General features: G+C 49.0%; 1 long non-coding RNA gene and 1 pseudogene across 1 annotated transcript; one reads left to right on the forward strand and one right to left on the reverse strand.

Moving 5' to 3' along the window:
- Positions 1-20,498: 20,498 nt before the first annotated feature.
- Positions 20,499-50,827, reverse strand: LOC115859704 (uncharacterized). Its single transcript, XR_009564469.1, has 3 exons — positions 50,780-50,827; positions 43,944-44,165; positions 20,499-20,887 (listed from the first exon to the last, which is right to left on the reverse strand). It is a non-coding gene; the product is annotated as an uncharacterized lncRNA (long non-coding RNA).
- A 19,079-nt stretch (positions 50,828-69,906) lies between these two features.
- On the forward strand, positions 69,907-70,908 carry LOC115859900 (L-lactate dehydrogenase B chain-like; annotated as a pseudogene).
- Positions 70,909-71,772: the final 864 nt, after the last annotated feature.

Consider the following 71,772-nt stretch of genomic DNA (forward strand, 5'->3'; position numbering starts at 1 on the left):
GTAAGCACTAACAGACCTGCCAGGCTTGTGGATGAGACAGACATAAACAGGCACTTGCAATGGAGCAAAGTGAGCTCAGGGTGCTAGGGTGACACCTGGCAGGTGCACCTCACCCAGCCTTGAGAAGATCATAGAGGGCTTCCTGAAGGAGGTGATGCTGCTGATTTCTTGAGGCGTGAGTAGGAGTTAGGTAGGCAAGGGAATCAGGGAGGGAAGGGGGCAGCAAGGATGCTGGGACCAGAGGAAGCAGAAAGTAGGAGAGCCTAAGGCAAGAGACAGTCATTCTAGGAACTGAAAGTTGATCATAAAGTTTGGAGTAGAGGGTGTGAGAGGGAGTCACAAGAGGAGAGGCAGAGAGTTACCCAGGGGCCCCGCAGAGTTTAAACTTTATCCTAAGTGCCATGAGAAGCCAATGAGAAGTTTATAACGGAGGCTTACAATGAGCAGATTTGCACCTTAGCTGGTCCAGAGTGACCAGAGTGTAGCCCATGGATGGGAGGAGGGCAAGCGACAGGTTCAGAGACCTATTAGGAGGTGATTTACATGGTCTGGGCAGGAGGCAGTGGTGGCTTGAACCGAGTGATGGCTGGGGAGCTGAGGCCAAGAGGAAGGGGTCCAAAGTTCTTAACAGCTAACAGGACTTGGTGATTGCCTAGGCGTAGGGGTGGAGGGGAGAGGGGTCAAGTGTGGCTCCCAGGTTTCTGATTAAGCAGATGGGCAATGAGGCTATTTTACTGAGGGGATCAGGTCTGCGGGCAGGGGATGATGAGTGCAAACTTGGACGTGCTCAGTTTGAGCTCCTGGAGGGGCTGCTCAGGGCAGGCAAGTGCCAGAGAGGGTGGGAGAGGCTAGATTTCTGGAGAGAGTTCTGTGTTGGAGGGACAGACTTGGGGGCCCAGGTGTACGTGGTCATTGAGCCGGGAGAGGACGAGCTTTCCTCTTCCATGAAGCCTGCCCTGCTTCCTCCAGTTGACTGCACCCAGCCCTAGCTCCCTCTCTACATAGTACATGCTGCTTTGTGGTATTGAGCTTTTCCCCAGGTAGGGACCATCTTTCTGTTCAGAGAATTATCAGAGGTCCGCTTTTACAATATCCTCATCACAGGGGTGGGAGCCTGATCCAGAAAAAGAGGAAACAGATCCAAGAAATATTTTAAAATGGGGTTTAATGGACATGTGATTGGCTGGGTGTGTGGGGTAAGGGGCCAGGAGCCATCACAGCTACTCCCAGCTTACCAACATGGGGGATGGTTTAGACCAGAGGACGAGAAGAGGAATAGGTTTCTGGAGGAAGAACACGAGTTAAGTTTTGGATCCACTGAATTTGTGGTGACGCCTGTAGAAGCTCTAGCTGGGAAAGTCCAGAAAGACAGAGGAATTGGAGTCTGACGTGGAGTCAGGAGTCATATGTGAGGCTGCCTCAGCCACCACCCCTCCCCCTGCTCCAGCCACAGTAGCCTTCTTTACAAGCTCATTTCTCACCTCAGGGCCTTTGCACTTGCTCCTTCCTCTGCCTGAAACACTCTCTTCTCAGACATCCACACGGTTTGTGCACTTAATTAATTCAGGTTGCTATCTGGAGTAGCCCTTTACCCCATCGCTCTCTACCTGCTTACCCTGCTCTAATTTTCATCACAGCATTAATCACTCCACAACATTCCATTGTAAAATTGTTTACATGTTCTTCTGTCTCCACCACTGGAATGTGACTTCCCTCAGGGCAGGGGTTCAGTCTGTCTGGTTCACCTTCACCTGGAAGGCACCTGAGGAGATCCCAGAGCGGGCAGCTGGTGAACACTGGTGATGGAATGACTCACCAGGGAGTGTGACAGCTATGCCAGCAGCAGGGGCAGGAGGGGGTCACAGCCGGATGCAGGCAGAGTGGAAGGAGAAGGGGCTGGGGCAGAACCCGGGAGGGACCTCAGGGCAACACTGAAGCCTAGGGCCAGGGAGAGGGGCCCCCAGAGGAGGGATGAAGCATGTCGAGAGTGGACCTTGTATAGGCATTTGTATTTTACACCTCAGACGGGGGCCCCAGGTAGTACATGCAGGGCCAAGATGCCCCGGCAGTGGAGAGTCCCAGCAGGAGGAGAGGCTAAGATCACGGAATGCCTCAGAGAGGTCTCCTCTGAGAAAGACCCTTGGAGTGGGCCACTGGTGGCAGCTTCTGTAGCATGTGGGGACAGACTCCAGATATAGTAAAGAGTAAACAAGGAGAGTAGCAGAGGAGAGGAGCTAGGCACAGTGTGCCAGGGTCTGGAATGCTAACTGGGGAGGGGGATGGAGATAGGGGAGGGGGGATCAGTTGTGAAGAATGATGATCACAGCCTCCTAACTGCTATCCTGGTCCCACTTCGGCAGTGAACTCCCCAAACAGAGTAATCTTAAAAGCATACATCAGATCAGTTCACTCCCCTGCTCAAAACCATTACTTAGAATAAAACCAAACTCCTCAACATGATAAACAAGGCCCTCCAGTCCTGCCCTGCCTTCTCCTCTGACCTCATCCCCCGCCACAGCCCCTGTTTGCTCCACTCTAGCCACGCAGGCTCCAGGCTGGTCCTTGAGCCAAGCATCTCCCTGCCTCAGAGCGTTGGCACTGCTGTTCCCTCTGCTTAGAACGCTCTCCCCCAGAGTGTGGCCTGGCCCTCTCCCTTACCATACTCAGGTCTCTGTCCAAAAGTCACTTCCTCCGAGAAACTTTTCCTGAGCATCCTGAGGTGGTACTATCCCACCTTATGTCACCTTGTCCTTACAGAGAAGAAAATTATATTTATTGTATATTAAATGTTTACTCATTTGCTGTTTAGTTTCTTGTTCGTCTTCCTCACTAAAGTGTAAGCTCCAGGAGGACAGGGGGTTTTGTCTGTTTTGCTCATTGCTACATCCTTAGCAATGCAAGGTTGCCTGACACGTAGTCAGTATTGATAAGTACCGCGTGGAATGGATGCGTGAATCAATGAATAGCTGTGTGTCTAAAGCAAATCTGCAAACAGCCCTTATACACAATGGCTCTTCAAGCAGCTTTGCAAAGGGACATCCTCATTTTACAGGAGAACAAGCTTAGGCTTGGAGCAGCTGAGTGACTTGCCCAGACAGAGCCCGAGCCCGTGGCTGCTGCAGGCAGGGGAGCACAGACCAGACCCCAAGTTATTCTCACCATGCCCTGCAGACCCTCTACAAGGATGCAAACCTAGGCCCTCTCTTGGCTTTCTCCTGGTCCAGCGGGAAAATGAGAGGAAGACTGAGGGGAATAAAGAAATGCCAGGAGGAGCATTGGGAGGGGTGGGGAGGGAGGGGAAAGGCTTGGGGTGGGGCAGCCCGCCTCCTATGGGAACTGAACACCTTGCATCCCAGCCTTGAAGGGGCACCTTTGATCCCAACAGCCCACTTTTACCTCCAGGGGATAAGCAGGGACTTCCCTCAGGAGGGGTTGCCCTTGCTAATGAAGCCCTGGCCTGATTTGGCAGCCCTCCAGCCCTCCCCACAAGCTGCTGGGAATCTCCCACTTCCTGGTAGGAACTGTGGAGTCCTGGGGGGATTTTCCTCAGCCCAGGAATTCAGGACATTGTCCAACTTTTCTCATAACTTCTTCACCCTCTGCATACCACCCCACACTCACCAACGCAGAAATTGGAGGAGGGTTAGAGAGGGGGAGGGCACAGTCTCCTGGAAACCTCTGCACATGATCCCAGGGCAGACACTTCCTCCCCACAACTCCCCAAGCCCTTTGTCGGGTCATTTTGAAGCCACCCTTAGGGAACGGGCCCCCCTGTCCTCTTCATAAGTTGGGTGACCCGATGGCTGACACCACAACTGCTGAACACACAGCCCCTCAAACCAAGATGGGGCCCAATCCACAGTGATAGGGGGAAGGGCAGGGGGGAGGTTCTGGGGGTGCCTCTTAGGCCGCTTCTCTGCTGTTCCTCTGAATCACTCCAGCCTGGTCCCCGTAGCTCCTGACGCCGCCGTGATGGCTAGAAGGGCCCTTCCCTGCATCTGGCCACGTGCAGGAGAGAGTGGCTACAGGGTGGGCAGGTGCTGGGAGGCCTTGGTCAGTCAGCCAGCCTCGGGGAGCCCCACCGGGATGAGTAGTGATCCACTGGTGCCTGGGTCGAGACAGCAGTCCCGTGAACCATGAGCGCTTGTCTGGTCTGAGACACTTCCCAGGCCAACTGTTTACTCACAGGTCCCCAGAACACCTGCTACTTCCCAGCAACTCTTTCTCTTAATTCATTTCAGCAAACACTGACTCTCCCAGGACTAGAACAAGGCACTGGAAGGGGGAAGAATAAAAGAATGAGGGAGACACAGCTCCTGTCCTCTGGGAGCCTGAGCTTCATCCTAAACTTTCACGACCACATGGTGCTTTCACGACCTGACAGGGTCTGCGGCAGGGGTGTGGGGACTTTTAGAGATAAGCATAGCATCTTTCTGAACTCAAGGAACTTCTGTTCTAGCTGGGGAGACGGATACAAACCTGTAATTCCACTCCCTGGTGGAATTATCGGTCCTCCGCCTTTCTCAGAATGCACCACGAGCCTTTGCCGTCACCCATCAGCTCGCCAAGCACCCCAGCGCTCCCACTAGAATATGAGCACCTCCGAGTTAGGACCTCTTCTCTCTTTGTATCCTCAGTGGCTCATACAGCTAAGCATATTTGCAGTGTAAGTGTTACGTGAACGACTTCTAAACCGCTTACAAAACTAAAAATACATGCTGAATAGAGACGCCGGCACAGCCTTCTGGCTTTGTTGTAGAGGAAGGGCTGATTAGTTCTGAACGGTGAGGATCAGATAAGGCACCAGGAAGAAGGTGTGATTGTAGCTAAGCCCTACAGGATGCAGGTGGAGAACGGAAAGAGGGACATCTCAGGCTGAGGGGACAGCAGATGCAAATCCCCAGGGTCAGGAAAGAATATCGCTTATTTCAGCTAATGTAAAGCAACCCAGAGGGGCTGGCACCCAGTACGTGGAGGAAGGAATAGGAGATCTGGGTGACAAGGAACATGGGGCCAGGTCAAGAGGAGTCTTGAATACTATGCTGAGAAGTTTGATCTTTGTTCTGTGGACACAGAGATCCCCTGAGAATTTCTGAGGATGGGAATCATGTAACCTGAGCAGCATTTTAGGAAGATTATATAATGGCTGAGTAAAGGGTCTATTTGGAGAAAGCATTGCTAGGAGTGTCCTCTCTCTGGCCTTGGCCTCTTGGGAAGAGGGAGAAGCCAGGGAAAACTGTGGGCAGGGTGTGGTAGGAGGGAAGCAGAGAAATCATTTAGGAAGCAACTGTAATGTGAGGAGACATGACAATGATATGAATAAGAGCAGGGGCAGTGGGAATAGAAAGAGGCAAAGTTAGTGCCAATTGCATATGGAAGTGAGACTGAACTTTCTAGCCAGAGTAGCTGAAAGAAGACAAGAGACGGGGCAGGCTCTGGGAGTTGGGGTTAAAAAGGTGAGGCATAACACCATGTGTTATTACCAGTGAGGCATAACACCATGTGTTATTACCAGCCCAGTTCCTTGGGCTTCCAGAGTAACATTGAGAAGAGAAAGAATCTTAGATTTTCTCAGTCTTGATGAATGTTGATGACAGACTGTGGGTAGACTGTAGGAAGACTCAGTGGAATCCACTTTGTTCCAAGGTTACACAGAATCTCTTTCTACTATTGAAACATTTCCCAGTCCCCTCCCAGTGTGAGCCACTACCAGCTCTCCTCTTCCCGCCCACCACCATAGCGAGCCCTGTGGCCTGACAGACAGGTAAGTGTTACCAGGAGAGGTAAGACATGTGGAGGACACAGGGAGGCCCTGCCACCACCATGGGTGACTTCAGCGTCCATGAGAGTGACCCAGCCTCTGGGTTGCTTGATTTCTCCATCTCTGATGACCTCTGTCCCACTGTCTTGGCCATCCACTCCCATCACCACTCCCCAGACTGAGTCACTACCAGAACTCTCCCATCTATGAAGTCACTAATTCTGACATCCTTCTAGCCTCTCAGCTTATTCACTCCATCAGTCGGCCTACACCTGTCCTCTGAACCCCTCAGGAGCATCTGTCTCCGACCCTTTCCCCCCTCTCCCTATCCAACAGCCCTCTTTTTTCTTCACCCCCCATCACACCTTAGCTTGCAGAGCTCAGAATTTTATTCACTCTTGCCTTTAACACAAACTGCCCCTTATCACACCACCCAGCAAAACCCCAGCTGTGGAAGGACTAGCTCTCCTTTCCCTCTGAACTGAACCTATGTGGCGGGTGATGTCTGCTGGAGAAGAATCACCACACCAGCAAGCTGACTGCGGCCACTATCACTGGTGCTCACCAAGCACCAGTCAAATCAGGCAAGCAAGGTGGTCCTCAGCACCGCCCACGATGCTTTCCCTAGCCTACATCTATTCAACTCCTTGTACAACCACTTTTTTTTTTTTGCGGTACGCGGGCCTCTCACTGCTGTGGCCTCTCCCATTGTGGAGCACAGGCTCCGGACGCGCAGGCTCAGCGGCCATGGCTCACGGGCCTAGTCGCTCCGCGGCACGTGGGATCTTCCCGGACCGGGGAACGAACCCGTGTCCCCTGCATCGGCAGGCGGACTCTCAACCACTGCGCCACCAGGGAAGCCCCACTTTTTAAAACTTATACCCTGTTCTCAAAACTTCAACTTATTTCACTTGCATTTTAATTCTCGGCAGATGATATCACCACCCCCTTCAAAGATAAAATAGGAACCTGGAGGCCGGAAATCATTCACCATACTGCCATCCTCCCACCAATCTGCCTGGATCCTTCCTTTCCACTTTGCCTCCTGGCTTGATGGAAGATGTATATCCTTCTATCTAATCTTGCCACTTATGTTCTGGATCCCAGCCCTAGCGCCATCTCAGGGACCTTGCATGTTTCCTCTTCCTTCATCTTCAACTTCTCTCTCTCTGTTCATGGCTTCCCATCAACATGTAAACAAGTTCAAGTCTCTAATACTAAATCAAGCCCGCCTCTGAGCCCACCTCTTCTTCCAGCTCCTACCTTCTCCTTCGTGGGAAAACATCTCAAGCCCTCCCGTTTAGTCCTCAACTCACCGTGATGTATTTTCCCCCATCACAAAACATAAATAAACTGCTATCACCAAGACCGCTAATGACTCCTCCATCCTTCCCGTGAATGCTTTTAGCCCTTGTGTGTTTCATTTTTCTGCTGAGGGTTATTTCTTCTTTCTACTACTGTCAGCTTCTGTGGTGCTCCCCTGTTTTTCCTCCTCCTTTCTCCACTCCCCGAGCCCTAAACTTTGGAGTTAATCAGACCCTGTTCTAGGCTTTGTCTCCTCCTTAGGTTGACCCTAAGCCACCCCTACATGGCGGATGCTGCACGTGCTGCTCTATGCTGACACGGTCTGGACCTCTGTCTTGTGTTTCAGATCCAGGTACACAATTGCCCGTTGGTCAGATTTAGCAAATAGAAATACAGGATGCCCAGTCCACTTTGAATTTCAGATAAACAATGAAAAAAAATTTAATATGACCATGGCCCACGTAATGTTTAGGACAGATTTATACTACGAAATTATTTTTTGTTTATCTGAAATTCAAATTGAACTGGGCACCCTTATTGCATCTGGCAAAGCCTGCATGACTTGACCTCTTTCTTCAAGGCCCCAGAGGCATCTCCACTTCATGGATCCACGACCAAACTTCCCATGGAATGAACTTGACCACGCAGGGGGTTATACAAGTGAAAAAAGCAAAGTTGTCCTGGACTCCTCTGCTCTTCTTTAGCTCCTGAATCCTCCAAAATATCCTTAAAATCTGACTGCTCGGCTCCAGCAAAAGCCATCTCCCTAATCCAGGCTGCCACCGTCTTGTACCCGCTGCAGTGTCCTCTGTGGGCCTTGGGATGTGATTGCTACACGGCAGTCCCGAATATCTTATTTAAATGCACATTTTCTCATGGCTTTCACTGATTTAAATTCCAGAGTCTGAAATCCTGACCATGGCCCCCCACGTCATGTGTGACATGGCCCATGCCCACCTCTCCCTCCTCTTTAAGGGTCACTTTCTCAGCATTCCACAGCCACTCTGAGCTTTTCTCAGGTCCTCCAAAGTGTTGAGCCCACCTTGCCCTGGGCCCTCCCACGGGCTCTGCCCTCTGCCTGGAACAATCTTGTCTCTCACTTCTCCTCTTAGCTCTTAATAATTCTTTGGGTCTCAGCCCCTGTCCTTCACTCCCCCTCCATCCCATGCTTCTATTTCGGGGCACTCATCAATTTCTAATCACCTGCTCGGCGCCCAGTCCTCTGGTAGACTTTGAGCTCCCCGAGAGCAGGACCTTGTCTGTCTTTTCCATCGTATCCTGAGGCCCTAACACAGTCCCTAGCCCAGCGGAGAAACCCAATTAATATTTCAGGGATGAATGAGAGAGTAACGTTCTTCGCCATTCAGCCTGGGAGGTCTCCTCTTATCTTCTCGTGAGCTCTCAGCACAGAGCACTCCCCAGAACTGGAATGGTTTCCAGATGGATTTAGAATTTACCCACCACTCTGTTCCCCAGTGGGGTATCTCAGTCTTCCAGGTCCAACATCAGTGACTCAGACCCTGTCACTGTCTGAGTCAGGAGACAGAGTGACCAGAGACTAGAGGGAGGGCAGGCAGCCTCCTGCAGGATGATGGCGGGCCTGGTGCTGGTGACCTGAGGCAAAGGCCCGGCCACCAGGGCAGCCTGTCTCTAGGCTTTGCTCCCCCCAAGTCTCATGGAAGCTCTCCAACAATGGATGTGTTGTACCTGGGGATTGTGGAGGGCTTCCAACCACACCTGTCCAGCAGACTCTTGCAAATGAGGGCCTAGAATTGAAGGAGTGATCAGGGCTATAGAGTCACCAACAAGCAAGTTGCCCATCAAAGCTGAGACTAGTGGAGAGGGTCCCCAGGGAGACCATGGAGATGTCCAGGAGAAGAGGCCAGTGGCAGAATTTTGGGGACACCTGGCTTAAGGGATTCAGAAAGAAGAGTAAACTACACAGAAGTAGAGAAAGAAGAACTAGAGCTGTAGAGGGAGAACCATGAAGGTGCAAAGGCTGGAAGCCCAGGCAATAAGGTTTAAAGAAGCAAAGATTGAACAACAGCTGCCCCAAGAGGGTGAGCGCTAAGTGGAAGCTGGGGTTGGAAAATGGGACAACAGTGGTGACCTTTGAAGAGAAAAATTAGCTTATGTCTCTGGTACCAGACCCTTCTACCTTCACTCGGATGGCCCCTCCATGGGCCGGGAGAATGCTGTCCCCTCCCTGCCCCTTTCTATAAGTGGGAGAGCTGTTTATGATTTGGGAAATGGTTGGGAAAAAGGAGAAAGTTAATCCTAGTTCAGCAAGGTCATGGCTAGGAGTCCAGTCTCCAGAGCCTGGGACTACGGGCTGAGGAAGTTGGGGGTGTGGTCCCCACCCTATAGCGGCTGGTGGTCTAATGGTGGTGTCCAGGCGCTGCTGCTCAGCTCTGCCCCTTCTCAGGCTGGGGGGCTTCCTGGCTGACCCCTTTTGTCTCTGTACCCCTCCTTGCCACCACGCCCTCTTTTGCTTGGAGTTTGCCTCCTACATTCCCCTTCTCAGACCCCCAGAAGCTGCTTGCACAAAGGGCCACAGTCTCCCCACCTCATTCTACCCCCCAAACAAGCCTCAACATACTTCTTTACTTACATCCACTTCAAGGAAACAAACAGCAAAACAACTACCAGTCTAGCCCGGCTTGGGTGTTATGGGGTCTGACAGCTCTCCAAAGCCCTTCCAGCTCTGCGTGATTCCTAGTCTCCTCTCCTTATCCCTCCCAGGAGCCTCCATGGGCCTTGACCTCAGGAATTTGATCCTGAGAGTAAAACATCTTTCTCCTTTCCACTCCAGCTATGCAGGACCCCCCTCCTAGTGCCCCCATCTTCAGTGGGTCCTCTGTCCTGTGGAGCCATTGGAGCCGTTTCGCAGAGCTTCCGACCCATTCAGGAATACCCAATGGGAGGCGTTCTCTCCCAGAAGACACAGGACAGATTAATTTTTCATAATAATATTTTATAAATAACATTTTCATCATAACACTCCCATGCTCTAAAACCTTCAGTGGCTCCCTGTGGCCTGGGAGCTAGTGGGAAACCTTTCGCTGGTGCCCAGTGAGCCCGGGAGGGCGCCAGGGGGAGGAGTGCCTTCCTTTGAGGGGAGAGGGGTGAGAGGAAGTTCGCCTTGGAGGTCCCGCCGAACCAGGGCATGCCCTCTCCCCAGCACTGCCCCACTGTGGGCTTCCTGAGGAACGGGAGTTTGGAAAAGGAGGAGAGAAGGTGGGCTGGGGTAGAGAGTGAGCTCAGAAGACCTTTGCCTTGGACTCCTACGCGGCCGGCTCCAGATCGTACAGGATTAGGTACAAGCTCAGCAGCTGGGCAGCCAAAGCCCTTCTGAACAGCTGGCCCTAGCATATGACCCGGCAGTCAGGAGGCCTGAGCACCAACACCTTTGCCAGGTACTCCCACAGACCTCGGACAAGTACTAGTAGCCTCGGACTCTGTAAGTGAAAATGTGGGAATTGGTTCCTCCGGTCCGTTCAGCTCTGCCATCCTGCAACTCCACGACTCTGCCTTTCCTCCCCACTCCTCCACACACAGCGTCCTGCTCCAGCCTCATCCATTTTCTCAGGTCTCAGAGGCCCCTTTCTCTAAGCCAGAAAGGGCCACTACACTCATTCCCACATTAACCAGTTGGTGATGGCAGCATTGAGAAGGAGTCTTCACTCAGAGCTGGTGGGAAGCAGCATAACAATCAGTCAACAATGTCATCCACCGACAAGCGATAGCAGAGCGGTGTCATGTGTGCCGTCTATTTGCCAAGTTTGATCTACCCTCTTCCGCCCTTTTTTTTTCAATTGTTTTTTTTTTTTTTTTTGACTACGTTGGGTCTTTGTTGCTGTGCACGGGCTTTCTCTAGTCGCGGTGAACAGGGGCTACTCTTCTTTGTGGTGCGCGCGCTTCTCATTGCGGTGGCTTCTCTTGTTGCGGAGCATGGGCTCTAGGTGTGTGGCCTTCAGTAGTTGTGGCACGTGGGCTCAGTAGTTGTGGCACAAGGGCTCTAGAGCGCAGGGTCAATAGTTGTGGTGCACAGGCTTAGTTGCTCTGCGGCATGTGGGATCTTCCCGGACCAGGGATCAAACCCTTTTTCCCCTGCATTGGAAGGTGGATTCTTAACCAGTGAGCCACCAGGGAAGCCCTTCTTCCACCCTTTGACTCAAGCAATTCCGCCTTCCTGAATTCCCTCCCTTCCTCGCTACCTGTCCAGTTCTTTCAAGACCCAGCTTCTTCAAGAAGCTGGGGGCAGTTTTCCAGCCCTCAGAAAACTCTTCCTCCTCTGAGCCTTTTAAAGTGATTTGGGGGGGACATTTGGTTTGTTTCTAGAGCTGCTATAAACAAAAATAAACAAATAAGGGCTTCCCTGGTGGCGCAGTGGTTGAGAGTCCGCCTGCCGATGCAGGGGACGCGGGTTTGTGCCCCGGTGCGGGAGGATCCCGTGTGCCGCGGAGCGGCTGGGCCCGTGAGCCATGGCCGCTGAGCCTGTGCGTCCGGAGCCTGTGCTCCACAACGGGAGAGGCCACAGCGGTGAGAGGCCCGCATACCGCAAAAAAATAAATAAAAAAACAAAACAAAAAAGGTGATGACTCTTCCGCTCATTTGACATTGAATCCAGGCTGCCTCGCAAGGTTAAGTTCACGCTGGTGGGTTTATGTGTTCTCACCCTAAGGAGATGGTGAGCTTCTGTGCGGCAAGGCCTAGCTTGTCCCACTTTGCCTGCAGCTGACATAGCCCAGAGCCCGGCCTCGAATTGATGCTCCGGAGAGTTTAATGAATGGAAAAACTGCTTATCCGTAAGACAGACCAGGCAGTCAGATCCTGGCCCCTCTGGACTGACAGTCGGGTGCTTGACTTGAATACAGAGAGGGGGCAGAAGCGATGGCCTGAGTCAGATGTGGGACCTGGGGATTGTTTCCCTGGAAGTCACTTTCAAAATAGGGGAGGGACATGTTGGGTGTGAGGAGGTGGGGAAGTTCCAGCTGTGGGGAAAGAGTGAAGGTTCAAAAGTGGGAACCAAAGAATCCGCTCTGGGAAGTCTCACTGAAGAACTATTCTAATCCTTTCCCTTCCTTGTACATGAGGCTGCTTGCACTTTGCCAAGTTGCTCTGTTTCTTCCTGCCTGTGTGCTCTCTTTCCCCTAGCCATGTGTACTGGCTGCTCGCACGTTGATGAGCAGTCCATCAGTCAATAAATTTAAGATGTTGGTGGTGTCCTGGGGTGGGTGGTCAGCAGTGTGAGTACTCTGAGAGCTGTAAATTCAGGACTGGAGCTGGGGTGTCGCCAAGGCCTCATAGAGTTATGATTTATGGGAAGTTATTCTCTAGCCTTCACTGCTGGCCCTGTTATGTAGAGACGCTGCATGTGTGTGTGTGTGTGTGTGTGTGTGTGTGTGTGTGTGTGTTTGTGGGCGTGGGGGGATGGTAGAAGGAAAGAAAGGAAATAAAAGAGCAGATGCCTGACGTTTACCCGCAGTGGAGAGCACCCTGCCCCCAGTCTCCTATTGTATTTGGTCACCCATGGTTAGCTATTTAACCATTCTAACCATGATCCGATTTGTATGTGCTTGTTTGCTCTCCCCGACTATCTCACGGGCCCCCCGAAGGCAGACACTGGCTTCTCTTTCTGGTGCCTGCCTCCCCACCCCTCCCAGGCTCCCAGCACCACACTGGGCTCATGGGAAAGCTGGATACACACCAGTTCCTGGGCCGATTGGCTGGCTGAGTGGCGAGTAGCAGGGCTTAATTAATCCTGGTAGGAAGACCTCCCAGAAAAGTCCCACTGCCTGTTCCCTGAGGGCCGACGAACCTCTCCCTGGCACCCTCTGCCAGCTCGATGTCTTCTGTGTGATCCTGCCACTGCCGGCTCCGCCTGGCCTGTCCCCTTTGGCCTCTCTGGGGAGACGTCGCTGGCTTTCAGTTCAGAGCATTTCAGCTGGTTCTGTGAGCAGAGCCTGCTCCGAGGCCAATCTGAATGAATTTGGCCACCTCCCTGTTTTACAAGTCCCTGTTCCTACAAACATTTCCTCCTCCTTCCTGCACAATTCGTTGCTCTGTTCCCTCTGAGGGGAAAAAGCCTGACGTTCTGAGCCTGGTTCTTCTCCAGGCCTGCACACATCCCCTCTCTCATTGAGCAGGGATTTGCTGGGCCCTGGTGCTGGGCCTGGGTGGGGCAGTGACCTGGGCAGCGGTCAGGAAAGCACGGAAGGCCCCTGCCCTCCTACAGCTCCAAGTCCAATGGGGTAAGCAGACCGCAAGGCTCATTGCGAAACCCTGCGAGGCAACGCTTGCTTGATAATCACCACATGTGTGCAGAAGACTGCTCATCTCAGCCAAGCCTGGGCTCTCTTGGGTGGGTTGGGGTCTGGGAAGGACCAAGATGAAAAAGTGCAGAGAGGAGTCTTCCAAGAGTGCGGAACATCAACCAGTTCAGTGACTCACCAGCTGTGTGACTTTGGGCAAGTCACTTAACCTCTCAGGATTCGGGTTCTTTCTCCATACACCAAGGCTCCCTGATCCTCCAAGATTCAGACTGTGCATAGCACAGAGCTGCAGCCCAGTTGCTAGACAAAGAGAAGGGCCTTGAGAACTCGCTGAGGTGGAGGTGGAGGCCCAGGACAATAAGGATGGGTGTGGGGCCCACCCATGACCACTAGGTAAGAGGGGTCACACCTCAGAGGCCATAGGGTCCAGAACCACAACCTCTTCTGGGAACCAGGTGCCTCGGTCCTGGGCCTCACCTCTCCCCTGCCCCTCCCCACCCAGCCCCAGTTCCAAGGCTGCAGTGGGCAAGAAAAGGAGAGCTGGGGGGCTAGGGGCTGCAGGATCTATATCAGCACCAACCAGGACAAAGATGAGCTGTTCCCCCTCAGCCCGAGGTTGTTTATTTGAAAGCAACGGGGTTTGCACTGGTCACTGTTCCCAGCCTCCCGGGCCAACAGAGGCTGTCTGTGTGCCTGCCCCACCCCTTCCCGGGCTCTGTCTCTGGCCTCCACCAGGGCCCGCTGCACGTGCAAATCCCCCGGCTCTTCACGGCAGCTCCCCACAGATGGAATCTGAGCAGACTCTGCTCCAGACCGATGGAGTTGTCAGGGGCAGTTTAGGAAGAAATGTAGAAGTGGGGACACCCAGCTTTGGGGAGAGCCAGCCACATGTTAAGCAGGGAAGGTGTTTGTCTTGCCACATCCCGGAGGCCTGATCTGACCACGCTTAGTATCTCCACCCCCATACCAAATCTCAGGGTGTCTACGGCCATACCACCCTGAACGCACCCGATCTCGTCCAAATCTCAGCGCCAAGGCTTAGAGATGGCCCTGGTCATCATCCACCAGTGCTGGGAATTTAGGGATCCGAGCACCTCTGAACTGGCCTTCCGAGGTCCTGAAACCATGAGTCGAGGAGATCAGATCTGCCTGAACTTTTGGCAAAGTCAAGGGGCAGGCTCTGTACAGAGTGTCCCTGCATGAGATCAGACAGCACCGTTCTAGCAATTCCATCCTTTGGGATAAGCACCTTCTATACAGGGCCTCATCAAGCAGGCAACTACCTTTGGGATGTGTGGCACATCAACCCAACAACGAAACAAAATGTGTTTCTTCTCTGATGGGAGAAACTGACCTAAGATGCTGGGTAGGGTCCAGGGGCCTGGCCAGAGGGGAGACACTCAGGGCAAGTGGGAAAAGAGTCTCAGCAGTGGGGCCGGAAAACACAACCAGTGTCCCCCTTGCTGAAAGAGAGCCCTGGGAGACAAATGCCTCGCTTGGGCGCAGAGGCTTGGGGGTGAGACGGGGAGAGAATAGGTCTCAGGATATCGGAGGGAATAAAGGTCACTGCACTGAGCCCCAGGACCACCATCTAAGGAGAGAGATGCCCCTTCCTTGCCCACATGCCCAATCCTTATCTGCTCTCTGCCCCAAAGGACAGGGAAGTCAGAAAAATTCCAAAGATGTGTCAGCACAACCCCCTCCCTTCCCATTCCCAAAGCTTAGGCCATCCCTGCAGGCTTACCCCCATCCCTGGACTGGCGGGGAGGCTCCAGAGAGGGTAAGGCCTCTGGTGAGAAAGCCAGATTGACCCAGAACTGCTCCTCAGCAGACTTGTGGGCCCAGAAAGGAAGGGGATTTGAGGAGGGCTGAGGTATGGGTGCTGGAGACGTCAAATACCTTGGGCCTCAGGAGCTTTGAAGTCAGGCATCTGAGGGTACAATCAGGAACTCCAGCTGTGTGACCTCTGAACCTCTCTTGACCTCTCTGAGCTTCGGTTTTGTCCAAGTGGGGATGATCCCTACTCCATAGTCAGGAGAATGTGTGTGTGTGTGTGTGTGTGTGTGTGTGTGTGTGTGTGTGTGTGTGTGTGAAAGCGCCTGGCATAAAGTGCTTTTACATGTTTAAGGCCTCCTTTGTGACTCGGGCAGGTGGCAGGGTTTTATATCCAACATCTTAGCACAACTTTAGCAAGGAACCCAGAATCCATCCAGGAAACCCTAGTCTGGGCTCCTTGCAAAACTGGCTCTTAGCAGCCTCTTGCTGAAACTTTTGCACAGGGCCTGGTCCTGGATGGGCAGAGCTCTGCTCTGATATGTAGGAGAAGCCCCTCTGTGTCCTTCTTGAAGTCACCCTTGAAAGGAGGTCCAGGATGTGCCTGGGCTAGGATAGTGGTGTTCAGACTCCTGAAATCATGCTGTGCTGGTAGATTTCCACTCTTCCAATCCCCCCTCCCTAGACACACATGCACAAGCACACACGCACGCATGCATGCACGCACTGCCCCCATATCTGAGCGCAATCAGGGTCAACCCTCTGAGTCCACGTGTCTTGCCTGTAAACTGTGAATCTGGTGATCTAGAAGGGCAGAGAAATCCTGAGGGTGAGAAAGCAGCCCTTCCAGTGTAGGCGCTGTGATGGTGAGGAAGGGTGTTTCAGAGATGACTGTGTTTACAAGAATCCCACATTTTTGTTGAGACAGCTGCTGAGTCCCCTTGCGCTCTCTCCCACCTGTCACCTCCCTGACTCATGGACCACCTGTCAGCCCAAGGCCTCTGAGGAAGTTCCCAAACATCCTAGTTTTGGCCACCCCCAGACTTAATTTCAGATATCCAAGTAAGGAGTTTTAAAGTGTGTCCAGGAGAAGTCCCCAGCAGACATAAAACATCAGGGCTTGGGAGCTCTGTCACTCTGAGACAGCTTGATGTAGGGGAAAGAGGGAGTCAAGTACAAGGCCAGCCAAGGTCATGCGAGGCAAGGGAACTGGTATTCTGGGAACGGGATGTGCACATCCACCCCGTGAGGTCAGACCAGCCTGGGGCATCCAGGATCTGCCTCTTACTTACTGAGTGACGTGGTCAGTGAGGTACCTTCTCTGGGCTGAAGGGACTAATTCCTACCTCATGGGGTTGTAAGTATTGAATTGGATCAGAGAGCAAAGTAGATGACCCGGGACCTGGCCTAGAGTAGGTGGTCAGTAGCTATACTAACAGGCATGATCTCAGTTGATGGCAACTCCATCCTCCCAGGAGTCATCTCCTGGAAGAGAAACTGTGGAGTCATCCTTGACTTCTCTTTCTCTCACATCCCCCACCAAAACTATTAGCAAATCCTGTCGTTTCTCCCTTTATCTAGTGCCTCACTTCTCATCACCTCCTATCACTGCACCCAGGTCCAAGCTGCCATGACCCCTCCCTTGGCATATTCCATTGGCTTCCCATCATGTCTCTCATTAGACCCTTCACTCTTTTCTCAACACAGTAGCTAGAGGGATCAAGCCATCCATAGCTCACTATTTCACTCACCCAAGTCTGTGCGATGGCCAGCAAGCAGCTCATGATCTGCCCACTCCCTCACCCCTCTGACCTCTGCTCCCACCACTCTCCCCCTCACTCTCCCAGCCCCAGCCTCACTGAACAACCCCTGTTCCTCAGCACTCAGGGCCTGGTCTCCCCCTGCCTGGGGTACACATTCCCTGACACCCCTGCAACTCAATCTCCCCTTCCCTATGAGGCCTGCCTTGACCACTGCAGTTGGCATTGCTACTCCAACAATCCCAGTACGCCCTCACCCTTTACCCTGCTCCCACAGTATTTAACACCTTCTAGCATACCATGTAATTCACTGATTTCTTGTTTAATGTCGGTATTCCATCTCCTCTCATTAGAATATAAACTGCACAAGGGTGAAGATGTTTGTCGTGTTCCCTGATGCAACCCAGGCACCTAGACCTCAATGAATACTTGTCATGTGAATGATGGAATCTCACAACAACCTTATGAGGTGGTTAAGGAAACCAACTTCATCTAATGACAAGAAAAACCCAGGTTTTCTATAGTTAAGTTGTGATCTTCTGCGGGTGCCTGGGGTCAGGGTAGGGATGACAGTGAAAAACATGGCTCCCCTGTGCCCTCAACCCTCTCCCTTTTATGATTCTCTTGCCCTGGGTTGCTGTCCCTTTCAACATTCTGGCACAAGCACAGATACGAACCCATTCCTTTGGCTTCCCTCTGCACAGCTGAGGTCACCTGGAACTTTCTTGAGGTTTTACTATTTCCTACTATGCGAGAAAATTAACATAGAAAACATACGAATTATAAAAATGGTCTGGTTTATGAAGTGCAGGATTCTGATTAGAGGGTGTAGGCGCTGTCTTGTTTCCAGTTCCTTCTGAGATGCCTGGCCTAGGTTCCCTCCTTCCTGGGTCCTAACCTCCCACGCTCTACCTGACTCCCTCCTTCTGCCCCTGGGGCTAGAAACGTGCCCCGCTATTTCCCAGCCATGACCTTGAGAAGGTCACTTCTCAGGGACAGTCTCCTCTTCCGTAAAATGGGAAGGCTTATGCTTTGGCCCTCAAGTCCTATTGGGAGGCACAGATGAAATAACGGCGTGATGGGCTCGGAGAACTTTTGAACCTGACACAAACCTAAGGTAGATGGGAGGTGTGCATATAGAGCCAGGATGACAAAGGAACCTGAAATAGGGGGCAGTGGGGCTGTTGAAACAGCTGGTGTCTGCAAAAGTCACCCTCACCAGGTCAGGTCACCCTTGCCAGGAGACCTGCAGTCTGATCACAGACAGAGGAGCTTTAATTACAAGCAAGGACCCTTTGGTCTCCTGACTCTCTGGTTGTAGATGAGGCTGACAGTGGGAGAGCCGGAACCCAGGGAAACTGAGGCTCTAAGTGGGGCTGGGCTGAGGTCTCATCAAATCTGAAGGGGATCCCAGGGGAGCTCATGTCCTGGGAGGAGCACCTTTGGGGGCAGTATCCTTGTACCCCCTTGGGAAATTTTGCTTGGCATAATGAAGTCCATAAAGTACCTACTACATATCAAATACCGTGCTTAGTATTGGGGATACAACAGTGAACACGACAGACAGGGCTCTTGCCCTCAAGGGACATGGTGTCTATCAATGAGACAGATGTGAAGCAAATACTCGAATAATTATTATTAACCGCAGAGGCCAGAGCTCAGAAGGAGAGGCACAGGGTGCCATGAAAGTGTATAACAGGGAAACGTCATTTCGTGCATGTGATGGTGGTGGGGCAATGCGGGGGGAGCGGGGGGGGGCGGGCAGGAAGGCTTCCCTGAAGGTTCTGTTTGCTCTAAGAACTAGTTGCAAGACATCAGTGGATTATCTCAACCAAGCCAAAACTGGGCTCTCCACGTGTCCCTGCAGGCCCCAGGAAGCTGGACAGAGTACAGCCCTGAGGCCCTTGACGGAGGTCGGGTGCCAGGGTAGGGGATAGGACCTGGCACTGAAGGGGCAGGGCGGTCCTGAGGGGTGCAGCCTGGGCTCTGCTCCTCAGTCTTTCCAGACCCCACCCAGCCCCTGGCACATCCAGCCAGCACCGACTGCAAGATCCCGGCTGCTCGGCCACTGACGGATGGACGCAGCGGGGCAGGGCTCCATGACCTCACTGTAATGGTGTCCTTACAGCCCCGCCAGCAGGAGGAGAAAACAAACACTGAAAAGTCCCCCAGTGCTCCCAGATGCCTGCTCAGGAAGACTCAGGGCTCCAGGCTGTGGGCAGCGTGCCCAGCTCAGGAGGCCAGAATGGAATTCGAAAGTGCTTGTTTCTCTCTGAAAAATTCCAAAGATTGCTCAACATTCCTTTGACCCCAGGAGCTGGCGTTTTGCAGGAGGTGCTGAGAGCTGAGGATCCGGAGCCTTGTGCGCCTGCCCTGTGCCTCAGGACTGTCAGGGAATAGCCCCTCTGTCCTGCTCCCCGGGGGGCAGAGGGAGGGAAGCAGTGGAGGGCTCTGGAGACATCTCCCCTTGTCTGGACACAGGGGCGCTGATGGTGGAGTGGACTTTATAGGTCTGGAAGGAGGATGGGGAAACTAGCAGGCTTCAGTAGAGGGGAGAGGACACTCCTGTCCCTTGATGAGAGCTGCCATGTTCCCAAGAAGCCCTGACACCGGGGGCCCAGATTCTCAGGCTCTGGTGCAAAGGCCGCTGGAGTAGCTCACTGAGATCAACTCTCTGTGACCACTGGGAAGATCAGCTCTCTTGCCAGCTCTGTGTCTAAGGACGTTGGCTCAAATGCCTCCTCCTCCAGGCAGCCTGCTCCCTGCCTGGATTTGAATCTTCTCCTCTGATAAGGCACTAACCACACTGTGTCTCACATTGCAGTTGTTTCTCTAAGTGTCTGCTCTCCTCTACAAAGGAGGAAATGTCCTGGAAGACAGGAGCTGTTTTGCCTCAGGCCTGTATAATTCTGCAGGACCCAGCTGGCGTAGAGATGTAGATACCAAGATGTTCACCGCAGCACTGTTTACGATAGTGGGAAATGGGAAGTTCTCTAAGTGTTCAAGAATGGGGTTTGATTAAATAAGTTGGAGTGTATCCATATGGTAGAATGCTAAGCAGCTATTGACAGTTACATTTTAAAAAAATATTTAAAGATACAGGAGTACGTTAAAATCAACAAACTTCATCCTGCAGGGTTAGCCACTATTAACATTTTGGTGTGTTTACCTATTTTTTCCTTATTAGATATACAAATGCATTAAAATCCCACCAAAATGGGATTACGTGTGGGGATAAAAGTTAAATTGTGTTAAGTGTGGGGTTGCATTCCTGTGAAAGTAACGGAAGACAGCAACTGGAGGGGAGTCTATATTGTCACAGAATGTACAGTATGAAGATGTTGAAAATTATACTGCACTCAGCATTCTGTACACTGAACTAGAAAAGCCTCAAATGACTTTGAGGCTGTCACTTCCTAACCACACCCACCTCATTCTCAGAAGGGACCCGTGGTGGGCCGTGGTTTGAGAATGAGGGTGGAAGGAATGAAAGCCTATAGATCATATCAAATTTTGCATAGTCACTGAATCTGACATATATTTTAATGACATTAGAATCATACTGTGTACAAATATGTTTCATATCATTTCTTATTTAACATCATATCTTAAGCAACACTTCATCTTATTAAATATTATTTTAAAACATGTCGTTGTACATGTTCTTGCTTTCTAAAAATGTCTTTGTTCTTATCTTTTACCACCACCCCTTATTCATAGGGTGCAACTGCTGAGTCAAAAGTATCAATAGAACTATTTTAAAGATTATTGAAATACATTCCCAAATTCCCCTCCAGAAAATTACACTGAGCAGCAAATGAGAGAGTTGCCTGGAGCCCTGTCATTGGGTGGGTTAATCGTTGTTAAAGTGAATAGATGGATCTGAGAGGTACTTCCACAGGCAGAATTGATGGGATTTCATGGCTGCGCGGTGCTGGGGGCATGAAATCAAAAGCAGAAGGAGTTGACGATACTGAAGTCCTTGGCTTGGGTGTGCGTAAAGATGAGGAAGCCTTCGGTGGAGAAAGGGAGAAAAGAAAGAGGATCGGGATCAGGAGAATAGAAATTTGGTTTGGGAATACTGCATATTTAAAAGAAACAAACAAAAAAATATATAAGACCCAGAAGAAAAATAAACAAAGACGTTTCCCCCAAAGAAAACATGCAAATACTTCAAGAATAATACAGTGTCAATCTTACCATTCCATTAACTAAGACTCATTTGGCTGAAAATAGTAGAAATTTAAGTTTTATAAGTTTAGTTAAAGTGGAGAATTTAGGGAAGATTCATAAAAGATCGGACGAGCAGAGATACAACTAGGACCCGGTCGTTCTTACACATTGACAGGATTCTCTCTCTCTCTCTCTTTCATCTTTGTTTTTCTCTACAGAACAACCTTATTCTCTCTCAGACTGGCATTGTCCACGTGGCAGGAAGCATGGCTTTTGAGAGCACCTGTGGCTCACCTCTCACAGCTTTGCTTCTAGGACCTGCTCTCTCTGGTCTCAAGGTCAAAACTCTCAAGGAAAGGCTCTTATTCACCCAACATGGTGCCTCAGCTGAGGCCTAGAGTGAGCTGTTATGATCGGTCACCTTAGCTCAAGGACCCTTCCCTGGGCTAATAAACAGTGTTTGGGAGCAGGCTTTAGAAGAGAATGGAGCGCGCATGTGAACCAAAGGGTTAGAAAGGACAGACTGTTGCTCAGAAGAGGTGTGCAAAATAATTGATAGTCTTCCCCGCATACCCACATAATTTTCTTTCCATACACAAAATACCCCCAAGTGTCCTCTCTTATTGTAATACAGCCATCCTCTTTTATCAGTGGGATGTAACTCAAAGTCATCCAGCTACTGCTTCTCTCTCCAAGTCCAGAATCCACTAGATGGACAATCTCTCTTTCCTCTCGTAGTTTTCAAGATTTTCTTGTTTCACTCTTGACATTCTACAGCTGTAGACCAGCATGTATAAGTGTGGATTTATGATTTATTCTACTCAACGTTCAGTGGGCACTTTCTGTCTGAAGATTCTGGAGAATTTTTCACCATTATCTCTTCAGTCTTCTCTACCATTTGCTCTATTCCTTTCTTTTGAATCTTCTCTTGGATGGAGCTTCTCAAACTCTTTTCCCTGTCTCATAATTACCCTTTCATCATTTTCGATTTTTAAAAAATCCTCTGCGCTGAGTTCTGGGTGAATTCCTCAGCTCCATCTTCCAAAGCTCTAATTATTTATTCAACTATATTTGGTCCAGACCTTCCCCCATCTGTTCAGTTTTTATTTCAAGTACTAGATTTTTCCATTTCCAGGATTTCTAGTTGTTCCTCTTCCATATCCACTTATTCTTGTTCATTTTTTCCCTCATCTTTTGAGAATTCTCAACTTGCTTGTTTTACAATCGTTTTCATCTGGTTCTACTATTTTCTTTTCCTCTGAAAGGAGTTTATCTCCTGCTGATTGCTTTTGTTGGCAGCCTTTCTTCACATTAGTCTTCTTATTTCCTTTCTGTTTCCTATCCTTGGACATGTTTATCTTCTTTTGAAATGTGACTGTGTCCTTTTATTTTCCTCTCTCTCACATGTTTTTCTTTCACTGGAGAGGCAGTGTAGAGTAATATTAAGAGCTCAGGATCTGGAGACTGCCTGTGTTCAGATCTTGGCCCCATGACTTAAGAGCTGTACGATTCGGGGCAGGTTTCTTGATCCTCATCTGTAAATTGAGGGATAATAAGAATAACACCTACCTAACAGGGTTTGGGGGAGGCTTTAGTGAGCTGATGCACACAAGGCACTTCCACAGCGCCTAGAACACAGTGAGTGTTTAGTACATGTCAGATATTTTCCCACATATTTAGAGAAAATTAGTGCATCCAGGTGTGGATAGGAACGGTGCTCAGAGGACGAACTTAGAGGGTCACTTGACAGCAAGTTCAAGTCCAGGATTCCTGAGTGTGTCTATTCCTCTTGGTCAAGCCTTCTCATCGCTCCCCGTGATCTTGCCCACACTGGCTTTGTGATTACTACCAACCACCTCCCACACTCCTCATGTACAATGCTGGTGGGAAACAGGGCAACTGTTATAAATGCTACTGTTGAAAATGGGTGAAAAGGAGGCAACACACAGTGGTCGCATTTGAACCACATCCAGCTGGACAGGGATGGTGAGGTCAGGGCTGTGGCTGGTGAATATCACTGCATCTTGGCAAAGACTGAGTTCTCTGGTCACCAGTCTGACTCTCCAGGTTTTGCCTGTTGGGAGCATTGCCCTTGCCCACATCCACAAAACCTTTCAGGAGCAGGGTGGTGGAGAGGTTTCCTCCACTCAGGGCTGTACTGCCTTACGAAACACTTCCTATTGGTCTAGCTACCTAGGAATTACCTCATGATAGATATTCCCAAATCTTTTGGATGATAGAAATCTCCCGGGGAATTTGATGAAAATTCTCAATCACACCCCAGATCCACTGAGTCTCCAGGGGGAGCATCTTGGGAATCTGCATTTTTTAACAATCATCTCAGGTGATTCTTATCATCAGGAAAGTTCGAAAAAGTAATACTACCTCAGTGGTTGAGAAATCACACACCTCAGTTTGGCAGATGTGGGCTATTTTAGCATTTCAACGTTGAAAACGATGATCATCGGACTGTGACTTTCATTTTGGGGGTCTCTGTTGGCCAATTTCCAACTCCAGAAAGTTGTAAGGCATGAGAGGTGTATTGGACTCTGCTCACATGACTCCAGCCTCTTACTACAGATCTGGAGGCTCTGCTCTTCTCCTGGGGCTCAGCGGGAAATGTGGAGAGGGAAGCCACGGCTGGCCTGCCCTCAATATTGTCCCTGTTCTGCGACTTTCACATCACACTGGGGTGGGGTGGGAAGAGGATGCAATTCCTCATGAGGCAGGGAGTGCACAACATAGGGCGCTGGGCTGGTTGTGGTCCTTTCCAGGTATCACCATTCCAACTCCCAGGATCCCGTGGCTTCTTAATCAGTGCAGAACCTTTGGTGTGGGGCAAAGCATTCAGCTTTTGCAGTTGAGCAAATGGTATAACTCTGTGACCTCAGCCATTTGGGACTGCTGGCTACCAACAGAAAGACCTCTCTTAAAGCTGCTATCTCTCTGTCCAGCAGCTCCCTGAATGTTTGCTGCTTCCAGGTCTTCTCTTCCTCTCACGGCACCCTACCTAAGGCTGCGAGAAATTACTGCCACATTCTATCATCCTCATATTTCATACCGTGTCTGCCAAGTATAAGTCTGAATGGCACATGGTCTGAGTCCCAAGAGCCACTGGAAAATAGTCTAACGAACTGCCTTGATAACGTAAAAATAGGGAAGGCAATTTTCCCAGCCTAGGATCTGTGGACGCTCACGGCATGCCAACCAACCTTGATTCAGTCATCTGGGGGTTCCTCGATTTCCACACCCCGGTTCATGTTCCAGTTTCTGTATTAAGATTCTTTTAGTGGTAAGGGACAGAAACACAACTCAAACTAATTTCTGCAAAAGAGACATCTATTGGAAGGGTCACACATTGGAAGAGAGCAGGGCTGTAACTGACTTCAGCAACCCAAACCACTGAGACTTTCTCCCTGCCCCTCTTTCTTGCTTTCCTCTGCATGTCAGCGTTGTTCACTCTGACAGGCTTTGTGTGGATGGCAGAGACATGCCCTTGGCAGCGGCTGTGACTCACCTCTCCTCTGCACCAGCGCAGAAGGATGGGGCTTGTTTTCTCTAATCATAATTTTTTTTTTTTTTTTTTTGCGGTACGTGGGCCTCTCACTGTTGTGGCCTCTCCCGCTGCGGAGCACAGGCTCCGGACGCGCAGGCTCAGCGGCCGTGGCTCATGGGCCCAGCCGCTCTGCGGCATGTGGGATCTTCCCGGACCGGGGCACGAACCCGCGTCCTCTGCATCGGCAGGCAGACCCTCAACCACTGCGCCACCAGGGAAGCCCCCATAAATTTTTTAATTACAAAGAAAGGCTCTGAATGGCTTAGCTTGGCTCAGGTACCAGCTTGATCTTGGACCACATGTTTAGAAGGAAGACTAGGAGCACTTCCCAGAAGAGTCTTTTCTGGGTGGACAGAATGAAAGCTGTGCTCTACCCCAAATAGCAAAGAAATACAAATTAAAACAGCCATTAGGGCTTCCCTGGTGGCGCAGTGGTTGAGAGCCCGTCTGCCGATGCAGGGGACACGGGTTCGTGCCCCGGTCCGGGAAGGTCCCACGTGCCACGGAGCGGTTGGGCCCGTGAGCCATGGCCGCTGAGCCTGCGTGTCCGGAGCCTGTGCTCTGCAATGGGAGAGGCCACAACAGTGAGAGGCCCAACAAACAAACAAACAAACAGCCATTAAATGCCATTGGAATGAAACAAAATGAAGATACCCAATACAGTTTTCTATTGCTGCAGCAACAAATGACCTCAAATTTAGTGGCCTAAAACAGCCCAAACATAGTCTCCTACAGCTCTGTAGTCAGAAGTCCCGCACAGTCTCGCTGGCCTAAGGTCACGGTGTCAGCAGGGCTGTGTTGCTTCTGGAGGCTCTGGGGGAGAATCCATTTCCTTGCCTTTTCCAGCTTCTAGACATCCCCTACATTCCCTGGCTCATGGCCCCTTCCTCCTTTTTCAAAACCAGCAACATGGGCCTGGGTGATTCTCACACAGCTACCTTTCTGGTTCTCTTCTGTCTTCCTCTTAAGGACCCTTGTGATTACATTTGGGCCCATCTAGATAATCCAGGATAATCTCCCCAACTCAAGATCAGCTGATTAGCAACCTTAATACCCCTTTGCCATGTAAGGTCACCTCTACATAGGTTCCAGGGATTAGGACGGACCTATTAGGGGGTGGAGGCTCTTAGTATGTCCACCACAGCTGGTAAGAAGGCAGTGAGTAGATCATCTCAAATTCTTCTGGTCAAGGTGTAAATTTGCATAAAATTTCTGGAAAATAAGTTGGTAGTTTGGCAAATCAGCCTTTAAATGTTCATATTTGTTCATTCAATAACTCTAAGAATCTGTCCTTAAAAATAATGCTAAGGCGGCTTCCCTGGTGGCGCAGTGGTTGAGAATCTGCCTGCTAATGCAGGGGACACGGTTTCAAGCCCTGGTCTGGGAGGATCCCACATGCCGCGGAGTGACTAGGCCCGTCAGCCACAACTACTGAGCCTGCGCGTCTGGAGCCTGTGCTCCGCAGCGGGAGAGGCCGCGATAGTGAGAGGCCCGCGCACCGCGATGATGAGTGGCCCCCGCTTGCCACAACTAGAGAAAGCCCTCACACAGAAATGAAGACCCAACACAGCAAAAATAAATTAATTAATTAATGTCAAAAAAGATAATAATGGCTTTCAAAGAAAGAAAAAAGATCATGCACATGGCTATTGAGGTAAAGGGAAAAATAATCAGACTTCTGGGTACAGTTTTAAAAAAATAAAAATTAATAATGCTAAGTATGTATGTGTGGCGGGGTGGAATTTATGCACTAAAATGTTCATCACTACTTTATTTATACCACCAAAAAATGGGAAACAACCCTAGGGACCAGTGGTGGTAGGCTAAGTAAACCACATTATATCCGTTTAAGGAAACATTATGTTGACAGTAAAAACTTTTGTTCCTGAGAAACTTAATGAAATGAAAACATGTATATCCCCTAATGTTAAGTAAAAAGAGAAGGATATCTGTACATTCTGCTCAATTTTGCTGTGCACCTAAAACTGCTCTAAAAACAGTTAATTGTCTATTAATTTTTTAAAAAGAGGAGGATACAAAAAATTACGGTTACAATATAATGTAAAAAAAAAAAAGATGTAAGAAAACGCCTGGGAAGGGAAATGTTAACAGTGGTTGCCCTATGGGTGGTGGGATCATTTGCAGGTGATTTTTTTCCCCTCTAAATATACATTTAAATTTATTTTTAAATTGGCCCTCAGGTGCACAGAATTGGGTTAACCGTAATCCCTATTTCATAACACACTCTTATCATTATTCCAGGCATGGCCACTTCTGTTTGTTTAGTTGGTTGTTTTGCCAGTCATTTTGATAATGGATTAAGTACCCAGAAACATAACACTCAAAACAAAAGCCTCCCTAACCATTCCTCCCACACTCACCCTCCCTGTGACCCTCCCTGCTCAAAATAACCTTGAGCCCCAATCTCATGTTTATCTTTTCATTGCTTTCCTTTTTATGTAGTTCTATTGTATCTATTGTGGGATTGCCACTCCCTTGCAATGTCTTCCGCTCATTTTTTCCTGAGTCTCTTGCAAAGGGGGGAGATGTGTGTTTATTTCTAGACAAAAGAAATTCTTCTTCACTCAAGCAGGGAGTGTTGATATAATGGTAACTGACGAAATGCCATTTTAACTATTTTTCATTCAAACCCTCTATGGTCATTCCAGTAATAGCCACGCTCAGCTCAGAAGCTGTGATTCGACACCTGAACGTATGGTGGTCAAATCCCGCACTCCCAGTGAAGGGAGGTGTTAAGGCGCCCTTGAGCTTCATTGGGACCCAGGCCTACTTCGGAGGAAGACCCACTTTCCTTGGTCTCACCCTCTGGTTTGTCTCAAGATGTTTCTGGGCCATTTCTGCCTCATGGGACACAGTTGACCCACGCGGAGTCCAGCTGAATAAATTGAAGGCCTCTGGGCCAAGCTTCCTCAAGGTCCTACTAATCCCAGGGTCCCCAGGCTGACTTCTGAATTCAGGGATTTCATTTTTATCTCTCAAGCTCCTGGTAAATATCTCACCAAGAGACCTCTTATGAGCATCAGTTGTCTGTCTTCAGACCAGTAGGTCTTAACCAAGGACCCTTATCAGAATCACCTGAGAAGCTTTTAAAAACTACGGATGCCTAGAATCAACACCATCCCAAGAGATTCTGTAAGTCTGCTATCAGGAATTTTAAAGCATTCCCCCAAAGACTAGATATACACTTTTGGTTAAGAACCATATCATCAGACAATGCCTGGCCAAGGCCCATGCCTGCTTTTGGTCTTCAGCAAATTCTTCAAGGTAATGACAGCTCCCCAGTTACCTGGCTTTTAGCCCCAGGTTTCAGGAGATGTTCATCTTTTGTTTTCCTCATGCCTCCTAGCAAATTGACATCCACTTTCTGACTATCAGGAAAAGGGCCAACTGTGTCTGAGAGACATTTTGGCTACTGTGGTTCCCTGCAGACCTTTTAGATCTCTTTCACTCCCTGGTTTTTCTCTGCCTATCTCTCTGTCTCGTTTTATCTTTCTCTCTCGTTTTATCTCTCTCTCTCTGTCCCTCCCCCGTCTCTCATCTCAGTTTACCCTGCAGCTTTGTTCTTTTCTCCATGAAATAGGCACCTGCAGACTTCCATCCTCCACTTCTGACCCAAGAGGCAAAAGGATTTCTCTCTCGAGGACTAGTTTGAAATATCCTGCAGAAAGACCACATTTGAGAAGCAATTCCAGTAATGGCTAAGAGCATGGACTCCAGAGCCAGAGCTCAAATCCTAGCTGTGTGAACGGAGACAAATTAGTCAACCTCTATGTGACTCAGTTTCCCCATCTGTAAAATGAAGATGATAACTGCACCTACTTGGGTTGTTGAGAGGATTTAATGGGCTAAAATGCTCTCAGAGCAGCGCCTGGTACGTGGTGAGTGCTATCTAAGTAGGGTGACCACGTGTCCTGCAGACAACCCAAGAATGTTTAATTTGCTTCAACTCTCTAAAAGCAGGAGAAAGAAGGTGAGCTCTTTTGTTGGACATAATTCTAAAACATGTGTCAATATTGGTATATATGTCCATGCCACTCTCTCACTTTGTCCCAGCTTACCCTTCCCCCTCCCCGTGACGGACTGTCCATTTTACATCCTCGATTCATCTTGCCTTTCTTCCCATTCCCACATCACCCACTCTTGTCAGGCTGCCTTTATGTTTCAACGGTGCTAGAGCATCCACTTCCCAGCTGGCTTCCTCACATCAGCTCTGGCCCCTTCCAGAATTCCAATGCATTTTCCACGCTCCGCATTGTAGCCAGAGTGATTGCTTTGACATACAAATCTGACTGTATTCCTGCTGTCCCTATCCCACCTCCACATCCCTAAAACCACTCAATGGTTTCCTGGTGCTTTCAGAATTAAGAAAAACTGCTTTAACAACCTGCCAGCCCCTGTAGAGCCTGGCCCTCATCTGTCTCTCCAGTTCCATCAGTTCCACCTAGTTTGCTCTACCCACAGCGGCCTTCCTTCAGTGCTCGTAATCGCCAAGCTTCCCTGTGCCACCGGGCCTTTGTACATGCTAGTTTCTTCCTGGAAGTCTCCTTCTCCCCCCACCCCCCTTTAAAGAAATACTCATAGACTTTATTTTTTACAGCGCTTTTAGGTTCACAGCAAAATTGAGCAGAAAGTATAAAGAGTTCCCATATACCCTGTTTCCCACCCTCCCCGCACCCCAACACACACACACACACACACACACACGGCCTCCCCTACCATGAATATCCCACACCAGTGTGTGCATTTGTTATAATCCATGAACCAGCATCGACACATCATTATCAACCAGTCCATAGTTTACATTACGGGTCACTCTTTGTGGTGTACATTCTATGGGTGTGGATAAATGTACAAGACAGATATCTTACAGTATCATACGGAGTATTTTCGCTGCCCTTAAAATCCCTTGTGCTCCACCTATTCATCCCTCCTTCCTCCCAAACCCCTGGCAAACACTGATTTTTTTTTGTATTGCCTGCATAGTTTTGCTTTTTTCAGAATGTCATAGTTGGAATTATACAGTATGTAACCTTTTCATATTGGCTTCTCTCACTTAGCAATATGCTTTTGTAAGGTCTCTCTGTGTCTTTTCATGGCTTGATAGTTCATTTCTTTTTAGTGCTAAATAATATTCCATTGTTTGGATGTACCACAGTTTATGTATCCACACACCTACTGAAGGACATCTTGGTTGCTTCCAAGTTTTAGCAATTATGAATAAAGCTGCTATAAACATTTTTTGTGTGGACATAGTCTTCAACTCATTTGAGTAAGTACCAAGAAGTACGATTTCTGGGTCCTATGGTAAGAGTACGTGTAGTTTTGTAAGAAATCACCGAACTGTCTTCTAAAGTGGCTGCTCCATTTTGCGTTCCCACCAGCAACGTGGGAGAGCTCCTGCTGTTCCAGGTGCTTCCCAGAATCTGGCATTGCCCGTACTTTGGATTTTGGCCATTCACGTATACATATATATTAGTGTATAGCGGTATTTCATTGTTGTTTTAATTTGCAATTTCCTAATGACTGTGATGTTCAGCATCTTTTCAGATGCTATTTACCATCTGTATATTATCTTTGATGAGATGTCTGTTCAGATCTTTTGCCCATTTTTAAAATTAGATTGTTTCCTTCTCCCTTTTTGACCTCAGTAAATCCTTCCTTCTCATCTTTTAGATCTTAACCCAGTAATCTCTTCTTTGCATCTTTATCTAGATTAAAAAAAAAACAAAACTCATACATTCCTAGAGCACTGTGTACCTCTTCTTCACAGTTATCAGAGTTGTAATTTAGTATTTATTTGTCTAGTTATTGGAATGATGTCTGTAAGAGCAGACACCACATCTGGTTTCATTCCCTGGTGTGTTGGTGTGCCCAGCGCTGTGCTTAACACATGGTGGGCGCCACACAAATATCTGTGGAGTGAGGAATAAACTAATAACCTCAGTGAGAAAGAAGGCGGAGCAGGAAGGAGGGGTCATGTAAAGAAACCATTGCAAACACAGAGTGAGTCCAGAATTTCAAAGAGCGAGTGTAACAGTGGGAGGGCCAAAAACAAAAACCAAAAAGCACAAACCTGTAAGACTGGTGTCAGGAATCCTAACGTGTAAAATGAGCTGAGGCTTAAACAAATGACTGAGACCACAGAAAGACTGTTCTAGAAATTTATTTGGAGCAGGAAAAATAACAAGGAAGAGCCAGACCCCACATTTAGTGTGGCAGAATGGGGCATAACTTTTAATGCATAATGTTTCTCTCCCTCAAGAGTAATTCTCAAGCCAGAAAGTGTAAAAGGCAAACTGCAGAAGAAGGATGTCAAGCTCAAGATCAGTGAAGAGAAAAAAAAAAAAAAAAGATCAGTGAAGAGTTTTGGGAGTAACTAGCCACCACTGTGTGAGCTCTGGTTTTGGATGAATCTCGTCAGAACTTGGAAATATGATTGCAGAGTCACTGTCCGTGATTTCTGAGAAATTTGGGAAAGGAGCCAATAGCCAGGGAGATGTGAAATGTTTCTCAGTCTTCAATCAGGGAAAGAATGTGCATTCGGGTGAATTTATTGACTTCTGACTTACAAACTTGACATTGATTCATGGCACAAGTATGTACTAGATTTGTAATTGGATGCCTAGAAAGTAAAATTTTCTGTCTTTCTACCTCAGTAAGCCACCATTTCAAAGTCACCAGGCAGCAAGGTGGAGGCAGTGAATCATCTCGGAGGAAGTCTTTGTTCCTAGAAAAATTTCACGATTGATACCTTCTGTTGTGTAAATGTAGGCAGCTAGGCATCCATTATCCTCAGAATAGAATATAACTGGACATTTCCCCTAATGTAGAGCTTGATAAAGGCTGTTCTCCATATTTCTTGGTATGAATAGCTGGGTTGCTAGAAGGAATTGGGCAAATTTATGCAGGTGCAAGGAGCCTTCAGGAAGAAAAAGAATCAGGATAATTCCCTTCTCATTTGAGGCTAAATACTATCAATATTAGATCCTCTCTGATGGGTTGAAATGGTCACACCTGAAAAGATGACCAAGCACCTCCCCCACAAGGGGGACACTAACCATGGGGGAGGGGAATTGTGCAATGGTGACAAGATCTTCCTCCAGCACCGTGTGTGGCTGAGGTCAAAGCACTCACCCAGCCCAGCTGCCCCAGCAGAGAGAGTTTGGAGTAGTGAAAAAGAAGGTAAGGGGGCAGGGCACAACTTTTAAAAGAATGGCAATTTTAGGACATGACAAAAACTGGTTAGAACCAACCAGGTCCAAGATGGCAGAAGATTACACTTCCAGTGGACCTTGAGCCTCATTAAACACTCCTCATAACGCATTAGCATGCTAAATGACAAACTCACCAGTGCCATGACAGTTCTGAGGCCAATCATAAAAGGTCAAAAATTGGGTGGTGGCCCAATTCCTGGAAATTTCCACCCCATCCCCGAAATAGTTGGAATAATCCTCCCATTCATTAGCCTGTGACATTACCCAGCCCATAAAAACTAACCACCCCATATTTCAGGGCCTGTCGCCTTCTGAGATGGCCACGCTCTGTCTGTGGAGTATGTTTCTCTCTAAATAAATCCACTTCTTACCTATCACTGAATTCTGTGATGAGACATCAAGAACCTGAGCTTCATTAAGTCCTGAGATCAGGTGTGTGATTTCAGTTAAAAGACAGTGGGTTCCACTCTCACCACTATCATTCAACATAGTTTTGGAAGTTTTAGCCACAGCAATCATAGAAGAAAAAGAAATAAAAGGAATACAAATCAGAAATGAAGAAGTAAAGCTGTCACTCTTTGCAGATGACATGATACTATAGACAGAGAATCGCAAAGATGCTACCAGAAAACTACTAGAGCTAATCAATGAATTTGGTAAAGTAGCAGGATACAAAATTAATACACAGATATCTCTTGCATTCCTATACACTAATGATGAAAAATCTGAAAAAGAAATTAAGGAAACACTCCCATTTACCATTACAAAAAAAGAATAAAATACCTAGGAATAAACCTACCTAAGGAGACAAAAGACCTGTATGCAGAAAACTATAAGACATGGATGAAAGAAATTAAAGATGATACAAACAGATGGAGAGATATGCCATGTTCTTGGACTGGAAGAATCAACATTGTGAAAATGACTCTACTATCCAATGCAATCTACAGATTCAATGCAATCCCTATCAAACTACCAATGGCATTTTTCACAGAATTAGAACAAAAAATTGCACAATTTGTATGGAAACACAAAAGACCCCGAATAGCCAAAGCAATCTTGAGAAAGAAAAACGGAGCTGGAGGAATCAGGCTCCTGGACTTCAGACTATACTGCAAAGCTACAGTAATCAAGACAGTATGGTACTGGCACAAAAACAGAAATATAGATCAATGGAACAGGATAGAAAGCCCAGAGAAAAACCCACACACATATGGTCCCCTTATTTTTGATAAAGGAGGCAAGAATATACAATGGAGAAAAGACAGCCTCTTCAATAAGGGGCGTTGGGAAAACTGGACAGCTACATGTAAAAGAATGAAATTAGAATACTCCCTAACACCATACACAAAAATAAACTCAAACTGGATTAAAGACCTAAATGTAAGGCCAGACACTATAAAACTCTTAGAGGAAAACATAGGCAGAACACTCTATGATATAAATCACAGCAAGATCCTTTTTGACCTACATCCTAGAGAACTGGAAATAAAAACAAAAATAAACAAATGGGACCTAATGAAACTTCAAATTTTTCGCACAGCAAAGGAAACCATAAACAAGACAAAAAGACAATATTTGCAAATGAAGCAACTGACGAAGGATTAATCTCCAAAATTTACAAGCAGCTCATGCAGCTCAATATGAAAAAAACACACAACCCAATCCAAAAATGGGCAGAAGACCTAAATAAACATTTCTCCAAAGAAGATATACAGATTGCCAGCAAACATGAAAGGATGCTCAACATCACTAATCATTAGAGAAATGTAAATCAAAACTACAATGAAGGGGCTTCCCTGGTGGCGCAGTGGTTGAGAGTCCGCCTGCCGATGCAGGGGACATGGGTTCGTGCCCCGGTCCGGGAAGATCCCACATGCCGCGGAGCAGCTGGGCCCGTGAGCCATGGCCGCTGAGCCTGCGCGTCCGGAGCCTGTGCTCCGCAACGGGAGAAGCCACGACAGTGAGAGGCCCACATACCACACACAAAAAAAAAACTACAATGAGGTATCACGTCATACCGGTCAGAATGGCCATCATCAAAAAATCTAGAAACAATAAATGCTGGAGAGGGTGTGGAGAAAAGGGAACCCTCTTGCACTGTGGGTGGGAATGTAAATTGATACAGCCACTATGGAGAACAGTATGGAAGTTCCTTAAAAAACTAAAATTAGAACTACCATACAGCCCAGCAATCCCACTACTGGGCATATACCCTGAGAAAACCATAATTCAAAAAGAGTCATGTACCACAATGTTCATTGCATCTCTATTTACAATAGGCAGGATATGGAAGCAACCTAAGGGTCCATCAACAGATGAATGGATAAAGAAGATGTGGCACATATATACAATGGAATATTACCCAGCCATAAAAAGAAGCAAAATTGAGTTATTTGTAGTGAGGTGGATGGACCTAGAGACTGTCATACAGAGTGAAGTAAGTCAGAAAGAGAAAAATAAGTACCATACGCTAACATATATATATATACATATGGAATCTAAAAAAAAAAAAAAAAGGTTCTGAAGAACCTAGGAGCAGAACAGGAATAAAGACACAGACCTAGAGAATGGCCTTGAGGATATGCGGAGGGAGAAGGGTAAGCTGGGATGAAGTGAGAGAGTGGCATGGACATATATACACTACCAAATGTAAAATAGATAGCTAGTGGGAAGCAGCCGCATAGCACAGGGAGATCAGCTCAGTGCTTTGTGACCACCTAGAGGGGTGGGATAGCGAGGGTGGGAGGGAGACACAAGAGGGAGGAGATATGGGGATATATGTATATGTATAGCTTATTCACTTTGTTATAAAGCAGAAACTAACACACCATTGTAAAGCAATTATACTTCAATAAAGATGTTAAGGAAAAAAAAAAAAAAAGAGAGAGTGGGTTCAAGTCCCAATCTAGGTTTTGGCTGGCTTCAAGCCCCATGTGAATTGCACGGTTTCAGTAGGAGCCCACGTGTGACACATTCTTATGTAAGCTTGATGCCAGGGAAGACTGTCCATGGCCTGTGAAGAGAGCTGGGTGGGATGTTGACATTAATGCACACAAACTGGGTGGGGCCTTCTTCCTTCAGCAGTGATATAAGTGGCAGCAGCAGAGAGAGCCTGGGTCGCCTTGGCAAGTCACTGCCCAAACTGTACAACCATACGCAGGGAGCAGGGAGATAGAAATTTTTGCTGATTTGGTGCACTGGACTGAACAATGTTCCCTCCACCTCCCCCCCAAGTTCATGTCCATCTGAAACCTCAGAATGTGACCTTATTTGGAATAGGGTCATTGCAGTTGTAATTAGTTAAGATGAAGTCACACTGGCCCTAACTTTAATAAGACTGGTATCTTTGTAAGAAGAGAGGATTATACATAAAGACCCCTAGGGAAGAAGTCCACGTGACCACAGAGGCAGAGACTGTAGTGATGCACCTGCAGGCCAAGGAATGCCACAGATTGCTGGGAGACCCAAGAATCTAGGAGAGAGGCATGGAACAGATGCTGCTTGATTTCAGACTTCTGGCCTCCTGGACTATGAGAGAATAAATTTTTGTTGTTGTAAGCTACCAAGTTTGTGGTACTTGGTTACAGCGGTCCTAGAAAGAAATTGATTCTGTAGCTTGGGGATTCAAGACAGCAATCTGAAAAGTAAGAAATGATGTGAATATTATTTGAATCCCAATCTGGTAAATCAAGTTAGGCTAGTCACAGCTTATTAAACAGCCATCTTAGCTATTTGGATCAACAAGAAAATGCAGAAATGACATCTTATAGTATTTTTAGGGCTAAATTAGAGAAATGTGGGTTAGGTGATAATACAAGTATGAGGGTTGTCTGAGAGCTTCACACTCATTGGGATGGACTGATTAATGCTGACCCATAGAAGATTGCATGACTCTGTGCTTTTATCATGACTTGGATAAGACTTTGAATGTGTTCTTGTCAAATGTATAAGTAATACAAAGTTGGTAGGGATAATATGATAGATGACAGATCCCACGTTCAAATTAATCAGAATAGCTAGAATGATGAAACAAAGGCCCCGAGGTGACATTTTATGGGGAAAAATGTAAAGTGAAACCTTTGGTTTCCCAAAGTCAGTTGCAAGAATGAACTGAGGTGACCTGGTTTGAGAACAATTCATGGGAAATATTCTGGAGATTCACAGTTGACGTTAGTTTGAAAGGCAGCAACGTGACATGGTCACTCAAAAAGGTAATAAAATTTTAGATCGCATTGATACAGCTGTACCAATAATGACTAACTCATTAATCAAGTTCCTTACAGATAGGTGAAAATGATTTGAATATGGGTCATCAGAGTGTTTCCTGGGAAGACCAGACGATTAGCGACTTGCTGTGATACACAGGAGTAACGAAGTGAGTGTATTGACGAGGGGAGGTAAGTGGTTTCTAGGAAAATGCTCAGCATATATTAAATATGAAACAAGCAGCCTCAAGACTCCAAACTGTTCTTTCCCCATGCTGTCCTTCCACGCCGAGGAGTCAGAGGATCTGAAGCAGACCAGGCAGGAGATATGGGTGTGGCTACTGCCCCTCGCCGTCAAGGTAAACCAGAAGATAACCGGCGCCTGCAGAACTGCGAGAGTGCCCCAGGCCTGCCAGACTGAGCACTCCTCACTCCCCTTCCCCTGCAAAGGCTCTTGCGTCCCACACCAACCGCAAGGTATGCAGAGAAGGAAATTCTGGGGACAGTAGCTTCAGCTTAGCTACATCCATACCATGCAAATCCCACACCACATAGGAAAGACTATCTTTGAACTTTTCATTTAGAAATAATATTAGACTTACAAAAAAATTGCCGAAAGAATTCCTGGATACCCTTCACCCAGCTTTCCCCTATGTTAACATCTGATGCAGGCGGAGTACAATGATCAAAACCGGAAAACAGAGACTTCCCTGGTGGCACAGTGGATAAGACTCCTCGCTCCCAGTGCAGGGGGCCCAGGTTCGATCCCTGGTCAGGGAACTAGATCCCACATGCGTGCCGCAGTTAAGAGTTCACATGCCGCAACTAAGAAGGCTGCCTGCTGCAACTAAGTCCCGGTGCAATCAAGTAAATAAATAAATAAAAATAAAAGTAGCTTTCTGTTAAAAAAAAACAAAACAGAAAATTAACATTGATCCTATTAACTCATTTGCAGATCCTACTGAAGTTAGGTCATCTGTCCCACTCATCTCCCTTTTCTGTTCTAGAACCCGAGCCAGGCTCCCACATAGCAGTTAGTTGTCATGTTTCCTTGGTCTCCTTCAATCTGGAGCAGTTCATCAGCCTTCTGAAAGAATATGTGAGGGTAACTTTGACAAACCAGAAAATGTCTAGAGTGGTGAGCATCTGGAAAGCAAGAACTCTGAGGAACCGTTTGCCAGGACTGGAGCTGTCAGCCTAGAGAGGAGAAGTCTTAAGGGGACATGTTAGTTGTCTTTAAAGTTGTCTTCAAACACTGGAGGAGCCTCATGCAGAAGGTGGAGTAGACTTATTCTGTGTTGCCCCAGGGAATGGAAATAGAACCAAGAGATGGTGTTACCAATACGAAGATTTCAGCTCGGTACCATGCAGAACATTCTATCAGTTAGTACCAACCAACCATACCCTGGACCTTGGCAGCACTGAGCTGGATCAGGACAGACAGATAGGCCTAAGTAACAAGAAGCCAGGTAGAGGCAGGGCAGGGGTAGGGTGGCAGAGCTGGAATAGCTGTAGGGCAGCTGGCCAGGGCCCTCATGACTTTAGGATGTCAGCCCAGGGGAGAGAGCAGAGCAGACAGAGGCTTGATTGGCAGGCCCAGCAGAGAAGGTCGGGGAGGCAACAGCTAGAACAGAAAACGCCTCCTCTATCAGGTTTGCTGCCAAAGTCCACTGTTAATAGGCAACTTGAGGCATTGCCCGCAAACCCACCAGTAGGCCGTCTGTCCAGTCTGTCTAGTCTGTCCACTCTCACAAGCTCTCTGACCTCTCAGGAGAGGGAGGGTCCCTGCAGGGTCAGAAATCATGTTCTTTGGTCTGGGAGTTCCAAGTTGGGAGCAAAGGTACAGGGACACCTCTTTGGGGGTACTGAGGTGCTCTGGGGGCTGATAAGGTGCCAAATCCCTGGCATGCTGTGGCCACGTCCCCCTATCCAGCCACAGGTCTTATGTCTGTCTTGCCATTCATCCATCATCTGACCCTCCACCCATCCGTTTATACCTTCATCCATCAAGCCAACATTTGTCTAACTTCCACTAGGTGCCAGGTTCTGTGTTGGACTCTGGGGGCATAATAATGAAAAACATCTTTCCTGCTCCCGAGGTGTTTATGGTTTAGCGGAAGGTGGGAGGATGGAGGTAATAAAACAATGAAGCTGTCACTGGGTGAAACACAGACTTCAGCTAAGGAAGTTTAGGTTTCCATTTAAAACTCACCCAATTGAGCAACTTCTAAGATGATTCAAAATCATCTGTAAGGAGTACAGAAAAGTTATTTGAATTTCCACAGGCAGTTTCAGATTTTACGTGAGTCACGAGAAATTCCTGGGACTGGAATCAGATTCAAAGAAATTCAATGTAATAAATATGTACTGTGCGCCAAGGAGGAGGAAAGGATTCACTACCCCAATCCCTCCCCTTTTTAGACTCAAGATTATGAGAACCTCTCTGATGAGCTGACATGTTCCTACCTAAGGACCACTGGTGGGAAGGGCCACCAAGAGCTGCCACCAGGAAGGCAGGGGCCTGTGAAGAGGTGGCTTGACTGTCGCCTCCTGAACCAGTTGCCCTAGCAGGGTGAGCCTGTGTGTAGGAACCCAGGAGTGATGCTTTCTCGGCGGCTGGGCATGACACCGAGAGCAGGAGTGTCCTCCCTTGAAAAACCACCATGGCCTGTGCAGGGAACTGAGCTGGGCGCCACTGTAGCTGTCAGCTGGGTGGGGCTGTCTGTGATCAATAGCCAATGTTCATCAAAGGACCTGAGTTCCAGGCACTCCTCTGTCACTCACTGGCCCTCTGAGTTGGCAAGTCCCCAAACTGGGGACATTATAATTCCCTTCTCAACAGAGTTGCTTAGAGGTTTAAAGACTAAATTGAGAGGTTATGTGGGAAGGCTCTCTGTTATAGAACAAGAGTGTGTTTCAGGAACCAGCTCTGGCCAGCATTTCCATATCCTTAGATGGGTAATCAAGCATCACCTCCTACTAATTTTCACTTTGACCTTGGGTGAGAGAAATTGTTGACAGAACATTAAATCATCGATTGTTTTGTCCTATTTTAGATAGTAGCATTCTTTGCTTTTTTTTCTTTAAACCCAACATTTCTAAGCCTAACTTTGATGTAAAATGGGGTAACACAATGTCTCTTAACAGGGTGATCGTAAAAATTAAATGAGGTGTCACGTGTCTACCAAGAGGCAGGGCCCGGCGCAGGCTTCACATGTGAAATCAATCCTTGCTTCCCTCCCATCTTACTCAATCTTTAGCTTGAATGAGCACATGCAGAGCAGAACTCAAAAACAGTTAATAACAGCTAACATTAATTGAGCACTTACTATAAGCAGGCACTGTGTTATGTGCCTTTTTTGTGTTATTTCATTTGATTCTCACGATAGTCCTATGGAAATTATGCAGTTACTAGCCCCATTTTACAGAAAGGAACGAGGAGCACAGAGAAGTTAAGTAACTTGGCCAAGAGCACACAGCTGGTGAATAATAGAGCCAGTGTACGAGCCCACACATCCTAGTCCCAGAGTGCTTGCTTCTGAGGGCTTGACTCTGCCGCCTCATTACTGGGGCGGAGACACAAATTCAGTTTCAACTCAGCTTGAAAGTTGAATAGTAATGAAATGTAGGTTACTTCTAATTTGTGCTAAACCTTGACTTAATGCGGCTTAGTTCCACCTGCTTTTCTCTGCCTATCAAAATCATCTCAACTATGTGTTTCAGTCTGCTTGTCTCCCTTAATTTGTTTGTACTGCTCACCTAAGCCAGGAGTAATTTGACCTTTTACACTTCAATAGTGCTAAATGCTTCGCATGCCTGAAAGAGAGAGAGGGCAGGAGAGAGAGAAACAAGGTTAACATAATATCATGCATCATAAATAGCAGTCTGGGTCCAGCTGGGCATAAAAAAATCAGGGCAAATAGAGGGAAAAAAGGGAGGATTCTCTTTTGAGTAATAAATTTAGAAGCTAACATTTTGCCCCTGAGAGGCGCAGTGCAAAGTAAGAATTTGTCATATCAAAGAAGCCTGGAAATGATACAAACTGTGGCCCTAGATATGATCAGTATGAAACAGAAAGAGAAGTCTGATGCAGTCGGTACCAAGGTGGAAGATACAAGGAAGGAAAGACATATAAGCAGCCAGGAAACCAGGGTCGCCATGGAAACCCACGGTGCTGGAAATGCAGCTCAGAAGCACAAGGAAAGGGAGAGCCCAGGCCAAGGATGTGGGTGCGCAGGATTTACTTGAAGGGGGCTCTGCCTGGCTCTTTGTGCTGGTGTCGGAGCCAGGAAGTATCCTGGTTTTCATAAAAACTGGGATGAACTATCCCACATTTATGCTTTGGACACTCATCATACATCTGCCCCTTAGTGAGGGCCAGGCTACAAAGATGAACCAAAAGTCACACTTGGCCTCAGGAAGCTTACCATCTACTGGGACAGACAGACTGGCAGGCGTGTGATGGCCATGCTGTGTAATGGATACTTTTATGGACTTGGGAAAAGAGGTGCAAAGAGGGGGCAGGTCCAGGTACAGGGAGGATGATGATATCTGGGCTGCAATTTGGAGAATGACGTGGTATTTTCCAGGTGGGTGCCACTGAGTGTCATCATCCCTGGCAGGGGAAACCTCATCTGCAGAGACACTGGAATCTGAGCTCGTTTGGCATCTTTGGGAAAGCATGTTGTGGGGTATGATTGGAGGAGAGGGTCTGTGTGGGAACACAGTGAGAGATGGGGCTGGAAGGGTGGGTAGGAGTCAGATCACAGATTATGCCTTTTAGCTTATCCTGAAGATGCCTCTTGTCTCTGATGGATTGCTGAGAACCCTGAACACAGCAGACTTTGCCTGCCTAGGTGCTGCTGTGCTCAGGGGCAATACTTTTTAGTATTTTTCAAACTATAGGTCACAACCCCCCTAGTGGATAATGAATTTTTTTTAAATAATGAAATAGACTAAAGCAGTGCCTTTTGCATGGATGGCCTGCTTTTTTTTTTTTTTTAATTCCAACCTGTCATGGACTGATACTTTTGTAAAATACAAGACAATAAAAATTAATTACTAGAAAAAGGATCATGCTCTTAGATGTCACAGTAACATCAAATTGCTATAAAAGTTTCTAAAAACACCTACTTTACTGAGATATAATTCACATATCATACAATTCACCCATCTAAAGTGTACAAGCCAATATTTTCAGTATATTCACAGAGTTGTGCAACCATTACCACAACCAATTTTAGAACATTTTCATCACTCCTGAAAGAGGCCTTCTACCCCTTAGTAGTTAATCCCCTTTTTCCTCCAGACCCCCTCTTCCCAGCCTTAGGCAGTCACTAATCTACTTCTATCTTTATAGATTTGCTTATTCTGGTCATTACATACAAATGGAAGCATGCAATAATGTGATCTTTTGTGACTGGCTTCTTTCTTTAGCATAATGTTTTCAAGGTACGTGCATGTTGTAGCATGTATCAGTACTTCAATTCTTTGTATGGCCAAATAGTATTCCATCATTGGAATATATCACGTTATTTATCCGTTCATCAGTTTACAGATATTTGGGTTGTTTCCATCTTTTGGCTATTACAAATAATGCTGCTATGAACATTTAAGTACAAGTTTTTGTGGGAAGGTATGTTTTGATTTCTCTTGGGTCTATACACCCAGGAGTAGAATTGCTGGGTCATATAACTCTATGTTTATCTTTTAAAGGAACTGCCATACTGTTTTCGATAGCAGCTGCACCACTTTACATTCTCAATAGCAGTGTATGGAGGTTCCAATTTCTCCACATTTTCATCAACACTTATTACTGTAGCCATGCTAGTGGGTGTAAGTGACATCTCATTGTGGTTTGTGTTTGCATTTCCCTGATAGCTAATGATGTCAGGCATCTTTTCATGTGCTGTGCACTTAATTTCTGCACTTATTTCCTCCCTGGCTGCTGATAAGCAGTTCACAGACCACAATTCAAGTAACACTGGACTAGAAAATGTGAGTGCATTACATGGAGTGAGGTTAAGTGTTATTTCAGAAAACTTCTGTTTCGGTTAGATACATGTGTTTATGTGTTCAGGACTGAGATAATAAAATGTATTTGTACTTCTTATTGTTTGAATCCCTTCCTGACATCCATATTCATGTAAAACGGCACAGGCCATCCTTGAAGAGGGACATTGTCCTTCCAAATATACCTCATGGCCAAGTGCCACTGCCTGAGCCCTGAGAAAATCTGACTGGCAGCTTCAAAATATGAAACTAATAAAAAAGGGCTTAAGTCCCAAACCAATTTAATTACTAAAATAGATCTACTGTTTTGAACTCAGTGAAACATTTCAAAAAATTTTTTGAAAGACTATTTCTGTTGTATTTTAATGTTCTGTTAATTTGATAAGAGTTTTTTAAAACTTGACTTTATTCCACGAAAATGTGATAGCTTAAAAGAGTTGGTTGGCTCTGCGGTATTACCAAAGGCAGGTTATGCCTCGGTGGAGGCATGTTACACACCACTCATTTGTGTATGTGTTCATGTCTACGTGTACATGTGTGCACATGCAAATATCTTTGCTTCAACAGATGCTGCTGTTCACCCATGTTCATTGCAGCATTATTCACAATAGCCAAGTGGTAGAAGCTACCCAAGTGTCCACTGAAGGATAGAAGGGTTAGAAAACGTGATATAGACATACAGTGGAAAGTTATTCCGCCTTTAAAAAAAAAAAGGAAATCCTGACACATGCTACAGTATGGATGAAACTTGAAGACATGCTGCTAAATGAAATAAACCAGTCACAAAATGGCAAATCCTGTCTGGTTCCACTTAACATGACATATCTAAAGTACTCAAACTCATAGAGATAGAAGTAGAATGATGACGGCCAGGGGCCGAGGGGAGGGGAAAATGGGGACCTGTTAGTCAATGGATACAGAGTCTCAGTTTTGCAATATGAAAAAGTTCTAAAGGTCTGTTGCACAATACTTAATACTACTGAACTGTATACTTAAAGATTAAAATGGTAAATTTTATGTCATGTGTTTTTATACCATAATCTAAAATAAAATTAAAGATGATGCTACTTGGAGGCTACACCATTTAGCAGACAGAACTTTGGTGCTGGATTGACAAATCAGGATTTAAATCCTTACTCTACCTCTTCAGAGCTGTGCGACTTGGGTGAGCGACGTCAACCCTTGACACTTGAGTGCTTTCAACAGGAAAATAGCTAGTTCTTAGTGCCAGCAGGAGGGTTAGCTGGGAGTAAAGTGCCTGGTAGAAATTGAGGGGAGTCCAAAGAGCTGTGCCTTCCATGAGCAGTATACAACCTACGGCCCCCTCCCATTGCGCTCCTGTCTGTCTGTCTGTCTGTCTGTCCTTTGGTCTACCGGAGCCAGTTTGCAGAGATGTGGCGGTACTGCCGGGAGCTCCTGGTGCAATCACAGTGAGCCTCTCTCTGGGGACAACCTCCTGCTACCTAAACCTAAGTTACACCCTTGGAAAACAGGACTTTCTGCTCCTTGGGAAATTCTCTGAAGCTCTGAGGGATCCAGCCTTGGGGTTCCTTGTAAGAGTCTTTTACCAGCTCAGCCTGGCTTCCAGCCTCACAGAAGGCAACCAGAGACAAGTTGTGGGATTTTCGGTGTGTTTCAAGAGAAGCAGTGGGGACTTTCTGTACCCAGGAAAACTCCCCAGCCAGTCAAGGCCTCATCCCTTGGCTCAAGGCTTTGCTCTCATAAAACACACATTCCTGAGATCATACTAATACTCTTACAATTAAATAACTTTATAGTTTCCTAAGAGATTTCACATACAGAATATCCATCCAAACTTATCACAGACTGTGAGGTTGGGTTATCATCTCTGCTTTTACAGATGAACATTTTAATGAGCACCTACTTTATGTCAGGCCATTTTCTAGGCTCTTTCTCCCAAGTTATCTTCCTCTGTTTCGCAAATGGCCCAGGAAGGACTCAGAGCCAGAACTTCCATACATGATGTTTCTCCCAGAGCACCTCGGCTGCCTTCTGAGTCACTGGTGAACCATCAGGCCCCTTGCAGAGACCAGGTTTTACTGGGGCTAAGAGCACAGCAGGAAGGTACCTAAAAGAGACAGACCTGCTGGAGGAGAGTGCAGACAGGAGTGGTGAGATGAGGGGCCAAAGGAATGGGGAACCCAGCACTACAGTGGTCAAGACTCTGGGCCTGCCTGCCCTGCCTGAGTTTCCCAGGCTCTCTTGTTTTCTCTCCTCAGGACACCTCACCACAGAGCCCCTGCACTGTAGTGGGCAAGGTCACTGGCTCAGGAGGCAGACAGATCCGGCTCCAGTCTCTGCTAAGTCTTGTCCTCCCCATCAATACAATGGGGATAGTAAGAGCAGCTAGCTCTTAGGAGGCTGTGAGAGTTCCGAGAAATGATGTATTTACGTGAAGTGCTCAGCGCCACTCCTGCCACATGGAAGGAACTCAGTATATGCTGCCATGGTGCTTCGGCCCTGCCCTCCACAAGTTCCTGCGTCCATTGCCACAGCAAGTCCCTCTTTTCTCACCCAGTCCCGCCCCCGCCAAACCCACACCCTTGAAAAAGCCACAGGGAACTGCGTAAGAACCAGAGAGCCAGCTGGAATGCGAGAGGAGCAGGCAGAGACAGAGAGGCCCTACCATCTCCCCCTCCTCCTGGAGGACAGGCTGACCCTCAGGCCCAGCCTCTCCTAAATCCAAACTCCCTCCTTCCTGTTTACGCTATCAGCATCCTGGCATTTAACTTGGCCCAGGGGAGAGAAGCTGTGGGTTCAGCCTTAGGAGCGGCAAAGACCCTGGCCTGGGAAAGCCACTGGTCCAAGTCTCCCAGTGGGGCCGTCCCATCCCGCAGACAGGCTCAGAGCAGAGGAGCTGAGAGCTGGCAGGCCGGGGGCAGGCGTCACAGGGCTCACACCACCCAGGGAGCATTCTGCACAAACGCCATCTTATGGGGCTTCCACCACCCTCCTGCTACTGCCGCTGGTGACATCCCAGAGGAAGTCACTAGTCCTTAGAAGTCCTGCCCCGCCCCCTCCCCCTACGGCCCCTCCCAGAGTCCCACTGCCTTGGAATTTTCTCACCCTGTGGGTGAGTGTCCCACCATGGCTGCCTTGCTGATATTCTTGAGGAGATGTTTAACTCACACCCCCTCCAACTTTACATCTCCTCAGCAAGACTGCAAAGAAAGGGTCTTACTCCGGAGGTATCGTAACACAATGGGAAGACCGGGGGCTTTGCAGCCAACAGGCTGGCATTCAATCCTCAGCCATGCTATTTACTCAAAGTTCTCCGACCCCTTTGAACCTCAGTTTCCTCACATCTATAGTGACTCTGACGACACTTCCTGCAGAAGGTTACCATGGAGATTAAATCAGATGACATGTGACAGTACCTACCACACTGGGTATGTATAAAAGGCGCTCGATAAATATTGTTTCCTCCCACATCTTCCAGAGGGAGCGTCATGGGCCATAGCTTAGTCAATCGGCCAATTAGCATCCTGTACTTTTCAGAGTGTTATCTGGTGCTGTAGAAATGATTAGAGTGGGGAGGAGATATCGTCTCAGCCCTGGGGAAATTCCCAAATGGGTGAGGGAAACCATAATACATGCACTCTACTAGCAAACTAAGATGGTGCTACCGACACCTCCCTGGGCTCCTGAGACATTCGGAGGCCACCACTGCTGCTCTCAGGGGCCCGGCCAGCATAGCTGCAAGGCATTGCTTTCTGATAAGAAGTGGAGGCTGCAATACTCATTTAGGGCACGCTCTCTTTTTGTTCCAGAGGAACTCCCCAGATGGGCCTGTTAACTACCTAATGGCCTCTCTTGAAATGGAACTACGATTTCAAGAAAATTCTGACTGTGTCTATTGAAGGCAGAGTTGCAACTTTATGAACAAGGCTGCCGTGGACAAATGTGTTCTCACGAAGGAAGGGACAATGCTGATGAATGGCTATGGCAGTTTTCCTGTCCTTTTGCTCCCTGGGGGCCCTGGTGGTAGTGGCCATAAGGGCCAGAAGCTGATGACTATCTTGTGAGAGGCTGTGTGAGACTCTGGGCACAAATGCAGCTGCTATGGGACACAGGTGACAAAGTGAGGCACCGAAGTGGGAGACGCCAGCACCTCTGGTGGCTATTATGTCTATACCTTGCCCTCCTAATACGTCTTATATGAAGTAATTGCTGGTACATAGGAAAACTGTTAATGGCAGAGTAGCCAAGAAAGGAGACCCAGGGACCAAACCACCTGAGTTTGGGGCAAACCACTGAACTTCCCTGTCTTAGTTTCCTTGTCAACAAAATGAGGATACTGGTCCCCTGCTCCCAGGCAATTCATGTAGGGTACTTAGAATGGGGCCTGGTACAGGGCATGTTCTACAAAAGTGTCCACTGTTAGTCTTTAGCCACCTAAAATATTTGCCTTTCAGTGAATTCTCTCAGGTTTTCTAGGTCTGCAATTGTATCATCAGTAAATAATGAAAAACTGGTCAGTTCTCTTTTCATTATCCTACTTTCTATTTCTATGTTCTGCCTTATCTCACTGGCTATAACGTAGGCCCTTCTGGGGAATGGTAAAATCCATGCTGAATTTTCAAGCAGCTATGGGAAGGGTGGATGTGAGACAAGAATAACCAGAAGCAGAGCGCCGGCTGGGAAGCTCTTGTAGTAAGTTAGCTATGACGTGAAGATGGCTCCGTGGTGGATGACACCCCAGAAAACAGGAAGGGGGGCTCCAGCTAAGAGACACTTTAGAATAAGAGTCCACTGGCGTTGATGGTGATACTGATCATAAAAGTAAATGACTAAAACTGACCATCAAAGCAATTCTATTATAATTGATTCATCTGAAAAGGAGGGAAAGAAAGGCAAAAATTCATAATCTTACTTTACGGTTAGTTTTGAGACAATGGATTTGGGAGAAGTTTGCATATACTTTTATGTTCTACTGTATCTCCACAGTTTGTCACAAGTTAGCTATTTCCAAAATACTTTACAATTCATTAATGTGTGTAAAAGTGTTTCTAGTTTAAAAGCAAACACACATTTTGCCTTATTTTGCCTTCACAAAATCCCTGTGGTAGATATTACTGAAGCATCGGATGTGAGGTACTGTAACATAGTGGATAAAAACATGGCTCTGGTGTTTGAAACCTGGCTTACTGGCTGTGTGACCTCTGGTAAGTCACTTAACCTCTCTGTGCCTCAGTTCTGCATCTATAAGATGGAGATAATGATATGCTCCCTGTCATGATGTGGTTTGGTGATATAGTTAAGTACCTGTTATTACGAATATGGAACTTCAGGGCTTGCAAAGCTCTCTTCCTTTCTTACCTGACCTTCTTTGAGGCTCATACACTTGTCACACATCCCCTTTCAATTCACACTGCCGTTGAACCATGACCTGTCCTGTTACTGTGTGCCTGGTGAATGTGCCTCTGTCTTGAAACCCTGGTTCAGTCAGGAGAGTGGTGCTCCCCTGGGTGGTGAGCCTGAAGGCTCAGTACGGTCTTCAGGAGGGGAGATGTGTGAACCTGCTGGGTCCTGGAGGCATGGCAGGGGCTCAGTTCCCATGCCCTGATTCCATAGCAGCCCCTCTGATTAGGGTGGCTGTAGAACCTACGGTGGTATTAGATAATTAGTCCAGGGCAGCAGGCCTGAGCCAGACCTGCCCTGGGCAACCAGGATGTGTGGTCACCCAGCCTATGAAGGAACCTTTTTCTCCCCACACCAAAGTCTTGGTCTCACGTCTCAGCCCGACGCTGGCCCTCTGCCCTTCTATCACACACGGGCACACACAAAACTCCACGATAGATTCTGTGCCAGGGCCTGTTCTCCTTGGTCACACCACCGAGGCATGCAGGGAGGAAAGACAAACAACGAAGGAATGGAAGGCAGAGACCACCAAGCACCTGCAGGTGCAGGCTCCAGCGCTCCCAGGCCATCGAGGGGCCCATGGAGAGGCTGGGGCTGGTGGGGAAGGAGAGGACCTCTGGGAGACGGAGGTTTGGGGGAGCAATCTGCAGGGGTGTCTGAGGAGGGACAGGGTGTGGTACGGAAGAGAAGGCATGGCATGTGTGTAGGCAGACGCAGAAACGGGTCAGGCCCACGGCAGAGCTGGGAACAGCTATGTGGCTCCGTGGAAAATCCCAACCAGAGGCAAGAATTCCATTCAACAAGTGTTTACAGCACCTACTCAGTGCCAGGAAGAGGGCCAGGCTGAGTCACTGGGCACGACCCTGCCCTGGCGCCACTGCGTGGCTGACAGAGGGGCCTCAAGGGCCACCGGAACAGATGAGGGGCTTAGAGAGGGTGCAGGAGCCAGGCCTGGGGCTGAGGCTCGCCTGGCTCTGGGCAATACCTCAGCCCTGGGGGGATCTGAACTCAGTAGCCAGCTGGGGCCCTACCCATGGCAAAGCACTGGTGAGTCACAGACCACCAGGGATACTGCCCAGGTTGAGGCAGGGTGAACCGGGGGGTCAGAGGGAACTGAACTGGCTACCATAGCACACCATGGGGCAGGCGGCATGAGAAGAGGCGTCAACAGGCACTCAAGCTAAACAGGCCCTTTCCTTCCTTCCCCCCAGAGGCAGCCCCAAAGCTGAGGATGCTGAGACTAAGGGGTGGGGTAGGGGAGGAGCAAGAGGCGCTCTGCCTGCCTCTCTCATCTGTTTCTTACTCTATCCTTTCCTCCACATCCTCACGGTTCCACTACGTCTCTAACCCACCCCTGGTTTCACTCACCTGGTGCCCCATTGCCACAGGGTCCCTGTCCCGCTGTGGGTACACTGGCCCTACCCTCTCATGCCTCATTGTCCCAGCACTCATGGCCGGAAGACCAGAAGTAACACTAGAACATCCTCCAGTTCTAGATTCAGGCTTCCCGTCCCCTTGCCTCCAAGCTCTCCACAGCAGGCCCCTGAGACCCTGGGCAGGCAGCGGCTGATCCCCCAAAAGTGACCCCACAGAAAGTATGGTGAAAGTCAAAAACACTAGCCTGCCTGGGTGAGAGCAACCCTCTGTGGCCATTCCCCAGGAAATGGCACCCCAACAGGTCAATGCAGGAGTGGGCTACTGCTGAGGTGCTATCTCAAGAGGGCCTCGAGTTTGCAGAGCTACTGACAGCTTGCAAAGCACTGTCACAGCTGATCTTTACAGAAACCCCAGCGCCACCATGATCCCATTGTACAGATGAGGAAACTGAGGCTCAGGGATGTTAACTGCCCAGCCCAACCTGGGCAGCTAAGTGGTAAAACCTGGACTGGAACTCAGGCCTGTCACATTCCGGGCCCCACACTCTTTACATTAGACCAACATCCTCTCTCTTCACCCGATGAAGAGTCCAGATGATGGGTTGGTGATTTCTTCCCCGTCTAAGACAGTCACCCCTGCTTATTTACATCCTGGCATTCATCACGCTGCAGGGATTCCCTCCCTGTGCCTCCTTTAGTTACTGCCGCCCTGGTAGGTCCCTGCCTTTTGCCTAGAAGGTCCTTTCCCATTTTCTCCTTGAAGCCAGTCCCTATCCTTTCTTTCTTTTTTAAGGATTTTTTTTTTTTGGATGTGGACCATTTTTAAAGTCTTTATCGAATTTGCAACAATATTGGTTCTGTTTTTTTAATGCTTTGGTTTTTTGGCCCTGAGGCATGTGGGAATTTAGCTCCCCGACCAGGGATTCAACCCGCACCCCCTGAATTGGAAAGCGAAGTCTTAACCACTGGACTACCAGGAAGTCCCACTACCCTTTCTTTAAGAAAAGTCACCTCCTCTGTGAAGCCCTCCCCATCGTGACCGAGCAGAGCCAACCCCTCTCTCAGGGCCGCCACATCTCTCTGCCCCTGGACCTCTGCAGGTTATGATGTCGACCCACCACATGAGAATCAAACACCTGTGTACCTGCGCCCTCCACCTCCGCCTCCAGCAAAGGGGCACTGCTCCCCATTCTCCTCAGTGGCTGTTTATGGAAGGAAGCAAGGTGGGAGAGAAGGAAGGAAGGAGGGAAGGAAGGAAGGTTGGCTGTCCAGGGTGACTGGTCTTGTGTCAGTAAGAAGGAACTTGCATCAGGAGGGCACCCTGTCATCCTGAGAGAATGGAGAAGCTGAGGCCAGGAGAAAGAGTGACTTCACTGGACTTCGAGCCACCTGAGGGTCACATGTCCTCCTCGTTTCTGGCCTTCCCCCGTGAGGACTCTACTCAGCAAACCCCTCGGCTCCACCCACTCCTGGTTGCTTTACTCAGGGAAGGGACAGCTCACGCAGTCAGTCATCTTTCCTACCTCAGCCCTTTTTTTCCACTGTCCGTGGAATCTCCCTAAAGCCACCCTCACCCTCACCCTCGTCCCTGTACCCCCACCCCCAGAGAGGAAAGGGGGAGCCCCGAGAGAGGTCCCTCAGACCTCCCTCCCACCCTCAGATGGAGCCGGGGGGCAGCCAAGCCTGAACCAGGGGCTCACTCTGACCTTTGGGGCCCCGTGTTTAATAAAGACAATGGCACCAGCAGTCCTCCTGCCCTCCCTCCCTCAAGCCCAAGGCCAACACCCCAGCCCTCTGCTCTACAGAGCCAGCCCACTCCCATGGGGGACCCTCAGAAGATAGCTCCATGGAGCCTCATGAGAAGGCTTCCCCAGCTTGCTGTCCAGACCTCCTGGGTGTCAGAGCCTCAGACAGCCCCTGCCTGCACGGTCATGCTCCCCACTCTCCCACCCCTGGGTCCTACCGTTAGACTCCATTCCTCTGACGGAGCCCACGCCTTCAGCTACCTTCCTGGGAAGGCCGGCTGATCCTGGTTGGTTATTTAATCTCTTTGCCGAGCCACCTGACAGAGGTGGAGCCTACTGGAAAAGGCAGGTCTGGAGGAGGGTGCTGGCTCCTGGACATGGTGTCAAGATCAAGAGTGGCCCCAGGACTCTCAGGCTGGGAGAGCCGGAAGCCAGTGCTATGCTGACCTGAGAGAGAAAGGAAATGAAAGCTTGACCTCCCAGTCCTGCCTCTGGGTACCCCTGGAGGCTAGGGCCCAGGGGAGGGGGCAGGGCAAGACAAAGTTGGCACTGGAGGGGTTAACCTGGGCTGCCCAGCCGCGGTGCAGACAGAGGCTCCCGAACCTGGGCCTTCTGGGTTCAAGCAGAGACGGAACCAAGGCTGGCCTGGGGCCTCTCAAGCCACAGCCTCCCCCAGCGCCTCCCAGCTCCTCTCCGTCACACCCACCCTTCCCTGAATCCTCGTGGCAATCCCAGGAAGCTGCCGGCGCTGGCACAGGGTGCAGGCAACTGACTCATCCTCAAGAACAGCAGCCTCGTCAACCGCACTTGCACCCGTCACATCTGCCCTTTGCACCTGCCCAGCTCTCCAGCCAAACTGGTTGCTCCTGCTTAGGGGAAGATGAGCCATGTGACCCAGGCCAGGAAGGCTGCCCTGCTGGTCCCAGCTGCTCAGGGCACACATCATAGACTTCTTCCACGAAGTGTGGGGACACCCCGCCCTGACTGACACCTCCTAACTGTTCTCCCCACGCCACTCATGGCCACACTCAGCTTCCATGCCCAGGCCACCAGGCTCAGAAAGCACATGCCTGCCCCCCCAGGTCCTGACCAGCCACAGAGAAGAGGAAAGACAGGGCCACGTGGTCAGCCCCCCGGTTCATGCCCTTAAACATTCTCCCCACTGCCCTGGTGCCCAGACTCCTAGCCCTTGACCTTTTCCCTCTGTCCTGTTCTGTCCACCCTCCCCTTGGTGTCCCCAGAAGCTGGTCCCTTTTCCCAAATGGGCACGTTTACCTGCCTCACTTCCTCCTGGCAGGTGGCTCTGGGCCTGTGGGACGGTTTGGGGCTGCCGAGGCCATGATGACTCGACCCCTCATGGTCTCACTTCAAAGGCCAAAGTATTCCAAGACCACCTGGGTTCCTCAAAAACACTGCTAGTGCTGTGGGACGGGACTCTTCTCTTGCACTCCCCCCTCAAACCCCATAGCCCGTGGTCCTCCCAGCAGGGTAGTCAGGGTGGAGAAGGGACGAACACGGGGTACAACACGCAGCAGAGTTATATCTGAGGCTCTGCTTACCGCTGACTGGCTGGGTGGCTCTGTGTAGACATCCTGGCAGAATGGATGCGTCTGTACTTTACCAACAGCAAAGATGCATGGGGGTGGGAGGCATGTCCATCACCCTGTGGGGTGGCTATTAGGAGGCCTGGAGGAGAGAAGGGGAGTCCGTCCTCTCCGTGCTCAGAACCAGCTGAAATGGATCTGCCCACCCTGCCTAAAGGGACAGTCAGAGCCAGACAGCAGGTCTGTGCCCAGACAGAGGTCACAGGACGAGGACAACACCGGGAGCTCTTATCCCCAGAAGCAACCCCAAGAAGATACATCTTTTCATTACATGCTCAGGCTTCCTGGGCTGCTGGCCAGGGTGCACTCAGCCCTCAGCCTCCTCTATGGGCCCAGCAGGAACGCTGCTTCCCTCTGCCCTGACCCTCTCTGGGGAAAGAGGAGCTCAGGGACTCCAGGACAGAGGAGAGGAGGCAGCAGACCTGCCGGGGCTGGACTTGGAGCCCTGGTCTCTGGGGTAGTGGGTGGGGGTGAGGGGAGAGCGATGAGGTCAGATCAATTTCCCTCACAACACACCCACTTGGGCTCTGCCAAGACCCGGATGGGGCTGAGGATGGGAGCAGCATCTGCTGCCGCCCTGGGACATCCAAACCCTCTGGTCCGGATTCTCTGAAGGCCAACTCGTTGGCCTGCTGTACCCAGCCAGTTACAAAGTGTATGAAGCAGTCCTGCCTAAGACAGTGGGGAGGGTGGGCTCTGTGGGGAGAGAACTAAAGGAGGGGGGCCCATCCTCTCCTTCCCAAGGCACTCAGAAGGTTTTTTATGTGCTATTTTTGCAGGGCAAAAAAATGTCAGGCCTGTCCAGTTTGCAACCCTCTCGGCTGGTTTCATCTCCCAAGGATCCCAGCACCCACCACTCTCTGGCGGGTCCCAGGGGACAGGGCTCCAACCTTCGGAGGAGTTTCCCGCTGCCTGGTGCCCTGTCTTTTTAAGGTGGGCGACGACTCTGAGATGGGTCATTTTTAACCCCTGTTTAGCTAGTGAGGGAACAGAGTCTACGGGAGAGGTGATAGCACATGAGTTGCAGAACACGAGGGTTGGATTTTGCTGTTTAGTGTTTGCTGCCTCTCTCAGGAAACCCAGGAAACCAACTTGGATTGTGGAGCAGTTATGCATTTATGAGGGGATTTCCCATATCAAAGCACGTCTAATCCCTTGGCTTAGAGAGGGGAAGTCTGGGATGCAGAGAGAGTAATGCCTCATCTCAAACCTGGGAGAGCCAGGACTGGGGGCCAGGTCTCCTCACTCAAGTTCTAAGCTCTGTTCATCTCAACCAGCCAGGCTGGCCCTGTGTGGGTGCAGCCAGTGTGGGCACTGGTCCTCTTCACCTCCCTGCTCAAGGTCACAGCCTTTGCAAAGCCCCAAACAGGAAGAGAAGATGGATGACACCAAGGTAGAGAGTATGGGGAGCGCTGGCCTCTACACGCCACTGCGGCCCTGACTGTGAGAAAGCTGGATGGCTCCCCTGCTGGTGAGCCCCAAGTCTCAGCCTAAGTCCTGCCCAAGACAGCTCACTTTGCCCAGAGAAAAGGCCTTGGCCACTGGCCAGATTAGCCTCCCCAGCTGGCTCCAGCCAGCAGCATTCTATAGGAGGGGAGAGTACACATCCTGGAGCCCTTCATCCTGGGTTCAAACCCCAGCTCAGCTACCTGATAACTGTGTGACCTTGGGCAAGTTCTTAACCTCTCTGTGCCTCAGTTTTCTCATCAATAAAATGAGGACAGTAATATAGTACTTACTACATAAGATAGTCATGAGAAATATATGAGTTAATACAAGTAAGGTGCTTAAGACAATGCCTGACACATTGTAAGAGTTACATAAGCAGTTGATTTATTATTACAATTATCTTACTGTCATTATTTTATGTCCCAAGAGAGACTATGGATAGCAGAGCAAGCAAAACCGAAATGCCCTTAGAGAGGTTCCATGGGAGGAAGGGAAGAGGCCTGTTATGCAAGGGACTGTCACCCTCCATGGGCAGATGGGTCATCAGGGGTGTTACATCAGGTGGAAATTGCCATTAATAGTAGTTCCCTCTTGGGCCCGTCACAAACCCACAGAACACGAGGGGGTGAGAAATTTTACTATTGTGGGAGTGAGAAATGTTACTACTGGGTAAATTCCATTTTTAGAAAGTGGGAAGTTATTTTGAGCAGAGGGTTGATGTTTGTTACATTTTTAATAGCCTCTGCACTCTAACAATACAGACACACAGGGGCTCTGAAGAGAAACCAGGGCACAGTGGGGTGTCTTGCTATGCTTCTGTGGTTGCTAGGCAAACCCTCTGGCCTCCCACCCCAGCTGAGTCCTAGTAGAGAGCCAAGGGTGGGCTCCACAGAACCCCACGATTCCTCATCCCAAGTGCCAGAGCCCCTTAGATGTCTCTGGGACTCTCTCAAGGGTATCCAGAGAAAGCAACCTTCTTTTCTTTTCAGCCTCAGCGGTGTCTAATTAGGCAGGCATATCAGCAGCGAAGAGTATTTTGTAGAGCTACACTTATGCCTCACTTTCTAAAGCTATGTTAGTTTCCTATGGCTACTGTAACAAATCATCATGAACTTGGTGGTTTAAAACAACAGAAATTTATTCTCTTATAGTCCTGGAGGCCAGAAGTCCAAAATCATTATCACTGGGCCCAAATCAAGGTGTCCGTAGGGCTATCCTCTCTCCAGAGACTTTAAGAGAGAATCTGTTCTTTGCCTCTTGTAGCTCCTCATGGCTGCTGGCATTCCTTGGCTTGTGGCTGCATCACTCCAGGTCACATTGCCTTCTCCTCTTCTATCTGTGTCAAATTTCCCTCTGCCTCTCTCATGTAAGGACACTTGTGATTGCATTTAGAACCTATCTGGATAATCCAAAAGCATCCCTCCATGTCAGGAGCCCCAGCTTAACCTTACGTCTGCTAAGAACTTTTTTCCATAGAAGGTAATATCTATAGTTTTCAAGGGATGAGGATCTGATATCTTCGAGGATCATTATTCAGCCTACTAACCAAGCCAATGTCTCCCTCCAACAAAATCGAACAGCAGGTCACCGCTCAGCCCTGGCGTGCTACCCTATCACTCTCTGCTTGGCACCATACACCAGGGTAAGAACAATTGAAAACTCAGCACTGATCTGATTGTCCTGCCCATCCTGGAGGTGTCTTGTATGGATCTACGAACAGGCCAGGCCTGGAGTTTCTGGGAGCAGTGGAGATGTTGAACTGCACGCTCAGGCAATAAGAGCTCCTGTAAGGCCTCCAGGTACCACCACAGAAGGAAAGAGGGAACTATAGACCAGATGCCAGGGCCATAAAAACTCAATAAAGAAATGGAAAAAAATAGAAAATGCTAATCCTTCAAGAATCCCAGCCTCCAGAGATAATAAAAAAATTGTTGTATAAAGTGATCTTCTTTCTAGAACTTTTTCTATTCAGGTAGACCCCTATACTTATAATTTTAGCATGCAGAAGTGTGATTATACTACTCGTCCTGTTCTTCAACCTGTTTTTTTCAATAAATGATATACTTGGGGTGCCTTTCATGGCAGTACACGTACCATTTCCTCCATGTTTCTAAAGGCTGCTGAGGATGGACCATGAGTAGTTACCCTATTGATGGGCAATTGAACTGTTTCTAATTTTTCAGCTGAAACAAATATGGTGAGATAATTCAGTGAGATATTAATATCTGACTTGCCCACGCTGCTACAGGAAGCTCACAAGATGGGGAGGCATTTTTCTCTCTCCTTCGCCCACCATCCCAACTCACGCCAAAGCAATCAAGCCTTGAGTAGAAAAAAGTCAGGGCTTCCCTAACTCCTAGGCAGAATTAATAGGCCTTTGTTTTCTAAGACTGAGCCTCACAGAGACAAGGAGCCAGTTGTCAGAGAGGGGGAGGGGCTCTGTGTTTGTGGGGAGCTTCCACTACAAGCACACAAACATCTCCTATCCAACTGGCTTAGACAATAGAGAGAATGTATTGCTTCCTGTGTCAGAAAAGCCTGGGGGCTGAGTGGGGATTCAGGTGTAGTTTGATCCAGAGCTTCTTCATATCATTAGGTTCTGGTTCCGTTTTTCTGTGGTTCTTTTGGCTCAGTCCTGCTCTGTAGATTAGCTTTGTCCACAGAATCATTTTCTTCCTTATAGTGAAAAGACCTAGAGCAGTTCAGGGCCCACATTCACGCATGACACTATTCATAGAAAAAGAAAAATCTCTCTCCTAGACTCTGTCCAGCAAAATTCCTGAGATGCATCCTGACTGGACCAGCTTAGGTCATGAGCTCATCACTGAACCAATCACTGTGGTGGGGAGTCGGAATGTCCTGACAGATTTAGTCTAGGTCATGTCTCCCTCCAGCCTGAGCTCTGCAGTTTCCAGAGGGTTTAAACCTCTGGAGTTAGAGGAGCAGATGGCTTTCCCAAAGTAAGGGGATTTTTTCCAATAAAAATTAGGAGGTTGGGAAAGGGGAAATAGGGAGGAGTGGGAGCTGAGTAGGTAACCAGCAGGGGTACATGAGCATCGTTAAGAGTGAGTGGGCTCTAAGCGGCCTGGCTTAGGGAAAATCAGGTGGGTTTTCTGGGCTGTGTAACGCCCACACCCTGGTGCCTGTAGAGTCCCAAGGGGGCAGAGCCCAAGCACAAGTACGTGAGGAGCAACTTCACACCAGCTCCCCCAAAACGCACCATGAGCATCCTTATGTGTGAGCACGTACCTGTACGCTAGGATAAATTCCTAGAAATAGAGCTGTTGGGACAAAGGGCTTACATATTCAAGTTTTAATAGACATTGCTAAGGCACCCTCCACAAAGGATTTACCCACGTCTCCTCCCAACAATACAGCCTATGAAAAGACCCATTAACCCCCCTCTTGTCAGTACATACAAAATATTACCCATCTTTCTAATGTTTGTATCCCAACAGAGTTAATTTCTTGTTTTAAAACTGTAAGGTAGAGTGAACATCTTTACACACACACTTATTAACTAATTATAATTCCTCTTCTATGGATTACCTGCTGGTCCTTTGTTCTTTTTTTTACTGAGTTATCTTTTGGTTGTTAACTCATGAAAGCTCTTTGTAGATTAGGGGTATAAACCCGTGTTCAGTCTGCTGTAAATATTTTCTCCAGCTTGTTCTTTGTGTTTTGACTTTGTATATAGAGCTTTTGTTGTCAGAACTTTACAATTTTTTTATGGTTCAACATATCAGGCTTTTCTGGTTTTCTGCTTAAAATGTCTCACTCACCCTAAAATAACACAAAAAAATGGTCACCTGTGGGGTTTTTTTCATGGTGTCTGTGGTGTCTTTTTATATTTAAATATTTCACCTATCTGGAGTTTTAAAAACTGCATTATATATGTGAAGCAGTGATGAATTTTCTTTTTTTTCAAATGGATAGTAGACTGGGATGTAAGAACTCTGTGAGATTCCAGAACTTTCATAACTTTCCTGCTGTTATCATTTCCATGGAGCAATTAGAAGAGATTAGAAGGAACATGGCTGGTGCTTGTCTTCAAGTTCAGGGACAGCCAGGAAAGGGGGATGAAATGAGACGGGGATGCAGCCTTCAGACAATGTGGGGAGGATGCGGTGTAGTACCCGGAGGAGTGGAAGAGCTGAGCCCTGCAGGGAAGAAGAAAGGAGGAAACAAAGAGTTATGCGCCTCTTGAGAAGAGTTCAGGGAGCAAGAGAGAGACCCCTGCGGCATCCACCACTCCCCAAACCCCATACCCCATACCGGGGTGCATTCTGCATTTTTGCCACCTCTTTCCAATCTTTCTGCCCAGAGGTCTGGGCTCATTAGCGTGTGTTCCTTCCATGAGTGTTTTTGGCCACCTACTCTGAGCCCAAGAAAAGATCGTCATATCTGGTCTGGTGGTAAGGGAAGTTCATAATAATAACCCTGAGACAGCAAGGAGAATGCTTGTGGGGACTCTGCCAGGCTGCGGGAGATGGAAAGTCGTTTTATAAAGGTTTCCTTCAGATGTAGCATTTAAAATTTTGTCCTTCAGATCTGGAAAAGTATTTCCCTGACTCCTGGGAAAATGCAAAGGGCCATATTATTAACAGTCGTGCCCACCCGTGCCTTCCCTGAAAGGGCTATCCTGGCTGTGCTGCTCGCCTGGTTTGGGAGAGGTCAGAGGTCAAGAACACCCTAAGGGAAGGGCACCGCCATCAACAGCCATCCTGGCCTCCATTGCAGGGGTTGGAGGTTAAGGACTGCAAGCAGCCAGCCCCAGCAGCTTCCCAATAGTGTGTGTACATCTCTGTCCCTACGTTGCCCTGGAATCATCTCTTAGGTGACCTTCCCCATGGGAAGGCACAGACCATGCAGCTTGGTGTGGTAGGTGCTCCACGAATGGCTGAAGAAATGAATGAGTCAGTGATGGTGGAGAGCAGGCTATGGTGCTGGGGCCGCAGGGCCGCGTGTGGGCCAAGCCCAGCTGAGGACCACGCGGGGGCAGAGCCCACAGCAGGCAAGGGAGGCCCGAGGGCAGCCTGTTGGGGGAGCATGGCCCCTTTCATCTGCTTCCTTGCACACAGGGTTGCCTGAGAAATGGCCGTCACCACCCAAGCCCGTGCCTGTAACCCTCCCTCCCCTGGAGGAGTGACTCCAGTGCACAGCCCCTGACGATGAAGGGCAGCCGCTCCTCCCTCAGAAGCTTCAGCAGCTGCAGGCCCCACTGGTCACCCACCCGCATTCCCTGAGCCCTTTCCTGCTGACTCACCGCAGTCCCTTGTTGGTCCAAGCTTCCTGCCAGAAACCCAGCGGGGCGAAAGGGGAGGGAGCGAGGAGGCTGCGGACACTGCATCAGGACCCAGGAATGCCCTGCTGGGCGGGAAGTGGAACCGACTAACTTCCCAGTTTCTGCTACTCTGAAGGGATGACCGGGGGACTCCTCTGTCCCCGACTCAGTCACAGCCAGGCCCTAACCAACCCCTATTTCAGAGAACAAGGCTCCCCCAGCCCCTTGCCCCTGCTGCTTGTGTTAAAGCACCATCTGGGCCTCCCTGTCATTCCGTGTTCCATGGGATTGCCCGTGACGGTGTCTGGTTGTGAGCAGTTGCCTATGACCGTGTGTTCCACTTACCCATGAGTATGCCTGAGTGTGCCTGTGGGTGTGTGGGCTGATATGGGTCTGTGCGTGACTGTGTGGATGCAGAATCCCTGTGTGTCACGGTGTCCAGCTGTGTGTGATCACACGCAGTGAACGGGCGAGTGTGGATGTGTGTGGCGAAGTCTCACTGGGCACCGTGTGCATGGCTTCACGTGCTCGGGTGTCCGGCGTGTGGGTGCGTGGTCACCTGTGGTCATGAGTGGCTCTGTGGCCGCGCGCTGCTGACAGTCACAGGGTGTTTGTGGGTGGTTGTGTGCGACTGGGTGGGCTTCCTATGAGTCTTCAAGACCACGTGTGTGTTCCACAGCACGGGCCCAGGGAGGTGAGGGGTCTGCAGCCCATACTCCATGGTAGGTGAGGGAGAGGCGTGTGTGTGTGTATGTCTGGTGTGTGCTGTCTTCTTTTCTAGGTTCTACCCCGGAGGAGGCTGTAACTTTTGAAAGGAAGTAAAACTAGGTTGCAGGATGTTCTTCCCCCGGGTCACTGACTGGTTTTAGAGCGTTTTCTTGGAACAGGCCAGGCTTCGAGGTAGTGCCAGCCTGTCCGAGCCCTCACAGCAGCTCCAGTGCTAACAGAGTCCCAGCACAGGCCTGGCTCAGGCCCAAGCAGCCTCCCCCGTGCAGGGGCACAGCCAGCTTCTCTTAGCCTGGACATCTGCCCCCAACCCTCCCCATACGTAATCGGGGTGCAAAAGGAAGACAGGCACCCAGCTCTCCTTCCCTTCCCACCCTGAAGACATGCCTTTCAAAGGGTTCACCCCTAACTCCTTCAGGGAAAGCAGAGGGAGAAACAAAAGCATCCTACATTAGGGTTTGAGGAATGTTTCAGACCTTTACAGGCTCTTACAGTCCTAGCCTCTGGGCCACTGCCTCTGGGCTTCTGGCCTCCACTTTTCTACTTGAGGAGGGTGGGTGAACCTCCCATCTGACTGACCCAGGGCAGGTGACCCTGCTCCAGCAGGACCCCCACTCACCACCCACCACCCACCTCCTGCAGCTGAGATGGGCCTTCTGCCTCTCTGAAGAGACTCCAGCTCTGAGGGCCGTGGCTTTGACCCAGAAATGACACAAATGATCCCTCTGGTTTGTCTTCTACAGATCCGAGTTGGGCAACAGCTGCCCAGATATGCGAGTCTCAAACTGCTTCTGCCCCTGCTTGGAAAGAATTTCTACGCTCAGGGTCTGGATGGGCTGCACGGCTGGTCTGGTGCCAGGCTGAGGATGAGCGAGGTGCTACCGAGTCAGCAGGAGTCTGGAGCCCCCCCCCCCCCCCCCGCGGAGAAAGTGCTGGAAGCAGTGGTAGAGGGAAAGAAGAATCGAGGGTGGGGAGCCAGAGCTCCGTAAAGAGAACTGGGCCAAGGCCAAGGGTGCCCTAGCAACACCAGGGACCCACAGACCCTGAGGGAGGAGCACTGTTGAGAGAAAACCCTGGACCAGCAGCTCAGGATACGTAGGTTCTGTTCTAACTCAGCCACGCAGCAGCTGTGTGACCAGAAGAAGCCGCTTCCCCTCTCTGAGCTTCCGTTTATCTACCCTGAAGATTGAAACAGAGGAAATGAAATACGTAAAGTGTGGAGCCCAGAGGCAGGAGTAGGCACTTGACAGACATGAGTCCTCATCCCGTATCCTAAAGATGGCTGCTGACCCCTTCCCAGGGGTCTAAGGCTCTTCCCAGCCCAGATGCTTTATGTCTCTGAAGGAATCCCTCTTTTCTTCCCCCATTAAAACCTGCAGGGCACACCACACCCAGATCCCAGGGAGACCCTGCTCAGAGTGGGCGAGGCCGGGTGGAGGTGTGGGAGGGGAGTTGAACGCTAAGAAGGGAAGAAAGCCCGGGGTGGAGGCAGGTGGGCAAACATGGCAACAGGAACTGGGGGCTCCCCATAGCAGGGCCTGACATGTATTTACTTGTCCTTCCTGACTTGTCCATCCAACCTGCTCCTGTTCCCTCCCTCCCACCAACTACCACGAGCCCTTGGGGCTATAGCTCGGACTCAAATCGTTCTGGTTAGTGCTGTGGTTCAACCCTTGTGAAACATTCAGACTAAACTCAACACCCTAAACCCCAAAAGCTGAGCACCAGAGGTTAGAAAAGTTAATACGATACAGAGCTTATCTTCCAAGAACTTTAAACTATGATACTAAGAACACCTATTGATCATACTAGCTAATACCACGTGACAAATTCAACTGCCTTCAAGATCCAGACAGATGATATAAATGGCTGAAGCAGCCCGATGGAAGCCAATAGGACATGGTGGGGCCTGGGGACCAATTATGGATCAACATTTCCTATTTCCAAGTGGGCCAAAGAAGAAACAGCTGCTTCTAGCTGCCTTTTATGGCATTTTCTGAGTTTTCACTAAGTGCCAGGCACTGTGTGAAGTGTTTTCGTGCTTTCTTTCATTTAACTCTCTCACGAATTCTGAGAGATTAATATCGTAGGAGACAGATTCTAAGGTTACCCCCATGATCCCCACATCCCCACGTTCATTCCCTTGTGTAATCCCCTCCCCTCGGGTATGGGCAACACCTGGGACTTGTTTCTAATGAATGGAATAACCAGTATGCCAGTATCTAACCAATATTGGCAAAGGTGATGGGATGTCCTTTCCATGATTGCATGTTGTAAAGACCCAGTCTCACCAGCAGACTGGTGCTAGAGACTTCCTTTCTCGCTGACTTTGGAGATGGAAGCTACCATGTTCTGAGAGGGTCTCATGGCAAGGAAGGGTGGCCTCTAGGGATTGAGCGCAGTTCCTGCCCCCTCACCAACCAGCAAGATTTCAGTCTTTTACCGCAAGGAGATGAATTCTGCCAACAACCTGTGTGAGCCTGGAAGTGAATCCATCCTCGCTAAAATCTCCAGATGAGGATGCAGCCCTGGCAGGCACCTTGACCGCAGCCTTGCAGGGGACCGAGCTAAGCTGTGCCCAGCTCCTGACCCATGGACGCTGCGGAGAACGAATGTGTGCTGTTTTAAGTTGGGAAGTTTGTGATAATTCGTTATGAAGCAGTAGAAAACATTAATGGCGATATTAGCCCCATCCTACTGATGAAAAACCTGAAGCCCAGAGGCTGATCAGAGTCCCCAAATTAGCATAAGGCACAGCAGGGACCAGAGCCCCGCCTCCAGCCTCCTGGGGCTGACGTTCTCTCCAGGACCCAGCCTGCCACGCTGGTCATTGTTCTCCCAGTGTCCACCTAGATACAAGAGGAATAATCTGCATGGTATTGATTGAAATATTGTTTTTCCATTTCAATTCAACCGCCTGTTGAACCCTTACTGTGTGCCCCGCACTGTGCCAGGTGTTGGGGATACAGCGGTCAGCAGTGCAGACACAGGGTCTCCTTTCAGGGGGAGGCTGGAGCAGTGGAGGATGTAGACAATGGACAAGGGATATCGCTGTGATGAGGGTTACAAAACGAGGAGGGATGGGATGTGCTGGGAACATGTAGTGGGACAGCCAGCCTCAGCAAAGGGCCAGGGATAGTGTCCATGAGGAAGTGACATGCAGGTCCCTTGGGGGTGGGCTTGGTAGGGAGTCAGCCTCTGCATTGCAAGTGAGTGAGTGAGTGGGCGAGCTTTCCTGATCGAGGGTCCCCAGGGAAGAGGCCTCTTCCAGCAATGTGAAGTCACCCTGTTTCTGTGCACTGGCTTCCAAGACACCTTGTCCCAAGGACCCAGGGTCTGTCTGACTGGCCTGTGACGTCCAGGACCTCAGAGCACTACTTCCTGGATGTATCATGGGTAGACAGGATAGGCGTGAAAGTTGTTTAGCCATCACTCTCATCCCTTAAACATCCCCAGACATCTGGCAGGGGAAGAATGACAGGTGAGGGCTGGAGGCAAAGCAAGCAGATAGGGGAGGGGGGAGGGTATGAGCAGAGGCAGAGAGAAGGAATTAGAAAGCCCCCCCCCCGCCCCCACCATGGGCCCAGCTGCAATCTGTGATGACTCAGCAGAGCCAGGAGTCCTTGCCAGTGAGCTTGCAGGATGGTATCAGGGTCCCGGCAGGAAGCAGACCACATACTCAAACTGGACCATTTGACGAGCATTCAATAAAGAGATTCTTTTCAAAGGTAAGGGCAAGCTGTAGGAAAGGACTGCAGGAACCTGGACCCACAGCAACCGTCTGTTCCACTGCTAAGCCTGACGGGGCCGGGGAGGTGACCAGAAAGGGCCTGAGAGGAGAGGCTGCCTGAGCGTATCTAAGGCCTCAGTTGAGGGATGCGGCCAGACAGTGGCAACCCCACAGGCGGCATTAGGGGGAATAAGTGCCCTTGTTCTCTCCCCTCTCTGCCTCCCATAAGCTGGCGGTGCTCCCCACTGGTCAAGGCAGAGAGCTAAGTGTACCATTGAAGCAGTCCCACCGGTCAGCCTCCCAGGGCGCTGCAGAACAGTGTGGAGAAGCTGGGGAACAGACCCGGAAGTGAGGAGAGGCCCAGACCCAACTCCACTCCTTCCCAGTGGGGGAGTCTGGACAAGCCACTCAACTTTCCTGGGCCTCAGTTTCCTTCTCTGTAAAAAGGACAGTGAGTGTGTCCCGAATTTGAAATTCAGTGATGGATTTAAGAATTCCAGCTTGGAGCCCCGCAGGCATTGGCTGGCTGCCAGCACTTGGTTTCTAAGAGGCAGCAAAGAGAACACAAAATCGAGGCCACTGAGGAGCCAGACACCCTGCGCATCCACCCCAGAAACCCTGGGCATCCAAACACTGCGCTACGAGAGGCTTGATCAGCAGGTCCTGGAGGCCCTGCCAGGACTGGAACCCAGAAACTCTCTCTCTCTGCAGAGGCCTGAGTGGCACACATACCCACACACACAAACACACACACACACACACACACACACACACACACACACACACACACAGCAGCTGCAGGAAGGGCAGTGCCTCGCCTCCTGGCCCCTCTGGAGAGAAGCAGCAGTAGGCCTGTCGCAGCCCAGGATCTGCCCTCGGTATGGCTGAGGTTGGTGGAAGGACAGACAGCAGGACCGGGCCCCGAAGAACTGCCCGTGGAGCCCAGCTAGAAGGGAACTTGGCAGAACAAGTGCACCTCCCTGTGTGGAAATCCTTCCAGGCACCCTAGACACGAGTCGTTTAGGTGGGACCCCAGCTGCAACAGGGAGGGAGCTCACCACCTCACAGGGCACCCCGGGCAGCCACCTGCCCCTGGATATATAGGCCCCGCCAGGACAGTCTTCGGAGCCTCAAGGACAGACTCCAGGCCCCCACCCCACCTCTGTCTGCCTGTGACATTGCTTCCGTGCCCAGAACAAAGGCGGCGGGTGAAACCCACAGCCCTCTGCCCTTTATTTCTTTATCACCTGCATTTCAAGTTCACAGGAAGAGGGTTTTCAAAGCCTCAGAGTCAGGATGGCACTGCGGTCAGTATTTTCAAAAGAAAGGAAACCAAAAAGGATCACAGAACTGCAGGTATAGCAGATTAAGGCCCTGGGAAGGGGCCAGGGGGCAGGGAAGGGTGTGCATGCGTGCGCGGGGAGCCCGCTGCTTTCCCAGCTCTCCAGGGCAGGAGAGGGAGAAGGGGCAGAGAGGGAGGCCGCTGAGCGAAAGGAGAGCAGGGCTGCCCCACTGCTTTTTAGGTTGAGAGGGGCAGCTCACGTGGCCAGGGCACTGGCCAGCTCTTGCCTCCACTGCGACAGCCCCTAACGTTCGCCCCCCTCCAGCCTCGCGCCATGGTGGCACGTTTCCTTTTGCTGAGCGACGCCATCTCTTGTGCTCCTGGCGGCTCAGGTGCATCCTGAGCTCAGCGTGGGAATCGTTGTGTCCACATCTCCGATGAGGCTGTGACTGAATCTACCACGTTGCTCATAAAAAGTGTGGGCCATGAAGTCGTTTGTTTTACTGCCTGTGTTTTCCTTTTGCTTCATTTTTCTGGTTTCTTTTTCATTGATTTTATCTTGTGTATTGAATGAATCCTTTTTAGAAAAAAAAACTTTTTTAAAGTTGTGAAATGTTTTTAAAATATAGAAAAGCAGAGGGAATTACAAAATGAACCCCCTAGTACCCACCTACCAGTTTTATCAATTCTTAACAGATTGCCACAGTTTTTCCTCATTTTGTTGTGGTTAGATACACTGACACAAAATTTACCGTTTTGACCATTTCAATTTCTTTTAGAAACATAACATTATACGTACAGTTAAAGGGCCCTATGACCTCTCTCCCACGCCCTTCCCTTCTTCCCTAGAGGTACCCACTATTCTGAATTTGATTCCCCTATAAAAGTGATACATGGGTATTGTAAAACAATCCGTATAGTGGAAAAGGGTATAAAGCAAAAAGTAAAAATCTTCCTGCTACCGCCAGCCTTAAAGTCACTCCCCCCTGAAGAAACCATTGTTAAAACTTTCTATGGGGCTTCCCTGGTGGCGCAGTAGTTGAGAGTCCGCCTGCCGATGCAGGGGACACGGGTTCATGCCCCGGTCTGGGAAGATCCCACATGCCGCGGAGCGGCTGGGCCCGTGAGCCATGGCCGCTGGGCCTGCGCGTCCGGAGCCTGTGCTCTGCAACGGGAGAGGCCACAACAGTGAGAGGCCCGCATACTGCCAAAAAAAAAAAAAAAAAAAACTTTCTATGAATCTTTCCAGGTATCTTTTAATACATATGAATATATTATTTTGTTTCCTTTCTTTATACATGTGAGCTTACACTATGCATAATGTTCTCCAACATGCCTTTAGTTCCCAGCTGTCACTGTTCCTTGGACACTTTTCTGTTAGTACTCATAAATCTACTGTGTTCTTTTAAACAGCTGCATGAGATTCTACTTTACTTGATAAGTTTCCCATAGATGGGTATTTAGGTGGTTTCCAGAGACTTAGCTATTCTAAACAAGCCTACATTGAACATTTGTGACATATACTTTTGCTCACTTGTGGGAATACTGTATATCTGTAGAATAAATACCTCAAAGTGGAGTTTCCAGGTAAAAATACTGAACATTTGACACCTTGAAAGATATTGCCAACCCTCCGTCTAAATATGATCAACTCAAATGCCAACAAACAACATGTGAGAATTTCTGTCTCCCCACATCCTTGAGAACACGACTTTTCATACCACTATTGGCCTTTTGTTTATTTTCTCCTGTAAGCTGTCTGCTCTTACCCGTTTTGAACCCTAGCATTTTGTGGGCTTACTTTTTACATTTGAATCTTTGATCCACCTGGAATTAATTTTAGGTGCTGTGTGAGACAGATACTCTTTTCGATGAACATTTATTGAGATTCCTGCTCCATAAGTAGATTGAATTAAGTACTGACATGAAAGGAAAAGCAGATTTCTCTTCATTCCGAACAGGCCACAGCTGCGTGGTTTTGCCTCCCCACTTAGAACTAGCTGACATAAGGCTCTAGATTAAGAAATGGACCATCCAGAATGGATGGGTAAACACAGAGGCTCTGCAGACATTCAATCACTTCGTTGTTCAACAAATAGGCAGTGGTGGATTCAGTCACTGGAACTTTGGTTTTTTCCTGAGGAGAGGTGTATTGCATGTGGGAAGAGGGGTACACACGTATTTGGTAGCCAGAGTAGACCGTGGCCAACTGCAAAGAGTCCACCCAAATCCATTTTCTCTCTTCCATTGTAACGGGCTTGAAGCTGGGCACATGGCTGCCTGACTAGGGACAGCGTTTCCCAGCCCTGTGCATCTAGAAGGGACCATATGACTACATTCTCACCAGGGGAATGTGAGTAAAGCTGACATGAGCCCCTCCAGATATAATGGTTTTAAAACATGACACAAAGTCTTTGACTCTGTACCTGCCAAGTGGTGGGTGTCTATGACCCCTCTATTTGAACCTGGGCAGTCTTCACCCAAGAGGAAAGTGGGAAGCAATGTGATTTCTGAGGCCAGAGCATAGAAGGCTAGGCAGCTTCTACCTTGTGGGAACACTCGCTCTTGGCGCCCTGAGCCTCCATAAAAGAAGTCCAACTCCCCTGAGGCCACCAAGTTAGAGAGGCCCCATGTCAGTGCCCCGGAACAAGCCCTGCTGAGCCCAGTCTTCTAGCCAAGCACCAGGCAAGTGAAGGTGTCTCCTGACAATTCAGCCTCCAACCATCTGAGTCACCCCCAGTCACCTGAGTCTTCCCAGCTGAGGCCCCAGACGTTGTAGAGCAGAGAGACAAGCCATCCTCCCTGAATTCTGTCCAAAATCCCCAGCATTCCTCACAGACCCACAGAACCGATGAGGATAATGGAATAGTTGATATTTTATAGCACTATTTTGGAGTGGTTTGTTATTCTGTAGTAGATAATTGGAGCTAAGCCAAAGCCTAGAAAACTCTTCCCCCTTTCTGCTGGCTCCAACTCAGATGTGGCAATGACCCAGCCTCAACTATGCAGATGACGACTCCTAGGAATGACAGAGCCACAGGATGGAAGGAACTTGGGTCCCCAAAGGACCACGTGGAACACTGCCGCTAGCTGATAAGAAACACTCACCTTGAGGGTTATACGTGAGAGAGGAATACATGTCTTTATCCCTTAAGCCAAACAAATAATACATACTGTACACCTGAAACTAACACAACATTGTTAATCAACTATACTCCAATATGAAACAAACAAACGAACAATACCATACAAAGATATAGTAGTGAGCAAGGTACACTGGTCTGGGGAGGAGGGTGGAGGGAGGCGTCACAACAGCAGATCAACCCCCCCAAAAAAACAACGCGATAGGTTTTTTTGTTTTTGCGGTACGCGGGCCTCTCACTGTTGTGGCCTCTCCCGTTGCGGAGCACGGGCTCCGGATGCGCAGGCCCAGCGGCCATGGCTCACGGGCCCAGCCGCTCCGCGGCATGTGGGATCTTCCCAGACCGGGGCACGAACCCGAGTCCCCTGCATCAGCAGGCGAACTCTCAACCACTGCGCCACCAGGGAAGCCCCTGCAACAGCTTATTTAATGACAGTTGTAATCAGTTCTTAGCAGAGATATACAGGGAGCTGTAAAAACAATTCACAGGGGCTCTCACCCAGTGTGAATGGACATGGAAGGTAGCCCTGAGGAAGTGATGCTGCTTTGAGACCAAAAGGGTGAGTAGAAATTAAGTAGGATGATAGGGAGGGAGGAGAGGAAGAATGTTCAGCCGCTGAGGGTGGGTGGAGCATGTGCAAAGGCTCTGAGTCAGGAAGGAGATGGTGAGTTTGAGGAACTGGAAAAAATAAAAGCCAATGTGGGTCTTGTGGGTCAGGCTGAGGATTTCAGATCTGACCTCTAAGAAATAAGAATCCATGGGATAATTCTCCAGCAGGAGAGTGACTTGATCAGGTCAGCCTCTGGAAGCTGTAGGGGGAAGAGACCAGGGGCAGGGAGACCAGGAGGAAGCTGATGAAGACCCTGTTTGTGGTGGGGGCAGTGGAGAGAAGTGATTGGGTCTGAGAAATATTTGGGAGGCGGTCAATAGTATTTGGAGGGTAGAGGGAGCTTGTTGAGAGAGGGAGGAGTCAAGGATGAAATACCAGGGAGATATCTGGTCTATGAGTAAGTTATGATGTCATAGCCAGAGGAAATCTAGACATGGCTAAGCCCAAAGGTAGCTCAGAGCAGGAGAACGGGGACTGGATTTGTTGGTGGGTGCCTTTGAACAAGTCATTTCTCACATCTTTATATCTTTTCTATAATATGGAAACAACCTACTGCACAGGATGGCTGTATGTGTAAGGACAATGGCTGCCCTCATTCACCCAAAAACACTTAGTGAGTGGTGCCTACGATGTGCAGTCAATAAGATAAATACATAAAGTACATGGTGTGTTAGTGAAAGTGCCAAGGAGAGCAAATAAAGTAGGGAAAGGAGACAGAAGAAAGAAGCAAGCTTTTAGATAGGATGTTTAAGGGGTACACTCATGAACAGGTGATCCAGGTTCTGTGGAACGTGAGGGAGGCTCTCCTCTAGAAGATAAAAATTAAAACATCTTATTTATTCAAATTTCACAAAGATATGTGGCCATATGAGTAGACTTCTAGGGCTTGGAAGGGGCAGCTGTGAGTCAGGGGACCCAGAGCTTAAGCATCCAGGGTTGCTCAGTAAATCCAGCTCCGCTCATGAGTAACAGAGCTGTGGGAGGGGGAGGAGGATGACTGCGGGTGTCACCAAAAGAACCTGTTTTATGACACTTATGGTAAGTCATTCAACTACTCTGACCCTCAGCTTCCTGATCTGTAAATGTCCTTATAAAGTTTTAAGGAGTGAATAGAGGCATATAAATCAAGTTCCTGGCTCATAGTAACAAGTGGTCGCTATTACTTTAATTTGCATTCCTATCATGGAGAACCATGGTCTCAGCCTTGGGGAGGGACCAAAATAAAAAAGGGATTACGAGCCCCAGTGGCAGGCAGGCCCCACGCTGCCTGTGAATGCTGGGGTCAGTGGCTCCCCTGTGGACCTGGCGTGCGGCAATGGCCCTCATGTGCTACACTCTGGGGAACAGCCTTATGGAGATCACACATCTCACGAAGGCCTAGCTGTCCCTATGGACTTGGATGCGTGAACAGGATGAACAGAAAGAGAGGAGGCTAGACACATGGCTGACCTTGTATCCTTTGCATGACCATTACACCTGTCCTCAAAGCCTTCTCTCTCCTGTGCACAACGGCATCTCTTAAGGAAAAACTGATTGCGCTGGTCACAGAAGAGGCAACAGTCCCAAATAATAAAATCATTGTAGTGGGTATTGGACATGTAGGTATGGCATGTGACATCTGCATTCTGGGAAAGTCCCTGGCTGATGAACTTGCCCTTGTGGATGTTTGAAAAGATGAACTCAAAGTAGAAATGATGCATCTGCAGCATGGGGACTTCTTTCTTCAGACACCTAAATTTGTGGCAGATACAGTTTACTCTGTGATTGCCAATTCAGAGATTGTGAGGGTAGCTGCAAGCGTGCGCCAGTGAGAAGGAGAGAGTCATCTTAATCTGGTGCAGAGAAATGTTGTCTTCAAATTCATTGTTCCTCAGAGCATCAAGTACAGTCCTGATCGCATCATAATTGTGGTTTCCAACCCAGTGGATATTCTCACATACGTTACCTGGAAAGTGGATTACTTAAGCACTGCGTGATTGAAAGTGGGTGTCAAATGTGGATTCTGGTAGGTCTCACTATCTTATGGCTGAGAACTTGGCATTCATGCCAGCAGCTGTCGTGGATGGATTTGGAGAGAACATGGCAACTCAAGTGTGGCTGTTTGGAGTATATGTGGCCAGCGTTTCTCTCCGGGAACTGGGTCCAGAAATGGGAAAGAACAAAAATAATGAAAATTGGAAGGAAGCGTGCAAGACAGTGGTGGAAAGTGCATGTGAAATCACCAAGCTAAAAGGATAACCAGCTGGTCTATTGGATGAAATGTGACTGATCTCATTGAATCCATGGTGAAAAATCTATCCAGGATTCAACCAGTGTCAACAATGGTGAAGGGGATGCAGGGCATTGAGAACGAAGTCTTCCAGAGCCGTTCATATATCCTTAATGCTCAGGGGTTAACCAGTGTCATCAACGAGAAGCTGAAGGCTGATAAGTTTGCTCAACTCAAGAAAAGTACAGATACCCCGTGGGACAGCCAGAATGACCTATAAGACCTGTGGCTTCTGAGTTCTAGGCTGTAGAAATTTTACAACTCCAATGTGAGGGACTTCCCTGGCAGTCCAGCGGTTAGGACTCTGCACTCCCACTGCAGGGGGCACGGATTCCATCCCAGTCGGGGAACTAAGATCCCGCATGCTGCGCGGAGGGGCCAAACAAACAAACAAACAAACAACAACAACAAGAAAAACTCCAATGTGATTAGCCATGACCCTTTGGTTTTCATCCACGTACACGGATCACAGTTTCCTTTTCTCTTCCTAGATGTGTGAATTCAGGTTCACAGAATCAAAGCCCATGTTTGGTTTTATGTTTGCAATAGGAGCCCTTGAACTAAGAATACTGATTATTAAAAAAAGAAAAAGAAGACATGAAGGAAGGAAGGATGGAAGGAAACAAAGAAAGGATGGAGGCTGGGGGCTTGGACAGGTCCTGATTCCAATCCTGCCTCTGCCAAACTGTGGCCATGGCTGGTGGCTTCACCTGCTTGAACTGCCGCTTCCTCGGCTGTCACACGGCAGGACAGTCCTGATACCGCTGAACAGGGCGGGTTGTGAAGACATGATGTGCAGGCACGCACAGAGTGAGGGGCCACTGCCCCGCCCTCCTCCTCTTCCAAGTCAGACACACAGTCTGGGACCTGTACCGGGAGGAGACGAGGCTGTGACGACGGCCTTGGGCACCTGGTGACTGAAACTTCTCCCGCACCCTGGGTGCGTGGCTGCCACAGCAAATGCTCTCGGGCATATAACAAAGCAAGCTTGACTCGTGGTGGGTGCTGGTGACGTTCGATGACCTAAAACAATGAAACCCATAATCAGAGAGTGCTCGGACTTGGCTGCTGTGGGTTTGTTTGCCCACGCACGAGGTTCAAGCATCTCGCTTGG

The sequence above is a fragment of the Globicephala melas genome, chromosome 1, assembly GCF_963455315.2.
Source record: "Globicephala melas chromosome 1, mGloMel1.2, whole genome shotgun sequence".
NCBI lineage: Eukaryota > Metazoa > Chordata > Mammalia > Artiodactyla > Delphinidae > Globicephala > Globicephala melas.